Source organism: Notolepis coatsorum (assembly GCF_963971535.1).
Source record: "Notolepis coatsorum genome assembly, chromosome: 2".
In the NCBI taxonomy this organism is placed as follows: domain Eukaryota; kingdom Metazoa; phylum Chordata; class Actinopteri; order Aulopiformes; family Paralepididae; genus Notolepis; species Notolepis coatsorum.
The window spans coordinates 103,171,236-103,243,324 of record NC_140166.1 but is presented as its reverse complement, the minus strand read 5'-3'; positions in this window follow the sequence as shown (position 1 = coordinate 103,243,324).

The following is a 72,089-nucleotide window of genomic DNA, read 5'->3' as shown; positions in this document are numbered from 1 at the left end:
TAACAAATAAAGGTGAGGGTATGTTCTGCCAGACAGGTGAGACATATGTATACTCTATCAATAAGAATAACACAATGCAAGTATGTATTCAGATTCAGATTCAGATTACTTTATTCACCATATTGTATTAAACGAATGGAACGTGATTCGACATTACAGTGCATGATTTTTTTTTCACAAATAGGAATAAACATAATAATAAATAATTAAGTGCAAAACAGGACAGAACAGTGAGACAACAATAAGATAGTAAAGTGCAGTGGTTGGGGACATGGATACAGTGCAGCACAGTTCAAGTCCAGAGGTCCAGCCCTAGCAGCTCGCCATAGATGGGGGGGGGGGGGGGGGGGGGAAGCAGGGGGACAACCTGACTTGTTTACCAGGCGAGCATACTGTACATACAGTACATAAATATGGAAAGCTGCATTTTGGGACATTTTGTATATATTATACAGTAAATAAAAGTGAGCCCAGAACTGAATCCTGGGGGACCCTGTAAGACCCTGAAACTGGTAGCCTGAGTCGTATATGTGAAGTAGTTAACAAACTACTACAGTTACTGTAAACTACTACAACATGATCAAAACAGAACAGTGTCAATAAGTCATATCAGAATACAATGTTCCACCATGTCCGCTTTTGACAAGTCGATGAAAGGAGAGATGGTGTTGCTCATCATCTAAACTCTAAAGCTTCGGCGCATGCCATTTACAACTTTCATGGCAGCATAGCTAGAGTAGCTACAGTACTATCATTATTTTCTGAATGCTGACGGATCTATTGCATACGTGTATACTTTTCACCTGTTGAAGTACAACTCCTAATATCTTAATGCCACTATGAATACTGTGTCTCTGTATTTAGATGTGCACCCCTTTTTCTTCTTTCATCTCCACCCAACTCTCTCTCTCTCTTTCTCCTCTCTGAAGATTGGTGTTTTTAGCCTTGACTTCCTCCATCTACTCACCTTCCTTTCCCTCCCTCCCCTCTCACCTCTCCTTGTTCTCCACTCCATCCAGAAGAGCTCAGGTGTTTAACCTCATACCTGCCCCGGGGGTTCAGAGTAGGAGGGGGAGGGGGTGTTGGGTAGTAGTGGGGTGAAACAAGGCAGTAAAGGAGCAATGATAGAGAGAGAGAGAGAGAGAGAGAGAGAGAGAGAGAGAGAGAGAGAGAGAGAGAGAGAGAGAGAGAGAGAGAGAGAGAGAGAGAGAGATGTGATGTGATGTGAGAGAGTACTCTCCTTCTCCTCCCTCTAACCCCAAAGGGTGGCATCGCATATTCTCCGGTAATGGATGCTGCATTATACACTCTCACTCCGGGGGGAAGGGAGGGGCCCAGGGTGGAGGTTGTAGGGGAGGAGCGTGATGTAGGTGTAGGAAGGCGGAGAGGAAGAAGAGATGGAGCGGTCAAGTTTTGGTATGATAAAACAAAGGCCTGTGTTTTATCATAAATACAAAGAGGAGACGTCAGAAGCTTCTCCGTTGTGCATTATGGCAAGAGTGTGAAAGCGTGTCTGTGTGTTTGGGGGGTGTGCCTGTATGTGTGTGTGTGTGTTTGGGTGTGTGCCTGTGTGTGTGTGTGTGTGTGTGTGTGTGTGTGTGTGGGTGTGGGTGTGGGTGTGTGTGTGTGTGTGTGTGTGTGTGTGTGTGTGTGTGTGTGTGCGTGTGTGTGTGCGTGTGTGTGTGCGTGTTTGGGGGTGTGCCTGTATGTGTGTGTGTGTGTGTTTCGGGGTGTGCCTGTATGTGTGTGTGTTTGGGGGTGTGCCTGTATGTGTGTGCGTGTGTGTTTGGGGGTGTGCCTGTTTGTGTGTGTGTGTTTGGGGGCGTGCCTGTTTGTATGTGTGTCTGTGCACCAGAACATGGTAAGTGATTAGATAAATCACCTTGAGCCTGTGTCTCAGCTTTTAAATGCATTTTCAAAGTCACTGTATTTGAACACAGGAAGTACAGATCCGGCTACGCTAGAAAGATGAAAGTGTTCAGCATGACTAAAGAGTGTTGGTGCGGCGTTGTGAAATGGTCAGAAAGGTGTGTCTGTGCATCCCTAAATTCTTCTGTCTGTGCGTACCAATGCTTTTGTATACAATATGGCTCTGCGCGCGCACGGATCAAAGGAGATGGGTGGATCAAAGGGCCAGTACGCTTGGACTGCCGTCCGTCTCCATAATGTAGCACCCTGTACTTCTCTAGACTATGGCTGAGCCTTTAGTTCAATTTATCTCAGTTCAGTTAAACTCAATTTAGTTCAGCTTATTTCACCTCAGTACAGTTTACCTCAGTCTTGTTCATCTCAGTTCATCTGAATTCAGTTCAGCTTGGTTCATTTCTGGACATTCATACTGAACCCTGACCCCAATGTGTTTGGTTGTGTGAAATGAAGTTATATATATCTGGAAATGATCCACATATCACGCTATATATCATTTCTAGATAAATGTGGATTTATGTCAACATTGTATTGCCGAAGGATAGGAGTCTGAGGTGGGGTGTCAAAAGACAACGCTAAACGTTTATTGTGCATTGGATACAACAACAACACTCTGTCTTGTCACTAGCTAACTGACTAGTTTGCCGACAGGAAAGCAACACAGTATAACGTCCGTGCGGAACCTTTATTCCCAACAACATATAGATGTTCTTGTCATTTTGGGGTTTTGTTTGATTTTAAATAAACAAATAAAATGAAAAGTCTTGTCTTTCAGAATATCAAACTCTCTTCGCCAGATTCAGATGATTAATACAATTTTGAAGCTTGTAAATGGCATGATGACAAGCTAGCAGCTAACAATTGTCAATCTATCATCTGATATAAAATAAACAAAGTCAGAATATTTAAATATAAAACGTTGATGCTTGTAAAGGCAGGATGACAAGCGGAGAACGGAGCAATTTAACAACCGCAGCAGGGGCGGATTTAGGATTGGATGAGATCCGGGGCCGAGATGGGGAGCGAAATGCATTGTATAGCACCTTTCATACAATAATTGCAGCTCAAAGTGCTTCACAGCAGTAAAATAAGACAGGCATAAAAGGAGCACAGAATTGGCAGATCAAGAGCAATGCATAAAGTGCAGACATAAAATAAGCATAAAATAGATAGCAGCGAAATAGACAAAGTCAAGGTAAGGCATAGAACATTAAATCACATAGTTTTTCATATGAGGATCTAAGATCTGAATATGCCTCTTTGTTTGTTTAGCACTGATACACAGTAAAATAGTGCAGTGCAATAAAATTGTTAGTAAAATAGAATACAATTATGCTATAGTGCAGTGCAATAAAATTGTTCTTCTCATCTACAGCACAGCAGTATTTTAGATGTTTAGTGCTGTCAGAGCCATATGTATTTGTCATATATTCAATCAACTCAATGGTTTCTGACAGTTATATGGTAATTTTTAAATATACAGTAATAAAGGAGTAAAATATAATAGAGTAAAATAGTGCAATAGTGCAGTGCAATAAAAATAGTCTAATGTCCATAGGTAGGGTGTTCCATAGCTTTGGTGCACAATTATAATTAATAGCCTAGCTGCAGAGTTTTTAATGAGTTGGAGTAATTCTGTGTTTTTTTTGGGGAAGCTGGTGATGAGTGCATTACAGTAGTCGAGTTGGCTTGAGATAAAGGCATGTAATCCCTTTTTCAGTATCCTTTTGATTTATAAATGGCCGTACTTTAGCTATGTTTCTAAGGTGGAAGAATTGACTGATGGAGGGAACATGCCTCACATCCACTGAAAGAAGAAAATATATAACAAAAGGGGTATCAACATTGACCATATAATTAATATGTAAAACAATAAATATATTATATTATATAGCTCAAATTCACAACAAAGGTTATCTCATGACACTTTTCATATAGAGCAGGGCCCTGTTCCTCGTACCTGGCTAACTGAGTTAGCCGGATCATTTTCAGGATAACTTGACATAAGCTAGACCTTTTGGTTCCCCGAAGCGCGATTGTCTAAATCTAAATTGTAAGGTATTCCATCCTAAATGTGAAATAATCCTCACTTATAAATTGTCACATAATCCAGTCGGGCCTTCACTCAATTTGACTTGCATATCTGACTATATTCAATATCCAAATTGTCATGGTCAATCATATCCAATAATGAAAGGTAGAACATCTTTCAATGGTTTTATTCCATGAAGTGAATCAGCATAAGTTACAGACAGGTGGTCATTTTCAACAGGCAGACATTCTAGGTTCTGCCCGGAGCAGAAAGTAACAAGTGACTTATATCTCGTCCATTAGCCAATGGAAATGCATCTTCAGAAATAGAATCAGAGAAACAAGACTGACACAAGACCAAATAAAGGAGTAGGTATTGGTCAGCTAGGTAGGATTGGATTACAACTGAGCTCAATTAGAACTGAGCTTATTAGAACGGACTCTCAACAGGTGCCTGTTGTATAGGTCCACAGGAATGTATGAGATTTTACATAGGCACACATAGTGTCATATATTCAATTCACATAGAATCAGTTTTAACACAGTAGATAAGTACATTGTAGGCACTGTTTAAGTAATTTACAATAGATGGAATTTATGAATAGATAGATATGGTAGAATTTATAGATATGGCAGACTATAGATACTGTAGATACTTTTATGGATAGTCTTATATTAGCATAAAACCTGCAATATTCGAACAGTATTTTCTCTATGTGAGTCAACCAAGGAAGTAGGTGTCATCTCCTGGACGTTATACCCAGCGACAAGCTTCTTCAGACCTTCTCCAAATCAAATCAAATCAAATTTATTTGTAAGGCCCGACAACAGACGTTAATGTCCCCATGGGCCGTACACGTCTTCTTTAAACAAGTCAAGAAGAAACATAACAATAAGTCAAGAACAGAACAAGAACACCATAAGGTCCAACAAATTTAAAATAAATGCAAATAAATGAAAGAATGCAAGCACTCCCAGACATACCCCACGCGAAGGTAAGGAAAATTCACTAAAACCTAACAATAGGGGAAAATGCTCCACAGGCAGTGTGGAGGAGAGAAACCTTAGAAGGGCCATTCAAGGGGGGATCTCCCTTCTTAGATGTCTAGTAGTGTTGCAGACTAACAGTTGGTAAGCATGCACCCAAGTGTGTAGTGAAACACAGATGAGTGCATGCAATAGCAACTGAACATTTTGAAAGATTAAAGATAGAGCTGATAGCGATAGCAACTGAACATTTTGAAAGATTAAAGATAGAGCTGATAGCGAATCTATTTGAGGCACAGGGGTGGCGCAAAGAGGGTCGCGTCCTCCTCGTCTTAATCACGGGACATGCAACGCTCCGGTCATTGCTCCAAGACAGCCGGAGACAGGGAGATAGGGGGCGGCGCAGAGAGGGTCGCAACCTCCCCGACATCATCGCGGGACGTCCAGCACTCCGGTCACCACTACGAGTCCGTCGGAGACAGGGAGACAGGAGGGCACGCAGAGAGGGTCGCATCCTCCCGGCCTTCATCACGGGACGTCCGACACTCCGGTCAGCACTCCAGGACAGCAACTCACTCCAGGGTGGTGTTTGCCTGATCTTAGATCCAGTTTGTGTTGTTTTATTTACATCTTTCACTGGCACTGGTAGAAGCTTTCCTGTCAGTGTTAGGTGCGTCATCTTTCACATTGTCGTGCTGCCGTGTCAACGTTACCTCTCTTTTGTGGACTTTAGGAGATCGGGGGTCAGGGACTACAGCCCCCTCAGTATCAACGGGGCACCGGTTGAGAGAGTGAACAGTTTTAAGTACCTCGGAGTCCACATATCCGAGGACTTGACATGGACCACACACATTGACAGTGTAATCAAGAAGGCACGGCAACGCCTCTACTTCCTTAGGCGCCTAAGGACGTTCAAAGTGAGTCAGAAGATCCTTAAGAACTTCTACTCATGCACAATAGAGAGCATCCTGACTGGCAATATCACCTCCTGGTTTGGGAATAGCACCGCACAAGACCGTAGCAGACTACAGAGAGTGGCACGTTCAGCCGAACACACAATTGGAGGTGGGCTTCCCACTCTCCAAGACATTTACAACAAGTGTTGCATGGGTAAGGCTAAGAGAATAATCAAAGACTCTAGACACCCAAACATCTGCCTCTTTGAACTGCTGCGGTCAGGCAAGCGATACCAGAGTCTCATGGCAAGCACAGATGGAGCTTCTATCCCCAGGCCATCAGGATGCTCAATAACACTCTGTAACAAACCATCAAATACACTCACAGCACACACATCGACACGCACACACTCCCTTTAAATAAACAACTCACTGTAGCACCCACTTTACCCACTTTAGATACTTTAACACACTTTATATTTATATGTATTGGTAAAGAGTTTTGCACTACAACTCATACCTCATTGCACCTTACCCTAAATTGTACCTCATCCCATTTCGGCATTGTACTTTATATTGTATTGTAACTCAGTTAAAAAAAAGTCTACTCTGTATTGTATACAGTATATGTATATTGAACACTTTTGTTTTGAACACTTTTGTTTACACTTTTGACTTCTATTTTTTGACTTATATATTTAATTTGTATCTAGCACACTCTCAGGAGCAGAACAGGAAAAAGCATTTCATATAAAGGTATTCTGTATTTTTGTATGACAACTAATAAAGAAACTTGAACTTGAACTTGAAACGTCATCATCCTCCATGCTGCTTTTTGGCTAGTAGCCGACGTGTCCTTGCTCTGACCTGCCAGTCCGCGTGCACACGTCATCTATCGAGCACCGCATATAAGTGTAATCTAACATTATAGGAGGACAAAAAACAAATTTCATTCTGGCAATGATGAAATGCAGTAATGTAGCGTTACTTGGATTAGTACATTTTGGAAATAGTAAAGCCTTACTTTACTCATTACTGGGAAAGTAATACAATTACAGTAACGCATACCCAACACTGGTAATAGACGACAACAATATTTAAATACTTGACCTGTCAACATTTCACCTGCTCACTTTTGTGCATAGATCACAAGATGTATGTGTGTGTGCTTCTGTGTGTGTGCTTCTGTGCTTCTGTGTGTGTGTGTGTGTGTGTGTGTGTGTGTGTGTGTGTGTGTGTGTGCGTGCGTGCGTGCGTGCGTGCGTGCGTGCGTGCGTGTGTGCGCGTGCGTGTGTGTGTGTGTGTGTGACAGATTCAGGTAGAAGGCCAGCCAATGTTTGTCTCTGTGATAACTCTCTGTGATAAATCTCTCTCTCTCTCTCTCTCGCTCTCTCGCTCTCTCTCTCTCTCTCTCTCTCTCTCTCTCTCTCTCTCTCTCTCTCTCTCTCTCTCTCTCTCTCTCTCTCTCTCTCTCTCTCTCTCTCTCTCTCTCTCTCTCTCTTTGTCTCTCTCTCTCTGTATCACTCCCTGTGTGTGTCTCTCTGTCTCACTCCATGTGTTTGTCTCTCTGTCTCACTTCCTGTGTGTCTCTCTGTCTCACACCCTGTGTCTCTCTCTCTGTCTCACTCCATGTGTTTGTCTATATGTCTCACTTCCTGTGTTTCTCTCTCTGTCTCACTCCATGTGTTTTTCTCTCTGTCTCACTCCCTGTGTTTGTATATCACTCCCTGTGTTTTTCTCGCTCTATTCCTCTCTATTCCTCCATCTGATCTATGTTCATCTTTCCATTATCTCTCTCTTCCACACACTCCCTTAGTCTATCTCCTCCTCTCTCACACACACACCGGGGGAGGTGTGAGAGGTGTCAGTATTATTCCCAGGTCAGTTTGGCTTGATCTCTTCCACTTCCTGATTTCACACATGCACAGCCAGCCCAGAGGCGGAGAAAGAGAGAGACGGAGAGAGAGAGAGGCTGAGAGAGAGAGACATAGAGAGAGAAAGAGAGAGAGAGATAGAGAGAGAGATAGAGAGAGAGAAAGAGAGAGAGAGAGAGAGAAGAGAGAGAGAGAGAGAGAGAGAGAGAGAGAGAGAGAGAGAGAGAGAGAGAGAGAGAGAGAGAGAGAGAGAGAGAGAGAGACGTCAAACCTGTCAACACTGCACAGAATACATTATTGTGACTTGTGCACAAACACACGTGCACATACATACACAGTTACTAGTTTTTCCCCAACAATTAATGCAAAAGATCTGTCGACCATCTGATAAAAACCTTTAATAATATGATATTTCTCTAATGACTCAAGTAGACAAAAGGTAAACGATAGCGCCAGATGTCTGATTCTAAACCATGAACAGAATGACAACTACTTACATACTGATGATATATCCTTATTGATATATAATAATGATGTTATTATTATATACAATATGATATATGAATGTACTCTCCTCCTCCTCTCCTCCTACACAAAGGTCTTTATTGCCAAGTAGTTTTCACATACAAGGAATTTGCTTTGGCTGTGATGTTCAGCTCTCACTTGAGGTCATGGGAGATGATGGTTCCCAAGAAGTTCTGGCTGCACCAGGTCACAAGATGGTCAATCTCCCACCTGTAGGCAGACTCATCCCCACCAGAGATGAGTCCAATGAGGGTGGTGTACTCCTCCTTCTCAAGGCTTAGGTGCGTATTGTAAGAAAATCCAACGTCAAAAGTTTGGACTCTTGCTCTAAAAGGTTGAAATAGCACTGATGCGTCTTCTTCCCTATGTATTTCTCATGGAGGCAGATAGAATCCTCGACTCTACTGGTACAATTACAAACACCCCACTTCGAGAAATACGGCCTCAATCGAGGTCAAGTGTACAAAAAATCTAAGCAAATGAACAAAGGGCAGATGGCGTATTTTTTTTGTAGATACAATACTGAATCTTGCCATTCGGACCCATGCGATTTTAAATATGAATATAGAATATCAGGCCTATAAATTACCTTATTATTATTATTATTATTATTATTATTATTATTATTATTATTATTATTATTATTATTATTATTATTATTATTATTATTATTATTATTATTATTATTATTATTATTATTATTATTATTGCCAAGTCATACATCTATGGATCGGCCCAAATCTCCTCTTTCCTATGGCAGAGTTACATCTAGATTTAGTGCCACCAGGTACTCGGTACAGGGCAGCAAATACCGTGAATGAAATCTACTGTAAGTACAGTAACTTTTGTATAATGTCCATAGCTCTGCAATATTTACCGGATTGAGATGCTCTTTTTTCCTAGATATTCACAGAAAGGTAAAGAAACAATATACGTTGTATTTTATGTGAGATATAAACGTCAATATTTATTTTTTATGTTAAGCGGCTGCAGCTTTGACAGCAGCTGCCTGGTGTGAGCTGGGTAGTGTAGTTTTATGAAATGTTGACGTCCATGACGTCGTCATGTCCGCATGTCTAAATCATCCGGTTTCCGGTGCAATGCGCAGAGATTTTTATAAGCTCATATTTCGCTAATAACACTTATAATCATTGGTATACAAACGTAGTGCTGAATATATACACTTTGACTGTGGTTTTGATAGGGTTAGGGTCTTACCGCTTGGCTACATTTGAAAAAGAAACGCAACATCACTTAACTTCTTAAAATTGCATACCCAAAGTAATTTATACTTTATACTTATAGCACATGCATGAGTCTGGTCTATTTTGAAAGGAAAGATTATGAATTTTCATCCACAACAGGAAGAATCACTCTGAGTGCTTTTAAAATGTTTAAGTTCTATGACGTTAATGGATTGCTCAGCACCTGTTCTGCACTGTACTTCACTTCGTGCATGTGCACTGAATAAAAAATTCCACCATGTACCTTTATATCCCAACATCCATCTGACCACACCCCCTTCCGCTTACCTTCATAAGCAGGTGTGTGGTCACCTACTCGCCTCCTTCTTCACTTTCACCACAAGGACGTGCCTTCGTTAGATCCCCACTTGACAAGGTTGTTAGTAGAAGAAAGTTGGAAAACAGGAGATACGTTGACATCATATCTTTATTTTATCTCTCACTATTTTCGAGAAACTACGGCGATATTGTCTTCGTCACTGGAGTGTCTGGAAGATGATGATCATTCTAAACCTCCACCGGTTTTTTCGTATTAGGGGCTCGCGTCGCTAATATACTCCCCAAACTGCAGTCCTCCTTTGCTGCGGCTGGATGGGTTTGACCCTCCTGCTATGCAGCTGGACTGTGGAAGTCTGTTGTGAGGGACTGGTTGGTTTTCAAGCCTGGGTGAGTAATGTTTGCTGCGAGCACCACTTGTCTGTTAGTGCTATGGGGGCTAGCTGACAATGTTTACGAAAGCTGGCCCCAGATTAGGGTCCTCTGTTCAGCCTTTTAGGCGACGGCGGAGGATCTTGGTCTGAAGCCCATTATAGTCAACTAGTGGGCCGCGACCAGGAACTGGTGATCCCAGGATTCTCTGGACGAGCGATGCTTCTCTGTCCCGTGTAGGCCCCATCTTTCATATACAAATGAGAGTATACCCTAACAAGGAAAAGTGGGCATGGATGTTCGTTATCGGAAAATCCATGTTCAAGTCGGCTGCAGCCCAGATGGGACTTGTGCTGGCTCCGCCGGATGTCTGGTAAAATCACCGTTGTAAACTGTGTTGACATCTCTTTTTCTCTTCTCTCTTAAAGAATGAGGAGGGTTTCAGACGGCGGCCTGTCTGAAGTGTGGCTTGTTATGTCGTTGTACAGTTCAGGTGATAGATGCTTAGCTTGCGTGCTAGTTGTGGCCTACCTGTTAGCCAGTCAGCTGTTAGCTGCGGCGCTAGCCCGTTGTGTCACTAGGCTAGGAAACGTTAGCTTGTTGCTATCAGCCGAATGGCTGTTAGCTTAATGCTACACTGTTGAACGTTTTCTGTGACTATAACATGCCTTAAACACTCTGACTATGACGTCATCTTTGACAGAGGATGTTAGTCGATCCTACTGGGAGCCGGCCGGCGAGGACTGCGTCAACATGGAGAACCGTAGCGGCTGGGTGGCGCAGCAACGCTGCCCTTGTCGTCAACACAGGAATGCTGTGTTTACCGTCGGTGCCCCGTTAGCCAGACTGCAGTGTGCTTGGCCTGCGCTCACGGTAGGAAGGTCCCGACCAGACCTTAAACACGTCTTCTTCCTTCCCTTCTAAATGTTTTGTAATAACGATGTTTTCCAAAACGGGTGTTGCTGCAATACATTGAGGATACGACGCGTGTTGTGTGTGAATTGTCTTGTCACTGGTATAGCTTCTTCTCCATACAAATCGGGTTGTTGTTACATGTGTAAAAATGATCTGGTTAGTTGTGTTGAGAACATCATGTGTGTTCATGTACCGTGTACTCACAACTAAGGGGGTTAATTAACCTATAAAGCTATGCTTAGTGACATATGAGTGAAGAATGAATTCTTTTCTCAGCCTGTAATGACAATGAACAGTGTGTTCACATATTAACAGAGTTACCTGTTCAACTGGGCCGTATCAAGGGTAAGGTAGGAGGGGTGATCCCCCCAGTTCCCTGGGGCTTCCCCACCCTCCTCTCAGACATGTTGTTTACAATATATTGTGTCACTGTGTTTGTGGGGATACGATGTAACCCTTAGCTTAGTTGCTGGGGTTGTGCTAACCGCTTGAGAAACTATATTTTCCTAAAGAAAAGATTGTTTGGTCGCTTTTCGTGTGTGCTTAGCAAGACCTGTGGCCGATACTAATCGAGGATTCTGTATTCTCTCGTTATGAAAAACGGCGTTCCTCTGTAGCATTTTTTGTTGTGATAAAGGGTTGTGTGTGTCTTGTGATCTACAACTGGGTTAGGTTGGCCACAGAAGCACATGTGTAAGTCTGGTACCGGGGCTCTTAAGGGGGCCCTCTCTATTCTGTGTTTTTTCCTTAGTAAAAATCAGATAGCAGGTTAGCACATGAGCTGTGTGAAGCTGTTAGACACTTCATGTAGCTGACTATGACTGTGTCATGCTCTTTTTTGTCATTACATCGTATCATGGGTGTGGGGTCGTAAAGGGGTGAACTGGTAATCCTTTCCTCCCCTTTTGATGGGCAGGGGTTAAAACCTCCTGTCCTTCAAGGTTCCTGGCTCTTACCCTGTTCGGCACGTTACAGGGTAAGAGGGGAGGGGGGGGGGGGGGGGGGGGAGGGAGTTTCCTGGTCCCACGCCCTGGAAAATTGGGCGTGTGCACCGCAGAAATTCCCCCGCCATAGAGTACGTCACTGTGCTCGTCTCTGTTGGTAAGACTTCTGTGAGTTGTTCAGGTCCATATGATGGATCTGTTTCAGGGAGTGGTCAGGGCTCCTCCTCACGAAGCTCCTACTCGGGCCTTCTGTGTGTTAGGACTCTCCTTCCCTGTGAGGGAGCCTCCTCAGAGTTCAGAGCCTCCTCCTCAGATTGTCAAGGTGAGTAGACCTTCAAAAAGGAGTCCTGCTCGATTGTGTGTGTATTCGATTCAATTTGATTATTGAGTGTGTATTGGTTCAGTGCCTCCTCCTCGGAGAGCCCAAACCCTAATTTTACATAGCTCAATGTTGCAATATATTCTTTTCAATCTATACAGCTTGCGTGGGAAGTCTCTCTGGGGATTTCCGTCTCCTCCCTATGGGAGGGTGGTGGGATGTAAAAATGTAAACAATTTTTACCCTCGGCTGCGTCACGAGCGATTCATGTCGGTCTGTGTTCTTTCTTTTTTGAATAAAAAGAGGAAGGTACATGAAGCACGACGGCTCCGTGTCGTTCTCCCAGGCGACTTGGAGGAACAATGTTTGGTGTCTTGCTGGACTATCCATTGATGTGTTTGGGTCTCGACGCATACATAGTGCTGGCTCGGTGTGTTTCTGTTAAAGAATCACACAGGGGCTAAGTGCGCCTTGGTTGCTTGTTAAAACAGCGTTTTTATAGGGCAACTGGGATGGAGTTTTGTCTCTTCCGAGCGCCAGTTTACCAGGTTGTCTCGATGAATTCTCGTTCATATCTGGGGGATGTTAACGGAATAGATCAGAACATAGGTAGAGGGGTCTCACGCCCTTGGGGTGGGCCACTGAGCACGGTCTAAATGGGGACCGTCTGGGTGGCGCCCTCTTTTCATGTTTTAGATCGACACGCATACCTACCCCCTCTTCTGGAGTGGGCATGTCGGCGTGGTTAGGACATGGGACTGGTCTGGTCATGCTGGTCCAGGTCAGTTAACCCGTTGTCCGCCGGGGATGCAGATCTGCTGTTCTGGTACCCTGAGGGACTTGTGCTTTTTTCGGGGGGAAAAATGCCGGGTCGGTCCGGGTGTCACAGGGTTAGGCGTTATGGAGACCCTTTGTTGGGTACATGTTGTACTCTGCACTATCGTAATGGCTTACGGCCATACCAACCTGTACACGCCCGATCTCGTCCGATCTCGGTAGCTAAAGCAGGTTCGGTCCTGGTTAGTACTCGGTTGGGAGACCGCCTGGGAATACCAAGTGCCGTGTGCTTAGGGCTGGTTCTCCATTCTTTTCGCTCCTCTCTCACGCGTGGCGAAGAGAGGGCTGTTGGGATGGTCTTGGACCTCCTCTGGTAATCCTGTGCTTCCCGTGCCGCCGGGCCCGGTCCGAAGTAAAGTTTCGTTGATACCGTAGGCCTGGGATAACCCTTGTTTGAAAACTGAAACATTTGTACTGCGGTATAGCCAGGGTGGTTGATTCCCTGGTGTGTTGGAGCAGAGTCAACTCCCGGGTTACCCGGTTGAGTGTGCCCCTGCACGTTCATGACGTCTGCCAATCATGTCAGCCTTCTCTGCTTCAACCCCTCTGGGTGGGTTTTTTTTTAATGGAGGCTTTGTCATGGTGATCAACAACGCCAGCATACGCCCCTTCCGCCGGGGCGGCTGTTTTCAGCTGACTCCTTTGGCGCCTGTCTCGTCCGCAGTGCTCCAGGCTCAGGTTACAGCCTGTTGCTTGGTTTCCCCGGTGCGCTGCCTGCTTCCGTTGGTTAACCTTTTTTGTGTGCTTACGGCCATACTGACTGCCTGTTCTGCAGGGTCAGTGTGCCAGGCGGTGTGCTATTGGGGGGGAAAGGGCCCGCTCTTGGAGGGGCCTTATCCGAATACGCTGGCGATGTGGCGGGCGGTGTCACTAAGTGACCACCTGGTGGGGTCTTGATGCCTGATGTCATTGACCTCTCCGGGCCCCCTTTTTCCAGGGGACCCAGTCCCTTCAGTGGATCTGGGTCTTTCTTCGCGCTCCGCTGCTACGGCCTTGCCACGGGGTTGGGTTTGCTCTTGACCCCGTGATTTTGGGGGCAGTAACGGGGTTGTTCCCTCGTTCGTTCCCGGGTGGCATGCGGGTTGTGCGTGTGTGTAGTCGTGGGGTCAAGCCACGGTCTGCTCACCCTGTGCGTTGGGTTGCTTGAGTGCCTCTTCGCACGGTCGGATCCGTCGCCCTCCCGTGAACCTCCAATAGGGGGGGTATCCTCCATTAGGGAGGGTCGGGGGGGCTCGCTCCTCCCCGGTCTGATGGTTGTGCGGGGCCTCAGCGGGGTACATTGGTCGGGCTATGGCTCCCGCTCAGCCCCTGTTGCAGAACAGGTGCTGAGCAATCCATTAACGTCATAGAACGATGGGTTATGTATATAACCCAGTTCTATGAGTTAAATGGTGCGCTCAGCACCTGGACGCCGCTGCGGCCCTTGATCTCGCCTTGTGGTGAAAGTTTGGGAAGGAGGCGAGTAGGGGACCACACACCTGCTTATGAAGGTAAGCGGAAGGGGGTGTGGTCAGACGGATGTTGGGATATAAAGGTACATGGTGGATTTTTTTATTCAGTGCACGTGCACGAAGTGAAGTACAGTGCAGAACAGGTGCTGAGCGCACCATTTAACTCATAGAACTGGGTTATATACATAACCCTTCGTTAAGTCAAGTTAAGTTAAGTTTCTACGTTTTTTTTTACTTCCATTTGAATTATCTTGCAAACAGAGGCGTCTCTGATAGGTATGACCTGGAAACCAAAATGGGTCCATAGCCTAAAGTCTTATCTAGTACAGGTCCAAAGTTGATAACAATACCACAGAAAATGTGTGTTTTACACAACTTTTTATAATGGTATGTCTATGGGTTTTTTCAAAATGGCCACTTGGAGACCCTATGTCTCCAAACGCTATAACTCTTGAACGCTTCAACGTATAGTCAAAATCTCGAGCTCTAATGAAAGGTTACACATATACACATTATTTATAATAAAGAATTTATAAAAAGAATTTATTATAATAATAAAAAAACAATTATAATAAAATATATATTTAGAATTTGTTTGTAAATTAAGCACAATCTCAGGAGGCTCATACAGAACCAAGCATTTCACTGTAATGTAGATGTACCTTATGTGTGACAAATAAAACAAAACACGAACTTGAAAAAAAAGCTGCAAGAAAACGGTAAATGTCTGGCATCAATGGTTGCCAAATACTTACTGTCAAATTACATTAAAATCAAATACATTTACAGATTACAACCTTTATTTAATGGTTAATATTTTGATAAAAGGTAATTTACTGTGTTTTTATGGCATTTACTTAAAGTAGAAAAACAAAAGTAATCTGTAAAATAATACAGTGAACTTCCCATGAAAAAACATTTATTTTGTACAGTGATAGCATAAAATTATGTACAATTACCAAATTAGAACATTTGAAAAACATGTGTAAGAACATGTGTAAGATAAGATTATGTAGGCCCTCTCAGTTATATTTAGATATATAGTTAGATGCTACAGTACAGACAACCTCTGAATTAAATAATTATAATAATAATAAATATGACATTTATAGTCATGACTCAACAAGGCATTGTGATAAATAAAAGCACTGCACAAACACTGCAAATGACAATAAATAAATAAATAAGAACTAAACTAAATCACACAGATATATAGCTATAGTGGAATAGACTTTATTAATATTCCATATACCATTGTTATTATTTATTCTTGGTTTTATTTATTTTTTACATTGCTTAGTATGCACATTGTAAGAAACAGGAGTCTGGAAGCCTTCAGGCTACCAAGACCTGTGCAATACACTGGAGCCAGCACTGAGGAGCCGGACCAGACGTGCAAACCCTGTGCCACCACACGTCCAGGTACTGTCCACCCAGTGGCGGCTCGCCACTAGTGGGCGCAAGGGCGCCGACCCACCTGCTGGCCAGCTGCTGTTAAATCAGAGAAGAAGACAATACAACTTTTTCGTTTTTGTGTTTTATAGCCCTATAAATAATATAAACATGTTTAAAATGAATAATATTTACTAATTTTAAGTATGTTTGTATTTCCAATGCACAATATAACGTTATTATCTAAATTAAAAAAACATCATTTTCATGAGCAGGAAGTGACGTTTTTTTTTATTTTTTCGTATTTCTCGCCCGGGCTAGAAGCGATAGCGCTCTGAGTGCGCGTCACAGTTTGATCGCTGTCTCCGTCACAGCCAATCAGTGCATACGGCGTTGTGCGTTGAAATATGACTATTATGTTGGAATCCGAGCACGATTTGAAGCGGTCTAGCCAGTAGCGTCAAGAATATCTGTAGCCGCATTTCGCGGAGACGCTCTCTGATAGGCCGACGCCAGTATTTTTTTCCGTGGCTGAATTTCACAGAGACGATCTCTGATTGGCCGAATCCAATTTCTAATGTTCCAATTCTAGCTTCTAGCTTCCTAGGTTGGTCTAGGTTGTTTGTCTTAGAGCGTGCCGTCACTGCCGTGACTGTAAGTTCTTTAGACTGTTAAGCTTAGGCACTCTTTCAAAGTTGGTTAAGGTTAGAGTTTGTCTTAGAGCATGGCGATAGAACGCCAGGTAGTTTGCAGTCTGTTCGAGCGGAAATGGACAAAGGAATGTACTTGTTGAGTGTTGTGCTAACGAGCTAAGCTAACACTTGGCTAACAAGCTATATGGCGGATTATACACGTTTATCAAGCTCTCCTGCCCTGGACGTTTCAACTAAACAGTGAGTCTCTCTCTCTCTCTCTCTCTCTCTCTCTCTCTCTCTCTCTCTCTCTCTCTCTCTCTCTCTCTCTCTCTCTCTGTGCTTAACGTTAACGTTTGTAAATCGTTTTTTTTAGGAGCAGTACTGTTAGGCTACTGCTGTGCTGGCCATTCATGAAGCGAGACATTGCTGATTGTTTATTTATTTTATAACACAAGACTATGACTACCAACTGCCTAGCCAGCCGTGTATCAATCTTGGATGCAATAATAACGTTACTTACCACACTGACTATGTCGATGGCTCATTGATTTAACTACTGCAGCTCTCTCGGATTGAAAATACGTGGATTATGGCTTGTTCAATATCGTCTATGTTTGAATGAATGAATGAATGAGAACTTTATTAACAGATTGCAGAATGGGTACAATACAGTACGGCTCAATACACACAATTGTTAAGGGGATGCAGACCAGAGAAAGACGTTTGTCTTGTTTACATCAGGGTCCCAGATTTTCGATTCATATCGATAGTTTAATAGCTAGCCTTGGCTCGTTTAACAATATGCAAAATATGTGTACAGCCCTGTACTCATACTGAAGTTATTCTTGGTATATAATAGGTCTGATTGTGTAACGAATCGATTCCACGTTGCGCTGTGTGTGAGAGAGAGAAGGAGAGAGGGAGAGATCTGCCTGTGTTTGGAGACGGGCAAGTTTTGTTTCTAACTTTTCTATTTATATTGTGTTTCAAGTTGTGAATTAGAGTCTAGACTATACTTTATTTGACTGGTTGTGTGTTGTTGTAGTAACAGCTGAGCGACTCGTTCATAAGAGCCGATTCATTGCCGTGAGCGTGAGTCGAATCGCTCACGTCTTGCCATGAGTCTTGCGTGGTACAGTACTGTACTAACAGTTTGCAAAATATTTGGTATAGCGCCCCTAGTGGCGAAGTACCCACCGGCCGCCACTGTGTCCACCTTAGGCACATGCGCATCAAGGCACCCTCCCCAGATGAGTTTCCATATCTCAACAGAAAGCAATAACACTCCATCAACCTGCATCATCTGCAACGCCAAGAACCAACTGCTCTACTAGCCCCTTTCGTGACTTTCGGTTTGCAAGCCTGGGGCTCTAGTGACCGGAGTCACTTGCCCACACGCCCCGATCACCCAGTAGAGAAACGACCAAGCGTCATCAAGGGGCTCGCGGTGTGTCAAGAATACATCAGATCTGAATTTCAAAGATACCCAGCGTACAATATGGGTCTAACACAGCTTCACGATGGGGTCTGGAAGCTCGGAGTTGCCAATAAACAGTTTAAAACATTGTTGGGAAACACAAGTGCTACTCACAGCGAACTCTGGCAGCAAGATGGCGTCTTCTCCTTCTGCAACTTTCCTTGTCGCATGCCTGGTGCGTTTAGCAATCACTGCGCTCCCTATCGGTCCCTGTTGGTCATTACCTATAGGCCATTACAGGGTAGAATCTGCTGAGCGCGTCTCCTGTGTATTGTTGTAATGACCAACAGGGACCGATAGGGAGTGCAGTGATCGCTGGACGCACCAGCCATTTTGCCAAGGTTCGCTCTGTGAGTACACTCGTTTTATGAAAATGATTTAAAATGTTTATCAGCAACTCCGAGCTTCCAGACCCCATCGTGAAGCTGTGTTAGACCCATATTGTACGCTGGGTATCTTTGAAATTCAGATCTGATGTATTCTTGACACACCGCGAGCCCCTTGATGACGCTTGGTCGTTTCTCTACTGGGTGATCGGGGCGTGTGGGCAAGTGACTCCGGTCACTAGAGCCCCAGGCTTGCAAACCGAAAGTCACGAAAGGGGCTACTGCTCTACATGGTCTCAGGCTTCCCAGGAGGTGTACATGACTCCTACATCTTACAGAACAGCTCTGTGGGTGTGCCAGTGGCGAATCCTTATGGAAGCCAACGGAAGCCAGGCCTCCCTATCAAAATATGAATTAATATCAAATATGAAATATGAAAAAAAAAATATATATATATATATATATATATATATTTTTTTAAATGTCTCCCTCTTCTCCTTCTCACTCTCTTTAACACACTGTCAGACTCACTATGCTCACTGCAGCTAGAGGAGAGGCAGGGGGTAGGTGTCTTTCTCCAGCCTCAACCATGTGATTCATGTATGTAGAGTCCAAAACCTATACTAGCCAATCAGATTCGAGCTGACTGCCACACCTTAAAGGCCAACTTGCATGTTGTATTTTTGTTCAATAAACAATGTGGACTAGGCCAACGGTGACTTTCATGAAGAAGGAAAAAAGATTATTGAAATTGACCCAGTTTTAGCGTTTTTATCAAACATTTTGTCTGCCCAAACACAATCACCACGCACGTGGATATTTTAATCAATGGTTCATAACGTGTGCGTGTAATCGAAATGATGTCGTCACAACAGGTGCAGGGCACCAGGGGGCTCTGAGCTCTGGGAGTCACAGGCAGTAGTGGCAGGAACTGGAAGCAAGGAGCCTTCTTGTTACTTGTTACAGCAGGCAGAGAGCCTTGCTACTACTAGCCGAATGAAAATGTATCTGTTTCACCTAACAACACTATTGCTCCGTGATCATAGCCATCCATCTCTAAAGCTAACCACTATTTGTAAAAGCCACAACCACGTTACCATATTTGTAATAATGTAAATCATTGTGTCGTTGTACATACCCAGATAGCAAAAGGTGTTAATTCAATGTTGATTTATGGTCACAATGCTTGCTTTTTGGTTAAGGTCGACGATTGATGTTGAATCACCCATTAACCGCTAAAGCAATTGACTATTGTTGAAAACATATCATTGAATCAATATTGTTTTGTGGTTGCATTTTAATGATTGAAATGCCAATATCTAATAAATGTTGAATCAACGGATGCTGTTCAACGTATATGCTGTTTGTCGTCATTGTCTCATCACCCAGACTGCACTGCGCTTGTGCCCCGCCTCCCAGAATGCACCTGTGCGGCAGCTTCCTGGCAGCTACGTACCTCATGTCTCTCTCTGCATCGTTAAGACTGGTGAGTAATTATACTGCATGGCAATAATGTCGATTATGTTGTATGTTGTATGTATGCTTTCGATTGCAAACGCCAGCGGAGTAGTGGTGTGTTTGTTTTTTCATGGTAGAGAATGTTATATTAACCGCTATGCGTGCCTCCTAGCTGAAGCTAATAGCTAGGCTAGTAGGCTAGCTGGTCCCTACTGCTTCCAGCCCTTGTGCTAAGCTAGGCTAGCTGCTTCCTACTGCTTCCAGTCCTTGTGCTAAGCTAGCTGCTCCCTACTGATGTTTTATATATTTACGTGCCGAGTATGTGTCCGGCGTGAATTCTGAGGCCACGTTCATAGTAGTGTGTGGTATACAGTGGACGTCGTTTCAATATATTGTGGCGGAAGAGAGTATTTTTGTATCATATTGAGCACATTGTCATGGAATACACCGCTTAGGAACAACAGGCTGGCTAGGCTAACTAGCTTGCACGGCGACGTTTTATATATTTACGTGCAGAGTATGTGTGCGGGGTGAATTCTGAGGCCACGTTCATAGTAGTGTGTGGTATACAGTGGACGTCGTTTCAATATATTGTGGCGGAAGAGAGTATTTTAGTGTCATATTTATTACATTGCCATGAGATATTCCGCTTGTCGGCTAACTTCTAACGTGCGCGGACTGATGACGACATCAACTCGACTCGAGACATTCGCAGCAGCATAATAAGTTAATTAAACTTGACATACATTATATCGACGATAATTATCGATCATTTTTGGTCATATCGCCCAGCCCTAATGCAGGGCCTGTCTCTCTCCCTCCCTTCCTTATGTGTTCGTGCTTAAAACAGTGAATGATCTTGTCAGAGCATTTTCAGAGCACTGTTAAATGGTCATTTTAAAACGAATATAAGAAATGAATGTATATAGTGGTATATTTATGAGGGGAAAAAATATTTGCAACAACCTTTATACAGGTAGGTTATTGATAACTAATTCTGTTATACAGTGACATTCATACAGTATCCTTTGATTTCACATAATTTAATTATTATTTCACAATAAAATACTGCAATCAAAATCCCCTGTAATATCACATCAGATTTTGTAATCTCACAATAACATAGCAATATTTCACATAATTTAATTATTATTTCACAATAAAATACTGTAATCAAAATCAAAAGGTTAATTTGCATATTCTTGGTATCTAGGGACATCTATGGACCTCAGGGAATGTATTCACAGTGTCAGAAATATTGTGTCAGGCTTGCTTAAATTGTGATGAAACAAAGGAGAATATGTATTATGATTTTTCTTTGCATCTTTGACAGTGAATAACACCATGCTAATAATGACCAAACATTAAAAACTGCCACTGATCTCGTTCAGTCCCCTCTTGAGATCATGTGTAAAAAAAATCGAAGGAAATTAATAAAGGGAAGATGATTAAACCGAAGGTTCTGTAGATACAGTACTGAATTCTCCCATCCGTACCAATGCAATTTGAAATATTATTATAGAATATGATGCTTATAAATTACCTTATTATAGCTAATTTATAAGCATCATATTCTATAATAATATTTCAAATATTTCATATTTCATATTTCAAATCTTTCAAAATCTTTCAAATGCCTGAGTTCAATTTGGATTTAGTATCACCAGGCATGCATAATAACAGATAATAATCTACTGTAATCTACTGTACTTTTAAATTTTCCCCACAGTGCAACCGTTTTGAAACTAATTTCAGATCTAATTGTTCCTACATGTTAACAATAGTATAGGGAAGAGAAACTATACTGCGTTTTAAAATTTGTCAAACGTTACCTTTTGTGGCTTATTATCCCGAATAATAACAGTTATTGAAATAATTCATACAGAACTCTGAACCTTGAATCCCATTATAATCTTCCAGGAAGTGTAGTTCAGAAAAATTCCCACGGTTCAAAAGTTCCAAAATGGTCGCCCTCTCGGAATATACTTCAGCCAATCGAAAAGTTAAATCTATCTAATGGCACTTTTAACCTATTGCTAAACTAACGTATTGATGATAATATACATTCTACATGCTTTTGTGACATGTTAGTGATGTTAATACTTGAATACGTTTTATATTAAAAACGCACATTTTATGCAACACTCGGGTGAAACAGGTTAACCTGCTGGTTGTGTGTCCCATTCACAGCTCAGTAAAAGAGCAGTGCTCCATCCATCTCGACTCCCGTGTCCGTTATTCACACAGGACAGAAACACAGTGGTCACATTTGCTTCACTGATTCTAATTTTCTTTTCTTTTCTTTAATAGGTTGAAGGTTCATCATCCTTACACAGCTTGCACAGGGAGAGATCTTATGTCCCATATGTGATGAACAGAAGTAAGCTCAACACTGCAGTGATGAGTGAAATTATTGGTTCTGTGTTTCAGGTTCATGGTAGAGGGGTCTACAGTCAAATTGTGAACTTATCATTTAACAGCATCATACATTTTTTTTGCTGTTTAGTGTTAGTCTCCTTGTATTTAAAGAAGGCTAGACGCCGCAGAGAGGGAAGACGACACACTGGAGTGGCAGGAGAGTCCAGGCTGATGAGAAGTCCTGTCAACCAATACGGGTATGTGTACGGGTGGCAAAACAGTGCCAGTGTCCTCTCCATTCACACTCCATTGGGAGCAATTAGGGGTTACAGGGGCACTGCCATGCTAGATTAACTTAGGTTATTTGGATTGAATGTTTAAATTATGTATCCGATTTGTAAAATATAATTTAATAATAATTTCCCCCAATAGTATTGAGTTAACCTATGATTCCTTCCTAAACCTAGGTGTGTGAGGTGGGGCCCAGCAGACATACCGGACGGGGAGACAGGAAGCCTTGGGGGCTTTGAAAAGGGATCTGCGGAACATCTACTCAGGCATGCAATCTACTTTACTTTTGGTCAATTGACACATGAATAAACATCCCACATTAAGCAAAAAGGCCACCTTAATATTCAGAATGAGTAATGATGAGATAGCATGAAATTAAAGGTTTGCCACTCAATTTCCCAGAGGTGGCGACATCAAATTTAATTGTTGTTACTTGGGTACTCATTACATGTATTTGTATGTCTGTACACAGAGGAAGGGATGGGTGGGGCAGAGAGCAGAACTTCTGATGGAGAGGACCTACGTCATCCTGCAGCGGTACTTGAACAAAATGCCTGCACCAACGATGGTGGAGCTCAAAGAGGAATGGCCTTTTCTCTTCGCTCAGACGGGGCTTTTCTCCCACTTTGGCCTCCTGACAGACACCGATGCCCTTCAAAAGATCCAAGATGCCCTGGGTCAGAGAGGACGGACCATCCTGCAGTTCTGCCAGAAACTGGACAACCCAGATCAGGGAAGTTCTGGCCAGATATGATCCAGAGGCTTCGGAGAAGACTCCTTATGGTGTACTTCAAGGAGCCTACGGAGAAACTGCTGATGTAAGTTTTATTTATTTAAATATTAAAATATTTGAAATGCTAAACGAGTGATTACAAACCCTACAAACACTGTGATAGACCCTCTAAACCAGTGGTGCCCAACCAGTCGATCGCGATCGACGGGTAGATCGCGGGCTGATTTCAAGTAGATCTTGATTAATAAAATTAGATTATAATTTCTTTTTTATTTCTTTTTTTTTGCAAAATCAACTCTGCCTCTCCTTGTTAACTACAACAAGCAATGCTGTTTGTTATTTAAGATGAGGTCGGACTCGGCACTGACAGATTTGTATTCATTATGCTGCTTTTATAAAGCCTTAAATGACGGCTTACAATCTACAATTTTGGCTGGTAGCTCTCGGCTAGGTGGTAAATTAAAAAGTAGATCTTGGTTCAAAAATGGTTGGGCACCCCTGCTCTAAACACTGACAGACCCTCTAAACACTGTGATAGACCCGACAAACACTGTGATAGACCCTCTAAACACTGTGATAGATCTATCACAGTGTTTAGAGGGTCTATCACAGTGTTTAGAGGGTCTGTCACAGTGTTTAGAGGGTCTATCACAGTGTTTAGAGGGTCTATCACAGTGTTTAGAGGGTCTATCAGTGTTTAGAGGGTCTATCGCAGTGTTTAGAGTGTCTATAACAGTGTTTAGAGGGTCTATCAGTGTTTAGAGGGTCTATCAGTGTTTAGAGGGTCTATTACAGTGTTTAGAGGGTCTATCACACCCTCTAAACACTGATAGACCCTCTAAACACTGTGACAGACCCTCTAAACACTGTGACAGACCCTCTAAACACTGTGATAGACCCGACAAACACTGTGATAGACCCGACAAACACTGTGATGGACCCGACAAACACTGTGATAGACCCTCTAAACACTGTGATAGATCTATCACAGTGTTTAGAGGGTCTATCATAGTGTTTGGAGGGTCTATCACAGTGTTTAGAGGGTCTATCACACCCTCTAAACACTGATAGACCCTCTAAACACTGTGACAGACACTCTAAACACTGTGATAGACCCGACAAACACTGTGATAGACCCTCTAAACACTGTGATAGACCCTCTAAACACTGTGATGGACCCTCTAAACACTGTGATAGACCCTCTAAACACTGTGATAGATCTATCACAGTGTTTAGAGGGTCTATCACAGTGTTTGGAGGGTCTATCACAGTGTTTAGAGGGTCTATCACACCCTCTAAACACTGACAGACCCTCTAAACACTGTGATAGACCCTCTAAACACTGTGACAGACCCTCTAAACACTGTGATAGACCCGACAAACACTGTGATAGACCCTCTAAACACTGTGATAGACCCGACAAACACTGTGATAGACCCTCTAAACACTGTGATAGACCCGACAAACACTGTGATAGACCCTCTAAACACTGATAGACCCTCTAAACACTGTGACAGATCTATCACAGTGTTTAGAGGGTCTATCACAGTGTTTAGAGGGTCTATCACTGTGTTTAGAGGGTCTATCAGTGTTTAGAGGGTCTATCACAGTGTTTGTCGGGTCTATCACAGTGTTTAGAGGGTCTAGCAGTGTTTAGAGGGTCTATCACAGTGTTTAGAGGGTCTATCACACCCTCTAAACACTGATAGACCCTCTAAACACTGTATCAGACCCTCTAAACACTGTATCAGACCCTCTAAACACTGTGACAGACCCTCTAAACACTGTGATAGACCCTCTAAACACTGATAGACCCTCTAAACACTGTGACAGACTCTCTAAACACTGTGATAGACCCGACAAACACTGTGATAGACCCGACAAACACTGTGATAGACCCTCTAAACCAGACCTGGGCATTGTACGGCCCGCGGGCCGGATCCGGCCCGCGGGATGATTCTGACCGGCCCGCGAAAGATTACATGATAATAAAAAAAAATAAAAAAAAAATAAAAAAAAATATTTTTATTTAATTCTTTTTTTTTTTTTTTTTTTTTTACTTTTTTTTTTTCATGTCAACGTTCACACGCACAGTATACGCTTAGGAGACATGCTCAGAAGATGTTGGTTCTCTTTGGATCCACCTACATATGTGAACAGACATTCTCAGTCATGACGTTTACCAAGTCCAGGTACAGATCCTCTCACTGATGAACATCTGGCAGCTGTGCTTCGCATCTCCACCTCAGACATGCAACCTGACTTTGATGGACTTGTTAAAGCTCAACAGAGACTGGATTTATCACACTGAATGAAAAAAAAGAACTGAAGAACACTAAAATGTGGAAATATAACAAGTGAAATGGGACACTTGATATTTTTTTTTCTTTTTTTTGCACAGTTCTGAAAACATTAAATGTTTAATATAGGCATGTAAAGTAAAAAAGGCTACAAAACTGGGACACTTTTCTTTACACAGTTCAGTGACATGTCTTGTTTATTTTTGCTATAAGATGATGTGATGTCTTTAGAAAGCTAAGAAAATCCTTGTTTCAATAGTATATGAAACTCAAAATGCCCTTTGTTATTAATGTTTCACATTTTGTTTATCATTTTGGAAATAAATTATATTTGAATAAATGATATTTTTGAAAGCTAATCTCACCTTTTAATTGCCAAATAATAACATACACTCTTACCAGGGGTCAAAACAATGCCATTTACTGCTTTTTATATAGAAATAAAATGTATATTATGCATAATTGAGTTTGGAATTTTGGCCCGGCCCCCCAACATATTTTCAGTTGCTCATTCGGCCCCCCGGGAAAAATAATTGCCCACCCCTGCTCTAAACACTGATAGATCTATCACAGTGTTTGTCGGGTCTATCACAGTGTTTTGAGGGTCTATCAGTGTTTAGAGGGTCTATCACAGTGTTTAGAGGGTCTATCACAGTGTTTGTCGGGTCTATCACAGTCTTTAGAGGGTCTATCAGTGTTTAGAGGGTCTGTCACAGTGTTTAGAGGGTCTATCACAGTGTTTAGAGGGTCTATCACAGTGTTTAGAGGGTCTATCACAGTGTTTAGAGGGTCTATCACACCCTCTAAACACTGATAGACCCTCTAAACACTGTGACAGACCCTCTAAACACTGTATCAGACCGTCTAAACACTGTGACAGACCCTCTAAACACTGTGATAGACCCTCTAAACACTGATAGACCCTCTAAAGACTGTGATAGACCCTCTAAACACTGATAGACCCTCTAAACACTGTGATAGACCCGACAAACACTGTAAACACTGATAGATCTATCAGTGTTTAGAGGGTCTATCACAGTGTTTAGAGGGTCTATCAGTGTTTAGAGGGTCTATCACAGTGTTTGTAGGGTCTATCACAGTGTTTGTAGGGTCTATTACAGTGTTTAGAGGGTCTATCACACCCTCTAAACACTGATAGACCCTCTAAACACTGGGACAGACCCTCTAAACACTGACAGACCCTCTAAACACTGTGATAGACCCGACAAACACTGTGATAGACCCAACAAACACTGTGATAGACCCTCTAAACACTGATAGATCTATCACAGTGTTTGTCGGGTCTATCACAGTGTTTTGAGGGTCTATCACAGTGTTTAGAGGGTCTATCACAGTGTTTAGAGGGTCTATCACAGTATTTGTCGGGTCTATCACAGTCTTTAGAGGGTCTATCAGTGTTTAGAGGGTCTGTCACAGTGTTTAGAGGGTCTAGCAGTGTTTAGAGGGTCTATCAGTGTTTAGAGGGTCTAGCAGTGTTTAGAGGGTCTATCAGTGTTTGTCGGGTCTATCACAGTCTTTACAGGGTCTATCAGTGTTTAGAGGGTCTGTCACAGTGTTTAGAGGGTCTAGCAGTGTTTAGAGGGTGTGATAGACCCTCTAAACACTGTGATAGATCTAGAAGTGCATGGATACACATTGTATTGCCTAGATGGTGTCAGGCTAGGCGATTGCTTAATTCTCTTTCCTGTCCAGTCTAACTGGATGCTGACTGTAGCTTGTTACTGTAGACCTACAGAGTGAGTAATTGAGTGATTAAAAAAAATCGCACTTGTGTGAAGTGAGGGCCGGGTGCTCTTATCATCATACATCATCTCACCCACCTCTCTTCCTCCCTTTTTTATTTTTGTGTCTATCAGCTGCTGCTCGACAGTTTGACCCCAAGCTGACCGACCAGGACTACAGCGAAACTGTCAAGAAGTGGCTTCGTTATGCGCCAGACCGGGAGGGAGGCATCTCAAAGAACCGAAGTGACCCAAACTTAAGTCAAGCGAACCAGAGTCAAACTTAGGGTACCCCAGCACAGCACAGCACACACACACTGTTTCCCTGGTTCATACAGTACAAGGAATTACCCTGGCATCTACTTGAATGACTTATGCTGCTTCAGCCTGTTCTTGGAACCGAAGTGACCCAAACTTAATTGTCAAGCGAACCAGAGTCAAACTTAGGGTACCCCAGCACAGCACAGCTACCCCAGCACAGCACAGCACACACTGTTTCCCTGGTTCATACAGTACAAGGAATTACCCTGATGGACACTGTTCTTCCATGGACGGCATCTACTTGAATATGCTGCTTCAGCCTGTTCTTGGAACCGAAGTGACCCAAACTTAATTGTCAAGCGAACCAGAGTCAAACTTGGGGTACCCCAGCACACTGTTTCCCTGGTTCATACAGTACAAGGAATTACCCTGGACACTGTTCTTCCATGGACGGCATCTACTTGAATGACTTATGCTTCAGCCTGTTCTTGCAGTGTTTATTTTTTTTATTTTTAATTTTAACCTTTATTTACCCAGGGTAGGTTCGCTGAGCACAGATGCTCTTTTTCAGCTACGCCCTGCTTCACATTCACAGAGTTCCATTCACACCTGGGAGCTGCCCAGGCCTAACAAAATTAATAGTTGGTTTCAGGTTGCCGACCGACCCTGCCGATTTAGGTGCGACGCAATATATTTTATGAGTTTTTAGAAAAAATTATAAGAAAAAAAAGAAAAAAAAAAGAAAAATTAATAAAGTTTCATAGAAATCTTAGTCAAACATTTAGTATTATGGATATTAAACATGCTGGCAGAGTACATGCATCCATGTTGTTGTGAACATTTTAATTAAATAAAGAAATTCCCTATCCATAGTCGCCGTGGGAAAGAATAAAATAAAAAAATAAAATAAAATAAATTCCCTACCTACCCATGGCCAAACTGACAACCAACCTGAAACCAACTATTAATTTTGTTAGGCCCCAGTACAACCACAGTCTGACACTGTTGGCCACTGAGCAACTCCACTGGAGCAGTTGGGGGTTTAGTGCCTTGCTCAAGGGCACTTCAGCGGTTGGTGTTAAGGGTATGGGAGAGAGTTATATGGGAGAGAGTTATAGAAACATTAGGGGTGTAACGGTACACAAAATCCACGGTTCGGTACGTACCTCGGTTTTGAAGACACGGTTCGGTATTATTTTCGGTACAGTGGGGGGGGGGGGGGGGGGGGGGGGGGGGGTAATAAAAAAAAATTGCTTTTCATTTATCTATTTATTTAACTGTATTAAACAATATAAAACGAATTGGCCATAATTGACTGAGCAAACTAATGCTTACTGCTGTAACCTACTAATAACACTTAAGTAAATCTGAAGATTATTATATAGCAGATGCCTTGGAGGATAAGTCGTGGACAACTGTAGATCATCTAAGCTCCACTGTGTGTAAATTCAAATCATATGCCATTGTTTATATTTAACCCTTGTGTCTGAAAACTAAAATATTATACTCTTATTAGGGGACTAAATTGAAAAACTCCATAAAAAGAATATGTTGAAATAATTTCCCACTTTCTTTTCAATAAATATTTTATTCAACTTCAGCCCTGATCATAACCATTTTTTATATTATTTTTGTAATGAAATACTCCCACTTTTCTGAAAAGAGTTGTTAAATATGACAAAAAAAATAATATGTGGTGGTTATGATCGGGCTGAAGTGGAATAAACAATTTATGAAGAGTAAAAAAAAAATACAAGATAATTAAAAGATTATGCCACATATTATGTTGGCTCATCACTGCAAAGTTATCAAACAAATACGAATCTGATCAGACACAAGGGTTAAGTTGTTGTTCCCTTTCTAATTTCCTCAAACATCTAGTCTAGTTAATGTTAATGTGTCTAGTTATTTGACAATTGATGCTTTTTGTTGGACATTTCAGTCAGTAGTGAGCTCATACTTTGAGCTCATAAGTTTATAGTTAAAATGATTGCAATCTTGTCTTCGTTGTGCATGAATGCGTGTGCTCACCACACACAATATGTGTGTCACTATTCTGGCAGTGGCTATATTGTTAATGAAAGCCTGTTATAAGGTCTGTTATTTGTTTTTTGTAAAAAGTCTGTCACTAAGTTCTGATACCCTAGAAAAAAAATTATTTTCATATTAAAGCCATGTTGTCATTTTTGTTCACACATTTTTGGAAATATGGTCATATAAGAATTTTATTATTATTTATTTAACAATAGTGTGTTTAACAGCAGGAAAAAAACATGTAATGTTATGATGTATACATATCAGCAGCAATATTTTAATGTAAAATGTACATTAATCAGTATTGATTCCTTAACTTTACAAGTTACAAGTAGATGTACACGTTACAAATGTACAAGTAGAGTACCATTTAGATTATGGTTGAATAAACATTGATGTCTAACATTGATTCAATATAAAATCAACTAAAATGTGCATGTAGATTACCATTTAGATTATGGTTGAATAAACATTGATGTCTAACCTTGATTCAATATAAAATCAACTAAAATATGCATGTATATTACCATTTAGATGATGGTTGAATCAACATTGATATAGTATCAGCTATGGTTGACACCTAACGTTGATTCAACGTTAGGGTCATAGACAACGATCTATATAATTTAGATGTCAGGCTTCAACATAGATTCAATATTTCTGCTGAACCCTATTTCAACGTTGATTCACAAATTTTTTGCTATCTGGGTATTGTGTATACACCGTTAGAAGCTAACATAGCTTAGCTTGGTAGCTATTGTGCTAACAACATATCCCGACGTCCAGCTCGCTAGCCGGCATGAACGCCCAACCCAAAATGGTTCTCTCCTCTCTGTACACCCCTGTCCCCACAAGTACCCTGCCAGGGAGCCCATGGACACGACAACAGCAGCAGCCATAAGGTGCTCGAGCCCGTAACGCTAGTGGTACACGATAGCTATGAGCTAACTAATGCTACAAGCTCAAACACCCTACAACCACCACTATTGTCGCGTCCACAAGCTCCCCGGCAGAACACCCGCGAGGACAAAGGCACACAAAGAGGAGAGAACCACCCCAAATCGGGCACTCATGCCGGCCAACAAGCCAGACGCCGCAGCACGTTGTTAGCACAATAGTAGCCCACTCGGTGCATCCACCGAGTGGGCCACCATTGATCAACATGCAGCGACGTGTAGCTTGCATGATGCGTGTGCAGTGCTTTGCCACACAGGTCTGAGAAGAGGACCTGCACATGATTTTACTCGTTCCCCAAACTCCTCTACATGCCCCGATCTAAAATGGTTCACGACAGTAGACATAATGCTAACGTTAGCCAGCGCCATATATCCAGTAGTACTATGACCCGGACGGGCATAAGGCATAATGTAACTGAGGGGTTACAAAACCCTGACTGTATTAAAGATTGTGATAGATTAAACCACTGCTAGGTATGTACTTTAATTACTGGCCAGACAGTACATCAAATATAGATGGTGAACACTCATAATAACACGGCATTGACAAAGAAATAGTATTTGAGGGTATTTTATTATTATGCAACATTAGGTTACAGAATGAGAATTAGGGTCGCGCTTGTATGGCGAAGAATATGCATAAAGTCAGTCAGTAGCATGAGTCACTGGGAATAGCAGGATTCCTACGATGGGTACTAGGTTGACGCCACCTGGCGTATAATAGCAATTATAGAAGGCAACGCTGGTACCGCCTGGAGACACTGGGTTCCTCTCAGAGTTGTAAGGTCTAGAGCAGGGAGGGGCAACTGGCGGCCCGCGGGCCGCATGCGGCCCTCACCGACGTTTCATGCGGCCCCAGGCCAATATATAAAAAAAACAAAAAAAAAATTATAATATTCTTTTATTTAATTTTTTTTAATTTTTTTTAAATTTTTTTTTTGTATTGTATTCGACTAAGAAGAGTTGGCAGTCGACTATGGCTCCTTTCGATTGATTAGTCGACTATTTGATTAATAGGGGTCAGCCCTAGTGTGGACATATGAAACGCTGTTGAAAGTGCCGTGCAGCAATATGGGGGTTTTGATAAACTGTCGGCTGTTGTTACCGATGGAGCACCGGCAATGAAAGGAAAACGCACAGGATTCGCTGGGCTTCTAAGGCAGAGTGGCGTTGAGTGTCCAATGCTGCACTGCATTATACATCAGGTAAGTTCGCTAACATAATTTCCATCTATTGTGGGTCACTAATAATGACCAATGCGAATCGAGTGTAGTCAAATTATATGCGAGAGTCGTTAAATCGTTTTTCTTTTTTTTTATCTGATATAGGAGGCTCTCTGTGCCAAGAAGCTTGACTATACAGCCATGTTATGGATTTGGTTACCAAGGTTACCAATCTAATTCGTGGAGGCAACAGGTCACTAAACCATAGAAAGTTTGTCTCCTTTTTGGAAGAGATGGACACTGATTATGGCGACTTGCAGCTACACACAGAAATCCGATGGCTGAGCCGTCGGAAAGTACAGGAGCGACATTGAAACACTGGAAATGCAATTCAATGATCGGTTTGAAGATTTCAACGGCATGCAGTCACGGATAGCGCTGTTTCCCGGCCCCCTCACCGCTACGGTGTCAGAGCAGCCCCCACCGTTGCAGCTTGAACTGTGCGAGCTACAGTCAGATCCTTTTTTTCAAGCAAAGAGAAATGAGAGGGGAATTTCATTTTGGAAACTGCTACCTGAGCCCCGCTTCCCACTCCTCAGGGACTTTGCCCTCTCTATGGCCAGTATGTTTGGGAGCACATACATATGCGAGAGCAATTTCTCAAACATGAAGCACATCAAGTCAAAGGAGAGAAACAGGCTGTCGGATGAAACATTATTTCATCTGATGCAGATTGCATGCACAAACATTGAAGTTGACATTCCTGCTATTGTGCGCCAACAAGAGAGACCACAAGTGTCTCATTAAAGACAGGGGGGGAGGAGATGATGAAGAGGTGTAGAGGGGGGGGGGGGGAGGAGATGATGAAGAGGTGTAGAGAGGGGGGAAGAGATGATGAAGAGGTGTAGAGAGGGGGGGGGATGATGGAGAGGTGTAGAGAGGGGACCATTATTATTATTATTATTATTATTATTATTATTATTATTATTATTATTATTATTATTATTATTATTATTATTATTATTATTATTATTATTATTATTATTATTATTATTATTATTATTATTATTATAACCATTATTGACCCACTGTGGGGCGAGGGTGAATGTCATGCCAGTTTGATAAAGGGTCAATGGGAGGCATGTAGTATTGCACTTTACTTTACTTGCACTTTACTTGTTTATTTTTGTAGTGTTCAGATAACACTAATAACACAAAGACAAAGCAGCATTCCTGCTGCAATTCACTACAACAGTAAATCAAAAGTGCAATAATAAATGATTTTGTTAAATGTATACACTTTTATCCTGCTACTAAACAAAACATTCCTGAGTGCTTCATATCCATAACATGCATTTCAGTGTTATAATGTTTTGTTTAGTAGCAGGATAAAAGTTTATACATTTAACAAAATCATTTATTATTGCACTTTTGATTTACTGTGAAATGCAGCAGGAATGCTGCTTTGTGTTTGTTGAGCAGTGGGCTTTAAGTTCATAAATTTATTTTATTAGAATCCTTAATTATAATTGATCATTTTTGTATATATTTGGGGTTACACAGCAATACTTTTAAATTCAGCTGTTTATAAATTCATAAAGTTGAAATTGCATTACTAAATGCATTTGAAATGGAATAAAAACAAAGTTACAACAAATTATAATTGTTTATATACCTTGTGACTATTAGGGCTATTTGAGTGATGGGGTACTACTGGCGGGACTGCCGATAAACAATGCGGCCCCCCAGATTGATTGTGGACATTTTGTGGCCCTCACCATATACAAAGTTGCCCACCCCTGGTCTAGAGGATAGAGGAATGTTCGGATACTCAGTCTGATTCAATGAAGAATAAAGGGACTTCACGTACAGAAGCCAGTCCTTGTAAATCCAACGATCAGCAGCAAAAGCAATAACTGTAATCCAATGCTCGATAGCAAACGATGATAGCTAGCCAGCCTCTGTCCATGAGGCCAGCCCGAGTGTAATCCTCACGAGGTTAAATCCCAAACGATAGTGGAAATCAACGAGGCTCTTCTCTGGGTAACACGTTCCAAATCAATATAATCCAACCAGTAATGGTTCTGCAATCGCCGCTGCTGGTTCTCCTGTGCACATGTCCAACGATTCTCCGACTAGGCCTCCTCGGGTACTGGCAACGTATTTAGGCCACGCACCCTGGCTAAGGTTCACTAGCTAACACGAACGAACCGTTAGGTAATGCTACACACGAACGAACTGGGTTGCACGATATACAATAAATGAACGACTATTTACTTCACATTAAACTAGGTCGAACTTGACGTTACTGCATTAAACTCTGACACTTTACTATTCTATTCGCACGTGTTCTCAACGCACGGTTGCTCACTTCACTACCCGTTGACTCGGGATGAACTTGATGAACGAACTGCTGCTGTGCGCACCTACGCCGTATATATACTTAAGTGATTATCTAGTCCCAAACCTCAGTTCTTGTCTGGAATCAATACGCTGTCTCCGGGCATGTTACGACATGCCTGAGCTTGTCTTTGAACCTGACGTTGGGGGCTTGCGGGCTGGCGCCTAGGGCGCTATCCAATAAGGAGAGCGAATATTACTATGGTTCGAACGCAGGTAAAGGGATATACCGTGTATATATAAATAATATACAATGTATATAAAGCAATAAATGTAGATTCTCAGCTTTAATCTGGCCCTTCACAACAGCCGCCTCCTAATTAGTCCGCACCTAATTAGTTAAGGGAGACAGATTAATAGTCCAGTCAACTGCTCAATATCTGTTGTGAGGAGTAGGGCAATCTACAAAGTCAGTGGGTCATGATCGTCATCAGGGGAGTCAGGGATCTCTGGCAACTCTATCAGCCTCGCCACGGGTCGGGTGTAGGTCCGCCCTTGGACAATAACTTCTGCCGCTCTGACCTTCCCGTCGGCACCAGTGATCACTTTGCTTACGCGGCCGGCCGGCCACATAGCTCGGGGTAGTGACTGGTCTATGATCATAACGACTGTGTCCACTTGTAAGTTGTCTCTGTCCTTTACCCACTTCTGACGGGTTTGGAGGGACGGTAGGTAGTGGAGGAGGAAACTGTTCCAAAACTGGTCAGCCAATATTTGACTGTACCTCCACATTCTTCGGCCGTTCGCTTCTTCAGGTCTGTACACCGTCTGTGGAAGAGCAGGGTCCAGCCGCACCATCAAGAGAGTGTTGGGGGTGACTGGGTCGACGTCTGCTACATCACTTGAGACGTACCCGAGGGGCTTTGAGTTCAATACTCCCTCGATCTCCGTGAGGACTGTCGTGAGGACTTCTTCCGCCACGGTCTGGGCCCCAAGCACGGCGTACAGAGCTGTCTTTATTGAACGTACTTCTCTTTCCCAGGTTCCCCCGAAGTGAGGGGCGTTCGGGGGGTTAAACTGGAATTCGACCTGACAGGGAGCGAGGTGGGTCTTAAGTTCTGGGCCCATGGCGTGGAAGCTCTCTCTCAGTTCTCTTTCTCCGCCTTTGAAGTTTGTCCCTTGATCAGACAACAAAGTAGACGGTTTCCCTCTTCGTGCTGTGAATCTCCGGAAGGACATGAGAAATGAATCCGTGGTCATGGTCTGCAGGAGTTCTATATGCACTGCTCGGGTGGTCATGCACTTGAATACAATGCCCCACCTATTCTCTGACCCTCTTCCTTTCTTAACGTAGAGCGGGCCGAAACAGTCCACGCCAGTGGAGTGGAAGGCCTTCTCGCCGAGTCGGAGGCGGCAGGGAGGCAGGTCGGCCATCATGGGTATACTGGGCTGTGCTCGCCACCTGCGACAGTCTAGACAGGTCCGCTGGAAGCGACGTACTGCTTCTCTTCCTTGCAGTATCCAGTAACGGCGTCGGATCTCAGCGAAGACTCTCTCTGCCCCAGCGTGGTGCACATCCTCGTCGTATTTCTTTATGATGAGCTCCGTGACCTTGTGTCGACTGTTGAGGACGATAGGGTACTTGACGTCATCCGTTAAGTCCGGGGCCCGTCTCAGACGACCACCCACCCTGATGAGGCCATGGGTGTCGCGCTCAGGGGCCAAGTGGAGCAGTCTGCTGTCTGAAGGGATTGGCTTTGTTCCCTGCAGGCAGTCTAGCTCATCTGGAAACGAGTCTCTTTGGGCTCGCTGTAGCAGAAGGAGTTCTGCCTCTGCGCAGTTCGATACGTCAAGGTCTGTAGTGAGGGGAACCTCAGGGTGGTGCCACAAGAATGTTTTTATCTGCGCACTCTTAAGGGTTAGGCAGTCGTCTATGTTAGGGTCAGTGGGGACTGGGATGTGCGTCAGCCCACAGAACACAGATTTCTTGATCTCTGCCTCCTCTTGACTAGCCTCCCGTGGGGTGGGGGTAGGCCACTCCTCCTCCGGGAGCTTGAGGAACTCAGGACCGTCACTGTAGATATTGGGACGTGTGAGGTCATCTAGGGACATCCCCCGTGTGATGACGTCGGCTGGGTTCTGTTTGGTGTCAACGTACCTCCAGCACGCTGATCCTACCAGGTCTTGAATCTCTGTGACTCTGACTCCCACGAAGACCTTGTATCTACAAGAATCGGACTGGATCCATGTGAGTACGGTCATGGAGTCTGACCACAAGATTGTTCTTTGCACCGTGATGGTGAGTTCACGTTGTATCAACGTGGCGAGTTGCGCGCCTACCAGAGCTGCGCAGAGCTCTAGACGCGGGATCGATTGTTGCTTGCGGGGGGCTATTCTTGAGCGAGCCAGGATGAAGGCGGTGTGTACTTCTCCTCCCTCCTCTCGGGCCCGCAAGTAAGCCACCGAACCGTAGGCTACTTCCGAGGCGTCACTGAAGACGTGCAGGTCCATCTGGCACGTCTCCAGCCGCACTGTGGTTGGGAAGTAGCTCCGGCGTATGTTCACATTTTGGAGCGAGCTGAGTTCTCTCTCCCACTCTCTCCAGGTGGAAGCGAGGTGGTCGGGTATGGGGTCGTCCCAGCCCTGTTCCTTGTCCCACAGCTCTCGCACAAGCATCTTCGCCCGAGTGGTGTAAGGTAGGATACACCCCAGCGGGTCGTATTGGCTTGCGAGTGTTCTGTATACGCTCCGTCTAGTGGTCGGTAGAGGGGTCGACCTTCCCTGCTCCGGGGTCAGGGGTGTGTGCTTGTAATGGAGCGAGTCTGTTTTGAAGCGCCAGACGAGGCCCAATGTCATTTCCTGTGCTTCACCTGGGGTGGTCGCCATCCAGGTCTCGCTGCTTGCTGCCTTTGTCTCTGGGGAGAGGCTGCGAAGTACTTGAGGGTCACTGCTGGCCCACTGCCTAAGATCGAAGCCGCCTTTGATCAGTGAGGCGCGGAGCTTGAGCAGGAGGGCTTCGGCTTCCCCTGGCGTCGAGACGCTTTGTAGACAGTTGTCCACGTAGAAACTCCTCTCTACGCTTTGTCTGACCTCCTCGTCAGCTTCAGGGTCTTCTGTCACATGTTTTTGTAGTGCGAACGTAGCACAACATGGGCTGCATGTGGTGCCGAAGGGGAGGACCTCCCATTGGTAGATGGATGGTTGCTCATCGTTGATCCTCTCTCTCCATAGGAACCGCAGCAGGGGCTTGTCCTCCTCCACTAGTCGCACCTGCAGGAACATCCCTTTGATGTCGCCGCTGATGGCCACCTTGTCTTGGCGGAAACGTAGTAGTACGCCGAGGAGGGAGGGGCCGAGTGTCGGGCCGGGCAAGAGTTCTTTATTCAGGTTCTGTAGTCCGATCTGGTAGCTGCAGTTGAATACAATGCGGTTCTTGCCGTTGTGGTGGACCTTGTGGTGGGGCACGTACCAGGATTCAGTCGTCTGGTCGGCCTCTTGATTGTCAATTTTCTTGATATGTCCCGCTGTGATCAGTTTGTCGATCTCAGCGCGGTACACAGTGGCTTGAGTGGGGTCCTTGGCTAGACGCCGCTCGGTGTTCAGTAGATAGCGTTCTGTCGCTTCTTTTGAGGCGTGGAGGGTGGGCATCCCCTCTCGCCTCAAGAGTGGAGTTGCGTATCTCATCACTCCGTCGACCTCGACCATCTTTGTCTTCTGCTCGAGGAGAGCTATGGCATAAGTGTCTTCCTTTGAACGAACTAGTTTCTTTTCGTTCTTAAAGGGCATCGCGTCTAATGTCCATAGCCTCTCGACGTGCTGCAAGAGGGTGGTGTCGTCTTCGTTTATCCTTCGTTATTCGTTTAGCGAGTGGCTGTCGGTCGGTTAGAAGACCCGGAGAGGGGGCCTTGTAGTGTCCAACCCAGGCGGGTCTTGACCGCTGCTGGACAGCCTCTGGGCCCGATGTGGACCTGGTCCGTTGGGACGATGAGGTGTGCGTGGTCGGATCCTATGAGCAGGGTCGGGGTGGCGTCGTCGATGAGCGGTATAGGTAGTTGACGTAGGTGCACGTATTCTTCCATCAGCTTTGGGATGGGGTAGGTATACCGTGACAGACCTATGTCGTGGCTGGTGAAGGCGTTAGTGATGCTATACCGCTTCTCGGGCTGCTCGACCGCTGCTATCGTGAAGGAGACATTTTCACCCTTTATGGTCTTTAGGTCTCTTCTAATGGTACGGATTGTCATTGTTTCTTCGGTACCCCGCAGACCCAGCTGGGCTGCGGCGGAAGCGAGGAGGAGAGTCTTTTCTGACCCGTCATCTAGGACGGCGTAAGTGTCCATGACCTTGTCCTCGTAGCTTAGGAGCACTCGGACCACCTTCAAGAGCACTCGGGAGCTCCCGCTCTTTGCAGGGTCTATATACATGACATTCACTCTCGAGCTGCTTTGGGGTACGGGTCTCCTCTTGTTGCTGTCGTGCAGGACCTCCAAGTGGGCGCCGTCGCACTTGCTGCATCTTTTCTTTAGGCGGCACTCAGCTGCCATATGGCTGCGCGCGCAGCGGCGGTTGGCTTTGATCCACTGACTCACCTCGTCAGCGGTCAGCTTCTTGAAGGTGTCATATTGAGACAGCCAATGTTCATTTTCACAGTACTGGCATGCAATCTTCCACTTTCCCTTCTCGTGGGGGGTGCTGTGGTTCTTGTGCTGCGGCACTGACTCGGCCTGGTGCATAACTGTCACTGACCGGCGGTTATCATTGAACCTCCGCGGTCCATCTCTAGGGTTAGAGCCACTCCACACGAATGTGTCCAGTCGTAGACTGCTAACTTCCCTTGCGAGGAAAGCAGCCAGGTCTAGGAGGGATGGTTCTGGGCCATTGGGGTCATGGTGGTCTTTCTGCCGCCGAAAACGCTCTTGGCGGGCTGGAGGGAGCTTCTCCAGTATCCGCTCCACGTTAGAATTTGCATACAGTTCATAACTCCCCTTCTCCTTTTGGGACCCCAGCATCCCCACGAGGGATTGTACCTTGATAGAGAGGTCATCCAGTGCTCTATTGTCTTTGCTGGGGGGAGGCGGTCGATATCTCGTATTTCTTGGATCACGTAATCCCATATGCGTCCATAGCGCGCGTTGAGGGCCACCAGAGCAGCTGAGTATGGGGTACTTGAGTTCGAATATGCCAGCGCTATGTTATGCGCTCTGGGCACCTTGAGATACTTGAGGAGGATGGCATATTTGTACGACTCGTCGTGGACATCGGACATTATAGTCTCTAAACACATGCGTAATTCTGTGTACTGTGCTCTGTCCTCGCGCGTAAAGTCTGGGAACGTCGGTGTGCCAAGGTAAGACGCCATGGATGGCTGGGACACAGATGAGCGTAGGGGGAGAGGCCTCCTGGGCGAGTCTCCCCGTACGGGTGGTCGTGGGTTAGTACTGGGTGGGTACCAGAGGCCGGGCCCCCAGGTGCTGTTCCTCGGTGCTGACTGTACATCAAACTCACCCTTGAGTTGGGTCGGGGGTTTGTAGTGCAGTGACTCGGGGCTGAGGTCGGGGCTGTACTGGGCCTCCTGGTCCAAAGTAGGTTCGTGCTGGTGGGCTTGATATCCCTCCTCTTCCTCCTCTAGGTCTTGGAGTCTTCTAGTTAGTCTCTCGGCGACGTAGGCCGGTTCTTCCCGTTGGCTGGGTCTCGTATGGACCGGTCGGGGAGGGGGCTCGGAGACGTAGGCAGGTTCTTCCTGTTGGCCGGGTCCCGTGTAGCTTTGTCGGGTAGGGGAAGGTGCCCTAGACTCTTGTCGTGATGATCTCCGGGAGCTCCGTGCGGAGAGAGGGGGGGTCGCCCTGGCGATCAATTGTTCTATCATCTGCGCCTGTAGCCGGTCGCGCTCTGCTTCGCGCTGTGCATTGGCGTGTTCTCGCTGGATGTTCTCTTCCGTCTGAAGGCGCCTCTCCTCCAGTCTGATGCGTTCGTACTCACTCCGTTGTTGCGCCTGGAAGCGCTCTCGTTCCGCTGCAGAGTGTTCGCGCTCGCTTAGTTGTTGCGCCTGGAGGCGCTCTCGTTGTTCGCGCTCGCTTAGTTGTTACGCCTGGAGGCGCTCTCGTTCCGCAGCAGAGTGTTCGCGCTCACTAAGGGCTTGTGCTTGGAGTTGCGCGTGGAGGCGCTCTCGTTCCGTTGCAGAGTGTTCACGCTCACTAAGCGTCTTTGCTTGAAGACGGTTGCGCTCACCCTGGAGTCGGTCTCTTTGGGTTGAAGCTGTCAGCATGGCGATCAAGGCTTGCGCCAGTCTCTGGTCCGCCTCGCTGGGGGATGACACTGACGGAGGTGATCGGGCGCTGACAGGGCTTGGTGGAGACCTGTTCTCCTGGCGCGCTCCGAGGTCTATCTCTTGAGCGCGGTACTCTTCTCTTGGTTGCGCGCCGAGGTCTGTCTCGGGTACGCGCTCTTGGGTTGGTTGGGCGCCGGGGTCTATCCCTGGAGCGCTTTCTTTATCCTGGGGCGCTCCGGGGTCTATCCCGGTGACGCTGTCTGGAGGTATAGTCACGTCATGTCCCGCTTGGTCCCCCCGTGAGCTAAGTCAGTTTCGTTTGAACCCACTGGGGTCTCTACTGGCAGGGCCGCCAAGTCTATAGGAGTGGGCATGCTTAAACTATCCGTTTTATCCGTATTTAACGTCTGTTTAGATAAGCTAGGGGGTAAAACGACAGCGAAGTCCTCCAGATAAGGGCGGTAGCTAACGTTTGCGCTGCGGGCGTTCTAGCTTGGGGGAGCCGTTTGGATAGTGTCCACCGCTGGCCATGTCAATATTAATATTATATTAAATATTACTGATACCCTCCGGCTCGAAGGACCAATTGTAACTGAGGGGTTACAAAACCCTGACTGTATTAAAGATTGTGATAGATTAAACCACTGCTAGGTATGTACTTTAATTACTGGCCAGACAGTACATCGAATATAGATGGTGAACACTCATAATAACACGGCATTGACAAAGAAATAGTATTTGAGGGTATTTTATTATTATGCAACATTAGGTTACAGAATGAGAATTAGGGTCGCGCTTGTATGGCAAAGAATATGCATAAAGTCAGTCAGTAGCATGAGTCACTGGGAATAGCAGGATTCCTACGATGGGTACTAGGTTGACGCCACCTGGCGTATAATAGCAATTATAGAAGGCAACGCTGGTACCGCCTGGAGACACTGGGTTCCTCTCAGAGTTGTAAGGTCTAGAGGATAGAGGAATGTTCGGATACTCAGTCTGATTCAATGAAGAATAAAGGGACTTCATGTACAGAAGCCAGTCCTTGTAAATCCAACGATCAGCAGCAAAAGCAATAACTGTAATCCAATGCTCGATAGCAAACGATGATAGCTAGCCAGCCTCTGTCCATGAGGCCAGCCCGAGTGTAATCCTCACGAGGTTAAATCCCAAACGATAGTGGAAATCAACGAGGCTCTTCTCCGGGTAACATGTTCCAAATCAATATAATCCAACCAGTAATGGTTCTGCAATCGCCGCCGCTGGTTCTCCTGTGCACATGTCCAACGGTTCTCCGACTAGGCCTCCTCGGGTACTGGCAACGTATTTAGGCCACGCACCCTGGCTAAGGTTCACTAGCTAACACGAACGAACCGTTAGGTAATGCTACACACGAACGAACTGGGTTGCACGATATACAATAAATGAACGACTATTTACTTCACATTAAACTAGGTTGAACTTGACGTTACTGCATTAAACTCTGACACTTTACTATTCTATTCGCACGTGTTCTCAACGCACGGTTGCTCACTTCACTACCCGTTGACTCGGGATGAACTTGATGAACGAACTGCTGCTGTGCGCACCTGCACCGTATATATACTTAAGTGATTATCTAGTCCCAAACCTCAGTTCTTGTCTGGAATCAATACGCTGTCTCCGGGCATGTTACGACATTCCTGAGCTTGTCTTTGAACCTGACGTTGGGGGCTTGCGGGCTGGCGCCTAGGGCGCTATCCAATAAGGAGAGCGAATATTACTATGGTTCGAACGCAGGTAAAGGGATATACCGTGTATATATAAATAATATACAATGTATATAAAGCAATAAATGTAGATTCTCAGCTTTAATCTGGCCCTTCACAACACATAAGTTTCCTGAAGTGACGTCACGGCCGTGCTAGCGTCTGATAAGCTTTTAGATTTGCTCGTGCATGTTATTCGTGCGTGGACCTTTTTAACCATTTCTGAGTGAAATGTCCGGCGTCAAATGGAAAAAAAAAATTATTAAATTAGATACCAATGATGTAAACTACCCATAATTGCAGAGTAGGGTTTAACCTGCAAGTTGGCCTTTAAAAGTTTAAAACGGGGCTGTGAGCAGAATAATTAGTCTGGCATCCCCTCTGCACACCTCCCCTCTGCACTCTGAAAATTGTATTAACCCGTGACTGCTCCCACGGGCCGAATATTGCCCCGATCCTCGCGAGATTAAATCCACGAGTACCTCCTTTTCCTAAATCACTTCCATCATCGAAAACGAGGGGAAAAGGTCGGCTCGCGACCCTGAAAATATCACGTGATTTAAAAAACGCTGTATTAAGTGAGCCTATTATGGGATCCACGCAAGCTTTCTATCGTGGAAACATCTGGGCGTCCCGCAACTTTTACTCATTCACATGTAGCCCCGAAAATGCTTAGAAAAGGAAAGCCGAAAGCGTGGAATAAACTCGCCGAAACGGAAAAGTGTCCCACGGGCGCGCCGTGATTCCGATCCGGAATATTCACGGCCATAGAGGAGACGGTGGGACACCTTTTTGCAACCGAATATGTGTCTCGAATTTGCTCCCACGCGGCCCACAAAATCGTGCAAGGAAAGATCGGACCAAAAATTAACCAATGCTCCAGCAGTATTAATGACCCTGATGTAAACAAGACAAACGTCTTTCTCTGGTCTGCATTGAGCTGCATTGAGCTGGTCTGGTTGAGCCGTACTGTATTGTACCCATTCTGCAATCTGTTAAATAAATAAAAAGAAAGTTTGACTGGCCGCCGAGCCATACTATAGTGTACATGGTGACTGCTTGACAAAAAAAAAAAAAAAAAAAAAAAAAAAAAAATTCTTTTTTAATATTTTTTTTTTGGCTTCCCCTGGTATTTTACCCACGCGACGCCACTGGGGTGTGCTCCTTGGTTGATGACCCCACTCACCAACCCCCAGACAGAGCAGGAGGTGGTCTACAATGTGAGCCACACGTGCTCTCTTTCCACCGTCGAGTGCATCCTCGGACTGCTGCAAAGACGCTGGATGTGTTTGGAGCAGCTGACACACCTCAGACAACCCTGAGCCTGCTGTTCCTCCTCCAGTGGCCAGCATCTCTGTCCTGTGTTTTGCGGGGAAAAACTTGGACTCTGATTTCACATGAGCCCACGTGATCAGATCAAGGGGAAAAGCGGGGAAATTGCTGGCCTGGAGAGTAAAGAAAATGCAGTCTGAAAAAACAATTAACAGTATAAAGTCGACATCTTGGTATCTCATTGGAGATAAAGACTTTGACACTTTTATAAAATGATATATGAATCAGAATGTAGAGAAAATAAATAAGCACAGAATATATTTTTTATATAGAATATAGAATTAGAATATAATTGCAATTTAGAACTATATCAGATGATGAGAAATCGACATTGACTAACAGAAGAGCTGCACAACATTATAGTGGATATCAATAGTGGTAAAGCACCTGGACCGGACAGGTTGCAGGTTTTGGAAAGCCTGATTAGTCACCTTTACAACGAGGTACAACTTGTAAGGAGCATGCATTCATGGAATGAGCAACACAACTAACCGTGTGGGTAGCGGCCCAAAATTATTTGCAAAAATCCCTCAATATTGTAATATTCTTCTGTTGGATAGCTATTCACTCTCATTTTTAGTTGCTTGGGGGATTGGATGATTGCACTCTCCCACAGTAATAAGGAAAAAACAACACATATTAGGCATTTTTACACTTTATTAATTGCATTAACTCATTCCACGAATGCATGCTCCTTACAAGTTGTACCTTGTTGTAAAGGTGACTAATCAGGCTTTCCAACAATATAAAATACAATACCAATTGGTATTATTAAAGGGGAGGAATACTCAAACCGAAATAACGTTTCCGGACATTTTTTGAGGAGTTTTATATAATAATAATTATTATAATAATGGAAAGTAGAAAAAACTGCTTGTTTACAGTTTACTTTGATAAATGTTCTGCCTCTGCCACAAATGTATGTCTTAGTTATAAGGTGGTCTGTCACAGAATTAAACAATTTTCACTATCACTTTATTAAACTAGCCATTGTTTTTGGTTCTGGCCAGTCATATAATGGCTTGGAAAATGTTTTGCCTGAGGCCAAACTTAATTGCAGATCCCTGGTCTAAAGTTACCATATCACTGTTCTGTTGCCACTTTGCACACATTCCACCCAATTGGGTCTCATTCCCAAATTCTTTTCAAATAGTTATTCTGGAAGACATATCTTGGAACCACTGAGACATAATCAATGACAAGTTCACTCTGAGTCCTGAACGTGCTGGTAATATGTCTTAAGTGGCTGAAACGGTCGCACAAATGATATTATCTGATATCTGCTTGGCGAATGTGATTCTGTCGTAAACTCAAAAGCGTGTTCCCGTTCAGGTCATTTGCATACAAAACAACGCCTCCAGAGCTCCTTATAAGGCAAAGTAATAACACTGTGTGGAAATGTGGTGGAAGCGTTTTGCGAGTCTAAGTTGCGACCCATCGAAATGAGATTAGATTAATGTATTGTCATCATAATACAGGTCGTGGTACACCTGCCGCAGCGCGCACGCACACACACACACACACGCATGCAGTATACAGTACGCCGTAAAGAATGAATGAATGCAGTACAGGCTTATTGTGAGGGCTGTGTGTGTGTGTGGGTCATGAGCAGATAACAGGGACTCTTAAAGTTATCCGTGACACGGACAACCACTAGACTGCTTACGCAGATATTTTAGGAGAGGGGAAAAATTAAACAACAGAAAACAACCTTTACAGGTGGAAATCTCAAAGTGAGTAATTAAGAAAATAAATCAAGTCCCAAAAAACAGGACTACTCTCAATAAAGAGGTATAGTATAAAAGTAAATAAGCCACAAGGATACCTCCTAATAAAGGAGTTTATATTTGAAAAAGTAAAACAATAAACCTCCACTAAGGGAGTTTATGTGTAGAATCACGTGAGTAGCCTAAAATAGGAATGACTACCATAAAGTTCAATTCTGAATCAGAGAACAGACTACACGTCAATATAATGAGCGTGACCAAAAGGACAACCAACACTAGGAAATGAAAAAGCAGTTGACACTGCGATCTCCAAACTTAAATAGACTCCACATGGCCATAGGCACAGCTGGACTGCATCAGGTGCAATCAAGCCCACACACCTGCCGACCCATGAGGCAATTAACCACAGGGAACAGGGATTGACAGCTATCCCTCACAGAGAGGTGAAATAAAGCAAAAACCATGACACTTATTATTCCATTAATGCCTACAGTGTAATGAATGAACGCAGTATAGGCTTATTATTCCATTAATGCCTACGGTGTAATGAATGAACGCAGTATAGGCTTATTATTCCATTAATGCCTACGGTGTAATGAATGAACGCAGCTTATTATTCCATTAATGACTTGTTGCATTAGGATTTAGTAGATGCTCTGCACTACGTACAGTCAGGGCCGCCTCAGGGGGTGTGCGAGCAGTGCGGTCGCACAGGGCCTCGTGGGAAGGGGGGCCTCGCACAATTTCTTTTTTAAAAGAATACATTTTTTATTTTTTATTTTTTTTTTGCAAGGCCCCCCTTCCCGCGAGGCCCTTTTTCATCACAGACCTAAAATCTAGTTTTGCTTATATGCTTATATATTTCACATTAGACACGTTTGTAGAATGTGTGTGACTTGTTCCTGGCTCTGTGGCTCTGCAGCAGACATACTCACTATTGGAGCTCTGGGGCTCTGCAGCAGACATACTATTGGTTTCAACGAAGGGAGGGGTTACATCATGTGTACGCCGGCGTGCGTCAGCTGCGTTTGACTATTTCGCGCGTGCAGCTTTGGAGGTTATGCTTAGTTATGCCAGCCAAGAGGAAGAGGACGGTCATTCGGCAGATGGACTGAAGATGAAAGTTGTTGCATGTTAGACAGTTCAGTCAGGCTAGCCATGTCGGCTTATCTAAAGGCAGGGACAGCTAGTTAGCTTTAGCTACGTTATAATATCGAGTGCTAACGTGTGGTTCAGTCGGGATAGCCATGATGATGTCGGCTAGTAGCTAGCTTAGCTAAAGGCTAACTAGCGTTAGCTAACCTAGAGAGAGCGCGTGCAGCATTGTTATGCCAAGATGAAGAGGACGGTCATTCGGCAGATGAACTTCGTCAACTCCACGCGGTTGTCTCCATCCTCTTGGACGTTTGGTGAGTTTTGAATGCACTCTATTCTATTCCCGCCGTGGATATATCTCTCTCTCTCTCTCGGGAGCCAAACGGGCCGGCTAGCTGTTGTAGCTAATGTTATATTGAGCCAAAGCGGGCCGGCTAGCTAACGTTATATTGAGCCAAATGGGCCGGCTAGCTAACGGTGTGTGGCCTGGTGTCAGTACCTGGCTACTCTATTTGCAGTTAGCCTATTTAGCTGATGTCGGCCATTGGCTCCTTGCTACTTTGTTTTCTCTGGTATAGACCCTCTTCTCTTTGGATTTAAGTGTTGATCTTTGTCCTTTTGGATCTATGTATATTCATGTTGCCTTTGTGAAGTTATCTTTTCCTTCTGTTTTGTTCTTCCATTAAAAGTTGAATATCCTTTAGGGGCTCATCTTTGCTTATCTATCTCATACATGCTCTCTCTCTAACACACACACAGACATGTTCTCTCTCTCTAACACACAAACACACATGCTCTCTCTCTCTCTCTCTCTTTCTAACACACACAGACATGCTCTATATCTCTCTCTAACACACAAAATGACATGCTCTCTCTCTATATATTTCTCTCTCTTTCTAACACACATATACATGCTCTCTCTCTAACACACACACACAAACAGACATGCTCTCTCTCTATATCTCTCTCTTTCTAACACACACAGACATGCTCTATCTATCTCTCTCTCTTCAATTCAAATGGGCTTTATTTCACATTCTTGTATTCTCCCAGTAGGTATGGGAGTTTTGAGTTATTGTCGATGTTTTCAAAGTCTCTTTGGGTGTTTGCAATTTGTGGGAAGTATGTCTTGGTATAGTGGGCAGGTTGTTAAGAAGTGGAGCTCGGTTTCCACCTCATCTTGTGTGCAGTGGGTCTGTCTTCGCTTGGGAGCCAGGTCTGCCTATGGCGGCCTTTCTCGATGGCTAGGCTGTGCTCGCTGAGTCTGTACCTAGTCAAGGATCTTCTTAGTATTGGGTCAGTCACAGTGCTCAGGTATTCTGCCACTTTGTACTCTCTGTTTAGGGCCAAATAGTATTTCAATTTGCTCTGGTTTTGGGTTGTTTCTTTCCAATGTGTGTCTCTCTCTCTCTCTCTCTGGCCTTGCTCTGGTGGAGGGTCAGGGGCATTGCCGGGTCTGTGCAGCGATAACACTGTATATTGACTGTAGAACGGGAGCTCTCTCTCGCTCTCTCTCTTGCTATATGTTGACTGTATCATGCCTAGCCTCGGGCAGCGCTATTATTTAAGAATATGTTGACTGTATGATTTTTTTTTCTTCTTTTTTTTACCTTTTAGGGGGGGGGGGGGGGGGGGGGGGGGGCTCGCGTTTAAATCTCGCACAGGGCCTCGCATTTCTCCCAGGCGGCCCTGCGTACAGTATAGGTACAGTACAGTCTGTACTTATACTGTATGTAGAGCAGAGGCAGAGCATAGTATCTACTAAATCCTAATGAAACAAGTAACTAGAATATATTAAGCCTACTGTTCATTAGACACGTAGGCCATACTGGCGCACACAAGACTTGCTATTTCCATGCGATCAGCTTTAGTTCTTATTTATTTATTTATCCACTGTCATTTCAGTGTTGGTGTATTAGGCTATATAGTGTATTTCAATATACGTTTAATTGACTAATGATATATTCGAAGGAATGCAGGTTTAGCTATATCAACCCCCTCCAATGTACAGTAAATTACCTAGTATGGTTTTGTCAATATTCCCATGTACAGTTTTGCTTGTACAGTGTATACCAATCAATGGGATACATTGCATGTTGACCTGCATTCTTTCAAATGTATATAATTAATCATTAAAACAGATGTGTAACAAATAGGAAATACAAATTCCACAGAAGGCATTAAATAATTATTATTTTCAATCATTTCACAATAATTGCATAATTGTGTTTGAATATCTGAGTAATTAAAGTAATTATAATTTTTTTCAAAATAGCTGGTTCAGATATGGTTAAGCAGCTGCCCTGTGATCAGATTAATCCATATTATTTATTTTTCCGTCATCAAATGCGTAATTTCTTATCGTACAAATATTGTCATATTTATATTTATTTTAATTATGATTAAGTAATTAATTCCAAGGAGGCCTGTAGCGTTAACATGAAGGAATCACTATGAGAACACAGTCTGTCAAGTTAATAAAATGTTTAATTAGTCAATCAATCATAAGACTGCTCCTCAGCACTCTTAAATCTGCTCTCAGCCACGATCAAATCTGATCTCAGGAAAATTTGGGGACTCGCGCTCCCAGCCCTAATATGTCTTAAATGGGCCGAAATCTGGCTAAGATGACATTTTTGGTCGTAAATTCGTTCGGGAATGAGACCCATTTGTGATTATTGTAAATGAGTGCAAATTAGAGCTATTCGTGCCATTCTTTTTCAATAAATAGCCATTGCTATTTCTATTGCTTTTTTCATTGATATCTCTGCAATAAGGTTGAGGAGCCAAGACAGATGTTTTTCACTCATTTATGATGTGACAATGAACAAATCTGAATTTGAATCTTCCTCACTGTATGTAACTCCCTCAAGATAATTCTTTCTCTCTTACTTCTCTGTCTCACCATCTTCTCCTTCTTCTCCCATGCATCCCGAACCTCCCATCTCTCCATAATGTACGACTCTCTCCTTTATCTCTCTCTCTCAGTTAATTTTCACTCCCAACTCTTCCTCCGTGCTGTGATTATCCCGGGTGCATATCAGAAGCAGTTAATGAAGATTCACAACATTTCCCCTCCCTCACCAGCCTAATACCTTATCAAAGAAGAAATCTCGTTCCGGAAAATCAATTTTCTTTCATATTATTAAGTCCTCTTGCTGCTGCCGCCGCCACTTGCATGCGTGATTCCTTTTTGGTTTCGGCACAAAGCAACAGTGAGGGACTTAACCCTGCGGCGCCCCCACACACTCCATACACATGTGGATCTGATATCTCTCGCAGCTACGCCGCAGCTTAAGCTGATATGAGGCCAAAGGTAAGAGGATGGAGAGGAGGAGAGGAGAGGGGAGGGGTGGAGGAGGGGAGAGGGAGGGGAAAGAGAGGAGGGGAGACGAGAGGAGAAGAGGGGAGAGGAGAGGGGTAGAGGAGAGGAGAGGAGAATAGGGGATAGGAAAGCAGAGGCGGAGAAGAGGGGAGGGGAGGGGAGAGGAGAAGGGAGGATGGAGAGTATACGAAAGGAAAGGGGGAATTCGGAAGGAAGAGGACACAAGGTGAAAAAGAAGCAAAAAAGAAAAGAGAAAGAAAGGAGAAGATAAGAATTAAGGATTTCTCCACCATAAGTTGCAATTCTGTCCACAAGTGAGTGCACTGTGAAGTCCACCATGTCTTCTGTTTGAGCCCCACTATTTCAGTTTGAGCCCCACTACTTCCTGTTTGTATCTTCACTGCTCTTTTTGAAAAAGCAAGGGTGGTCTTCCCTCACTTGGCAAGCCAGCCCCCCCCCCCCCCAAACTGCTATCCATTTGTAAGATTTTAAATTGTTTTTGTATTTGTATTGTATTTCAAATTCAAAACGAAATGTATTGACTATAACACTACTGTACCAAGATGGTTAAATCAAAAACGGAATGTATTGCTACAATCTGAGTAAAACCTCGACACCACTGACTTAAGCTTGTGTCGACGGCCCAAGGCATAGGTCAAAGAGCCTACATGACCCTCTCCCAATATGTAACTGAGCGTAGGTTGATGCAGCACTGTGATTGGCGCACTTACCTTGAGTTGCACATTTTCACATTTACCTTGCTCTCATGTGGAGGACAGATTGGTAGACAGGTTGCATGGAACCATAAATGCTCATAACCACCGCAGATAAAGAACCAATGTGGAATTCTGTTTCAGCATGTACCCCCCCCCCCTCCAGACAGACACACACTCTGTCTTAGAATAGAAGGGAGATGGTAAAATAAATCAATAGACCAAGGTCGAGGTAATTTTTGTAATCTCACAGAGAGAAATTTGTATATCAATACATGTCATTGCACAGGTGCAGTCATTGAAATTGCTGAAGGTGTGATATATTTTCCTTCATAACTTTATACGTTTTTACATCTATTCATTAATTCTTTCTAAGAATAGTCCCTATCACAGGACTAGAGTGGATAAAATGGGAAGTTCATTCTAATCAACATTATTGAATGGTCATTTGAATTGGCCATTAGTGCACATAAGATGGCTAGGGGTAGATGAATAGGTGTCCCAAAAGTCCTGGGCCCTCATTCATCAACGTGTTCTACGCACAGATTTGTGCTTACCCTGTGCGTACGATCATTTCTAAGCAAAGAGTGGGATTCATCAATTTCAACTTGAACTTGACTCCGTGCTTACGTCTACGCACAGCTCGGACCATGCGTACCTGGCGCCCAGTGGTAGAATATATTATTACAACAAGGAAATGAGCTTCTGTGCATAATAACACTGGCATGTTCTGTACGAACCGTAGTTCATTATAGTTCATTGTAAAATAGCAACAGTAGTGTAATTATGGTCAAAACCCTATAAATAGCATTTGGAATAATAGATCTTTCTCTCAGAATGAATGCAGCATGGTTTATATAGCGTTATCGGAATATACGGGGTGTAGGCTACTGACTGACTGCGCTCCGCGTAGCTTGATTGATTGATTGATTGAAAAGTTTATTAACAGATTGCAGAATGGGTACAGTAGTACAGTACAGCTCAGTACATACAATTGTTAATTGGGGATGCAGACCAGAGAAAGACTTTCGTCTTGTTTACATCAGGGTCCCCCATTTTCAATTCATCATAAATCATAAAGCTCAACTCGTTATTATTTTGCACAGACCGCAGAAACACGGGAACGTTTTGATTATATTTAAAAGGCTTTACGTTAAACGAAACAAGTGGAATTTCGAAACTGTAAGCAGAATACAAGTCATATGAATATAGTGTTCTTCCCCCTTTTTACTGTATAAGAAAGAATAGAAAACGCATTGCAATGACACCAGATAGTGGACAGACTATGTATATGATGGGATTCAAGTTCGCGTTTTTGTTGATCATAGGCATGCTGTCAGAGTATGATATCTTAATCAAACATTCTAGAACATTTGTCGTCACAGATCATGTCCTAATAGAACATAGGCTATGGCATGGATCGTGATATTGTGTGGACTGTTATTATTACTGTACCGGTACCACCCATTGTGACAACAGCCTTGTGAGTCCCGCACACAAACATGATGGAATTCAAGTTCATGTATTGAAAGGCAGGCTACATCATACATGCAGTGAGATTCATTGTTCTTGTATATGCTCTCGTATTATTGTTTATATAGGCTACCCAATACTGACATCAAAATAGATTGTAGTATGCCTCTAGAAATCATATGCAGCAGGTAGAAAATTGACGGGAGATCCATCGCGATTTGGAATAAAATTGAGGAGAACTTTAATCCCTGGGTATTAATCTAACAACACGGGAAAAGGCAGTCATATTTCAGCGCGGTCTTTATTAGCCGACAACAAAATAGATGCCTCTAAAAATCATATAGCCAATCGAACACAACTAATAAAGGCATTCATATTACAGCACGGTTATAATGACACACAACCAACGCCAAACAGTGGTCAACGAACGGTCTTTATTAGTATTTTGAGCTGTCCAGGCAGAATTGCAGCAATGGTCTTAGGGAGCCGTTTATATCTGACATCACCGTTTACAAGTCCGCCTTTTATTTATCCCATAATACGCGATAGTGTCTTCTTGGTTCGACAGCAGTGAACATTGAACAATCTCCGTGGAGTTTCTCAGAGTTCCGCTCGGGTCAGTCCATTATTTCACATCCCATGGGGGGTGTTTCCTCACTTTCATGACCATATATGGATAATCATGCACGAGCATTGACGGTAGAACAAAGTGGTATTCATCAACACGGAGGAGCATAGAGCCTGCGTACGCACGTGTGATGAATCCCGACTTCCCTGTGCGTACACTGGTTCTACATTCCGTGCTTACGTGTGGAAATAGAACATGTTCTACGCACACATTGATGAATGAGGGCCCTGATGCTGAACCAAAAGAACACCTGATTAAAAGGTGAAATGTCTGCATTAGACTGATACTACTCAATGCTTTGTTTACCCACATACTAATCAAAACAATCTTTCAGCCATAAGCAGGCTTTAGGGTACATATTATTTCCTTGTGGATGTACCAGTGTAACGGAGGTCCGTGAGTATATCCACAGTCACGATGGACTTCATGTGTTGTGAAGTGACTGTGGCACGTAGCGGTACTGCAAGTAAACTCACTCCCCTTAAAAGGCATCCAGACCCATTACTTAGAAGTGAATTCACCTCTTGGTATAGTGGTCTGTGATGTCGCCCGCAGTGCGGGAGACCGGGGTTCGACTCCCACTCAGGGCATGTCAAATGAGACCGGTTTCACCAGTCCATACAGTATGTAACGTATGTTGATCACAAGTGAGAGGTAAGAGCTCCCGGTTTGTTTGTCTATGAATTATTTTATTTAAAAATCATGATACAGGTAAACATCTCTAAAGCCCAGATTCATGCCAAACGACTAACATTTTCATCACATTGTATGACCCCGCCCCCTGAGCCCGGAATAATAGACTACTGAACTGTGCCCGTTTCTGTGGTGTTGTAGTCTTCCCCTGAATCAGACATTCCCTGGCCACACCAACTTTTTACATTATTTTGCTAATCTGGGTCTGGCATTGTTGTTTCATAGGGTGCTTGCTGGGCATCCTCTGGCTGGAATTCCATCCAGGCCACTCAGCATCTCTTAGTTACACCATTGTAGTTAGTTAGTTGGTTAGTTAATTAGTTGGTTGGTTGGTTGGTTGGTTGGTTGGTTGGTTGGTTGGTTGGTTGGTTAGTTAGTTAGTTAGTTAGCTAGCTAGCTAACTGGCTATGTTGGTTGGAAGTCCAGATTCAGATTCCAACCAGCCGATTCTGTAGCTGTGTCTCAATGTAGGGGTTGTAGCCTTCGATGGCTGCATTTGAAGACCGCATGCGTCAGATTGTGTCACAGCGGTGCGACCAAGGCTGTCTCAATTCAAAGGTTCTTCAGAGTCAGAGTCAGAGATTTTATTTGCCATGTATGGACGAATCCACATTGGAATACAGGTACAGAGCAACACTATGTGTCTACAAATAATCCAATACAGGAGCAGAGTAGAAACACTACAGAAATAAAAAAAAACACAGACAGTATCAAATACTTTCAAATACAGCTGAGAAATGCAGCCTTCTTTTCCTGAATTTGGAGGATCTTGCAGGACACACTGCGGTGCAGTGGTGAATCTCGCCTAGGGCGCCAAATGTGCTAGGTCCGCCGCTGTGCACAGCTGCACTGCATCAGGTGCAATCAAGCCCACACACCTGCCGACGCCAGAAGAGCAACAGAACAACCACGTCTGCATTTGTCTCGTCTTGTCGATGGTGTAAAATGAATTACGTATATTGTTAGTAAGTTAGTCCTGTAATAAGCGGGATAATGTATAGCTATACTCGGTCATTGTCGCAAAATAATTGACCTTCACTGCGTTTAGAACACAGTTTCGGTCAATTATTTTGCGACAATGACCTCGTAAGCTATACATTATCCCTTACATATCTCTTGTCGTGTAATTAACACAACATTATTTGACAATAAATAAAATAATAATTTGTTTTACTTGCTTGCCTGGGTAAATAAAGGTTAAATAAATGGGGGGGGGGGGGGGAATAATTTTTTTTTTTAATTTCTTTTTACCTATACCGATATTTTCCAATATCAAATTTTTATGCCAATATCGGTAGGCCGATAATATCGGTAGGCCGATAATATCAGACATCCCTAGTTTTTATATTTTTTCTGGTGAGAATGTAACCATTTAGATTCCCAATATGAGGTCAGTTTGTCCAAATAAAGGCTGTTTGGAAATCTTCTCAGAGATCTCAGAGATTGAGCGGCTGTGACAGGACTGGGGTTGACGCACGCCCAGTTTAACTGGGAATCCTCGTTCAATGTGAGGTTCAACTATCGTCCTGCTATTATTCCTATTACGTTATCATTGACTGAAGGAGTGCTCATTGTCTTGTCAATGTAACATAATGAGGAGATGGTAGCCAAAGTAACCAACAAAAGATATTTAATTAATAATTACCATGTTTTTTGTAATCAGGAAATAACATAAAATAATGACAAACAAAACACAGAACTGTACAAACAGGATCAGCATCTCACACAGGGAAGAACAGAACAGTTATACAGGAGGGGATGACGAGACAAGACACACCTGGGTTGATTGCAAATGGATACACCTGGGGGGGAAACGATAAAGACTACAAGACCAGGGCAGGGAACTACAACTAGACATAACACACACTGGGAACACTTGATCAGGGTACAGACACACCCCACACATAACAATTCCTTTATCTGTAATTTCTCCCCAGTTAGTAGCTAGATTAATACATTTAGTGAAAGTGGCAATAATCCAATAATCTGGATAAAATTATCGCTTTATTCATCTAATTCAGAAGATGCATGTACCTTGACGCGAGGGTTTCCCCAAGCTTTGCACCGAGAGGATTCCTCCAGCCCCAATCTCCTCCGTAGATCAGACCGTCTCCTTTAACAGCGCTCCATTCGACTTTCACAGCCTACTAAGGACACACCTTTGAGTCTACAATTTTTGTTGATGTGAAGAATAGTGTTCAGATAGAGGAATGCCTCTTCCACCCGTGGAGTATTTTCTGAAAATCCGCCTGAAATATATACCTAGGTAAATGGAATATTGCTCCACTTCTGCAAGTCCATTTGCATATTCTTGGTATCTAGGGACATCTATGGACCTCAGGGAATGTATTCACAGTGTCAGAAATATTGTGTCTATTACTAGGCTTGCTTAAATTGTGATGAAACAAAGGAGAATATTAATTATGATTTTTATTTGCATATTTGACAGTGAATAACACCATGCTAATAATGACCAAAAATTAAAAACTGCCACTGATCTCGTTCAGCACCTTCTTGAGATCATGTGTACAAATAATTAGGGATGCTCGATATTGGCTTTTTTACCGATACCGATATTCCGATATTGTCCAACTCTTAATTTCCGATACCGATATCAACCGATATCAACCGATACCGATATATGCAGGGTCTCCCCGTCCAAAAAACGGAATAATTTCAGGTAACTAATAATTTCACTGGATATATATATAACAAATATTGTTATTGTTTTTTTTTGTTTTTAAACCGATACCGATATTTTCCGATATCACATTTTACTGCCGATATCGGCCGATAATATCGGTCGGCCGATAATATCGGACATCCCTACAAATAATCTAAGGAAATGTATAAAGGGAAGATGATTAAACCGAAGGTTCTGTAGATACAGTACTGAATTCTCCCATCCGGACCAATGCAATTTGAAATATTATTATAGAATATAGAATAGGAGGCTTATAAATTACCTTATTATAGCCAATTCGCACATTTATATATATATATACATATATTATCTTTCAAATGCCCGAGTTCAATTTGGATTTAATATCAGGCGTGCATGAGAACAGATAATGAAATCTACTGTAATGTACAGTAGCTTTTTTTTATCAGGGTGGCACCATTTTCAAATCTAATTGTTGCTGAATGCTAACAATAGGGAAGAGAAACTAACTGCGTTTTCAAATTTGTCAAAAACGTTACCTTTTGTTGCTTATTATCCAGAATAATAACAGTTATTGAAATAATTCATACAGAACTCTGAACCTTGAACCCCCTAGAGTCTTCCAGGAAGTGTAGTTTTAAAAACTGTCAACGCAGAACCAGACCTGTGGAAGTCTGCTACAAAATGGCCACAAAAAGACTACAATTCCCATGGTTCAAAATATCCAAAAAAGTCACCCTCGCGAAATAGACCAAATCGAAAAGTTAAATCTATCTAATGACACTTTTAACCTATTGCTAAACTAACGTATTGATGATAATATACATTCTTAACACAATGGGGACCGGCCACGTATATATACGCGTTTCGGTGCCATGCGTTGTGGACCAGAGGCACGTATATAGCCGTGGCAAGTTGTTATTGTTTTATTCCATATTAATAACCGGGTCAAGATCCCCGACCGGTTCTGCAGATCTACCCTCGTCTGTGGAATCGAGAACATGCAATACCGGCCAGATCCTCTTAGGGGCGCCATCGCTCCACTGCAGTATGCCATGTGAGCGAATGTAAAACTTTTTTTTTCTTCCAATGGAGTATCATTGTAGCCTGATCCTGAACCAGCACAATGTACTGTGGATCACGTTTCGAATCGCAGATTTCACCATGGAATAATGGGATTTATCATCAGCCAATGGACATATCGATCTACCAGATGCCGAGCGATAACGGGGAAATGCCCAGGGGTATCCCACGGGCTCACGGTAAGACCTTTTTCACCTAAATTACAGCCGGATCAGACCTTGCTGTGAGACGCAAGCAGTCGATCAGTGAATGTGGCTAGTTACACGGACACTGTATTGGTAATCAATAATACTAAACAACGTCCCCCGTCCCCCCGTCCCCCCCCCCCCCTTCATGCATACATGCTCTGGGACAGCCCGGATCATATGCAGTTTGAGTTATTTCATTAGCATATATAAAACGGAAATGCCGTTGAATATAACATTAGTAGCCATTAGCTCCATAACTAGCTTTCCAGAAAATATATGTAGCATCCTGAATATTCTGCTATTTATTCAGAAGTGCTGACTTAACCTGTTACTTCCCCTGTGTGCACAAAGACGTGATAAACAGTGTTCCTTTTTGATATCTCGCCCGGACTAATGATGCGAGGTGCTCTTCTTCCCCCGGCTTCGATATGGACCATTAACGTGACATTGAAGCATTTTATTCCTGCCTTGAGTGTCCTATAGTGGGACCAGTTTGCGGTCGCCAGCAGGGGGCAGTGGTGGCAGGCGGAGCGGAGGAGAAAGGAGCAGCGAGTGAGAGATGGTTACCTGGAGGGCGGAACAGAAGGAAGTCCTCTTCGACAGTGAACTCGGACGTGAGCGGACGTGTGCTCTCGGAGAGCCCCGTTGAAGAGCAACGGGAGATAACAAGTATTTTGCTATAACACGGGTTATCCTAGAAGTACAAGCGATAGAGAAGTGTGTGAATAAGCGAAACGGAAAGAAGAACCAACGTCAGTAAATAACGTGTTATCCTAGAAGTGTAAGCGGTATATTAGCTTGCTGCTAACGGCTATAGTGACTCTGAGTATACCACAAGGCGAGCGTCGCTGAAGACCGGTGGTGCATACAGCCACGTTGCGTTAGCAGTACAGGCGATAGCAGGAGGGTTCACCAAGACCCACAGTTTAGCTATGTTTAAGGTAGCAAACAGTTTAGAGCGCGCCTGCCCAGTCAGCAGCCCTGCAGTGGATGTCTCGTCGACGCAGCCGAGGACACCTCTTCTTCCAGCAGAGGTCGCCACAACACAGCACGCTCCTCCAGTTCAGCCACTGCCCCTGCTGCCTACCCCAGCCCGCTGGCTGTGCTCGCGGGATCGCCCGACGGCCATCTTGTCACCCGGACGAGGGGTGGTGAGAGTGGACCTGCCATCTTGGTTAAGTACAACGGTACTTCGTGTGCCAAAACAGTATTCATTTGAAGCGAACGCTAACAACCAGCGTCTAGGGGTACCCCAACCATTATTAGCCGGCTTTAGCTTAGGTTTTTATTTGGTAACGTGGGCCCACATGTAACTTATTTTTGTATTGTAATAACTGTGTGACGTTCTTGAATTCCCATTGAACTCCTTGATATGTGCCTGGGTCTTCCCCTAATCCAAGCGGGGCTTATGAAATAATGTACTGAGCACTAGGTGCCTATGTTGGGAATAGCGTTCCCCTATAATGTGAGTGAGAGCACCCGGTGCCTAATGTGATTATATGCCACATAAAGTATAACCTGTAATTGCTACTTGACCAGGCCTTATATAAAGGAGACGTAGATGGGAGCACAGTGTGTGTGTCTATTACTGAGCCCGTATTCTAACCTTTGTTGACTGGGTAAATTTTTTGACTGTAGTATTATTATTTAACCCTTCCCACCCTATTCGCATCACATGGTTAAAGGTCTCTACAGGTTGTCAAGGAAGGGTACTGCTTTGGGGGAGCACAATATCTTTATTCAACTAACAGTCACCAGGTGTGGGAGGGCTAACGGAAGTACTGGGGGAAGTGAGAGTGTGTGGGGAGCTACTGCTGACCGCCCTGGAAGGCGAGCAGGACCAGAGTACCACCCCCCAGTTAGTAAATCCTGGGCCCCATCCGCTCCTGCTGCCCGCCCTCCAGTTCGACGTTCCGGGCCCAAAGACGGGGGTTCAGATAGATTAGAATCTACTGCATCCCGCTACCAGGTGGCCGTGTACAACCACTCCCATAAAGCAGGGATAATCCACCCTGCTACATATATGAGACAAAATCTGCGATAAAGCTTATATTCACGGCGACATAAAATGACAACCTACCGATGCATTTTTTTTCTTCTTTAAGCCATTTTGAGGGGACGGTTTATGAACTCAATTGACAATGAGAATGGACAGATAGCAACACTATAAAGCATAGATATAGTTGTACAAAAACCCACATGTTTGTTTACATTTCCCGGTCCTCTAGCCACTAATTACACTAAGCCCAGTGGTCTGCTGTTGTGACATGTTTATGATGTGTAGTACTTTCCTGAGCTTATTGTTCTGATATAATCAGAACCTAATATCTAATCTGCTCTGCGTTGTGTTTCAAAACCTTTAAAGCCCTGGAAAGTACTTTTAACAAAGACTGGGAGGTCTTTGTTTGACGACCAGCGGATCAGCAGGAGAAATGGAGAGGAGAAGGTGGTAAACAGCATCTGGTTTAATTAAAAGTTAAGAGTGTAATTACAATAAAAAATGGATTTTGCAATGATATAAGGGTATTCAAGTACTAAGCCACAGATCCCTTATATCAGACTAATATTACAGTAGAGTTGATAAGTTGTTGCTGGGCTTTGTTCTCTTGCTGGTGAACAAAGCAAAGTCTTTTCTCCCTCCAAAATGTTCTTTGTTGTTCTGCTCCTCTGCCGCGTCGTCTTGCTGTGTGAAGAGATGGGTGTGGTTCCTTTGGTGGTTTGGTTTCAGAGTCCCCTCCACCGTCCCACACCCCCTCTTATCAAAAGCCTAGCGTCCCTGAGTGACGTCACCAACGTGACATCATCAAATCTTTTCCTCCAATCCCAGGCCTACTAAGTTTGGATGTGAAATTGGGGGTTGGCTTCACTGCCAACTGAACTTTCCTTTGTTCTCCAGCCAAAGAACAAACACCATCTAACAACTTAATACTTGGGTTATTGATCTCATAACATATACATTTGAATTGCATTTGATTACATAAACACAGAGATATCATACTTGAACACATTCTGTTATCCTTAAGCCTAGTTTCACCCTAGGTGAAACTAATTTTACATTGCAGGGGATTTAAGTCTGTAACACAAAGTCTGCTGACTTTCAGTGAATAGCTAACAGGCCTAATCATTCATTTAACTTACATCAATCTCTTTTATACAGTTTATATTTTTAGCATTCATTAATAATATGTTCCTCCATGATTTTCCAAGCTCCAGCCTAACAGTCTCACATTGATGATAAACATTCTACCTCAGTAAACACACATAAGTTAACAGTTGCATGTCCTTGTGTCCCCCAGGCCGTAAAACAGCTGATAACACTTCATGGGACCTCATCACCACATTGTGTTCGCTAGGACTTATCTGAAATCCTTCCTGTCCCACCCTAGGAACCAGGTGGCTCTATTGTCCTATCACTCCCGAAGGGGAAGAAGGTTGGCTTGTTCAAACAGTTTCTTTTAGCTTTTACAGCCGGCTATTTGAGTGGCCCGGGACACAACCTGTTGGGAGGATTCTTGCATTGACTTACTAAGGCAGCTGTTTTCTTGACCAAAGCTTAATCTTATGACCTTTCTGTGGTGCTCCCCCGGTCTCTGTTACAACACACACACACACTAATCTTGTCCCTCAGGCCACATAAGGTTTCATGATAGTGACATGATTAAAACACATTATTTCGACTTGAACACCAGTTTCAGACCTTTTCTAGTAGGAAATAAAAGATTCAATGAGGTTTAGGATTTATGTATCAAAAACTACTACAGTTTCCACACTCGGATAGTTTAACTATCCCTAATTATGTCAAACATAGATCCTAACTTCTGCTTACTACTACCTGGATAAGAATTAAGACATTTTAAATCATACTTGGATAAAATACATACGGTTTGCCACACTCGGATCCTAAAAATCAACACCACATTCTTTTTTACATCTATTTCTTATGTATAATTATAACCTCAAACATCTTTATTTGCAGTCCATTTTTTTCGTTTGTCTGCCGTGTGCAGTCTTTGACACGCTTTTTTGTACCAGGATCAATTTCCACTGGTTTCCACTGTGGGTTTGTCAAATTCTGACTTGGAGCAGTGAGGAGGGGGGGGGGGTCAATGTTGTCTAGATTGACCTGGCCCCCTCCTTATTTCTCAGAGCTGGTGCAGTTCACGACTGCTGAATGCTACAACCAACTCTGGGAGGTGGAATTAGACATCATCCCACCCGTCTTCTGTCGAGACCTCGTGCCTCGTGCTGAACTCTATAGGGGTAGGACCCCCTGCTGTATCGCCGGTTCAGTTGAACCTGGAGCTCTTCCCTCGGGTGTCGCTGTCACGGCTGTGAGGAGGTCATCGCTGGCTGCTCAACCCCCGTTGACCCTCGGATTAGTGGAAGAGGTTTGCTTCTCCCCCCCTCCGCCTGGTCGTAGATAGGGGCGATAGCAGCTCCACCCTTTCGCTTGTTGACACCCTGGTCAATTGCTAAGGCCTTGCAGCCTGTCTGTTGACAGCCGGAGTTGTTGATGAGGCCTAGCAGCCTGTCTGCTCGTAGATTGCCTGTCGTTTGGCCTCTCTCGTTCCCCTCCGAAGCCTCAAGACCCGGTCACTGCGTTGGCCGGAACTCTCAACGCTTGAGAGTTAGGCTTCTCCTGGATCTCTTGGTCCCCGCAGTGTTGTGATTCCCCATGGACCTCTGGGTAGACACTAGCCAGTGTCTGGTTCTCGTATCCTGCAGTGAATATATATCGCTTCGGTGGACAGCGCAGGTTACTTATACCACAACAATTGATTGAGAATCCATATTTTTCCTCCCTCAGACACTCTTTACTGGTCTGAGTTCTGACAACTTTCTTTTCCAAATCATTTTTCTATATATTTTATGGCTTCTAGATCGTTAATATTCAAAATTCTGAAAAATTCACATGGCTCTCATTATATTATGCTGTCAAAACAGTATAACCCATACCACCCTTTGATGTGGAATAACATTCAAACATCATTACCTTCGTCCCTGGACAGCTGCCTCCGGGCCTGGACAGCCAGTACTGACACACCCACTCTCCCAGTAGTCCTAGATGTATGGCAACAAATCACAGTCCGCCTTAAACACACATCTTCCACATGCTCTGTCAGCCTCTACCAAGCCGACAGAATCCCCCACAAGCCAATTATCAATTGCACCTGTCCACACCCTACACAAAGACTATTTGGCCAATAGCGACCAAAACCTACTGAGCTTATCAATGTACAGAGAATCATGCTTCCCAACACTTTCACCAATCACAACACACCCCCAGATCCTAGATCTGGATTTTTAATGGGCGGAGAACAAAAATCCATGAACCAGCTCTAGTCCATTCACTTTGTTCCCAGTCCATTTTATAGACATATACTACCCAGTCCTGATGTGTCGAGATCACTCCCAGCTTGTCAGGCACCCTAAGAAAAAAATATAGAGAAGAAACAAAAACAAAGAAGAAAAACAACGAAAAAACATGCCCAAAACAATAATTGAAAACAATAAACCAAACTTGTGAGCATCTCTTTTTTCACTCACTTTTAGAAACAAAATTAACCTATTAACTAGGGGCGTATTCACCCCCGTATTAACTAAGAAACAAAAATGGAAAAATCAAATGAATAAACAAAATGAACGCTCCCGGCCTAAGTCAGGAATTGCTCGTAACACACTAGAAAAGAAAAATTCTGCAGAAATAAAAATAAACACCTATATCTATTACTCATAACTGTTAATATCCATCTATCAATACCATGAAAACCTAGGAACAACTATGGGTCTTTTTAATTTCTTAATCATGCAGTCCACCCTTTGACAAATCTGAATGTTGATCAAGCATGGATAATCTACTGACCACTAGCTTCCGCAGTGTCACATCATCACACTGTCTAATATTGAATACCTAATATTAACTGTTTAATATGATTTGATTTTCTTGTTAGTCTGATTAGTTCATGCATCTGTCAGTTAATCACACATCCATTTTAGTAACTTCCATTCATAACCTAATCACCTAACCCCTCTATTTATTTTTTATTCTACTTTCATTCTAATCAGTAGCATATATTTTTATTCTGCCGGTGGCCTCTGCAGACATGACCTTTGAAAATGACCTTTCAGTCCACAGATCCAGCAAACCTGTCCTTGTCCCCTCGGTTGTGGGACCCGGTGGGCCGCCCGCCTGTGATCGGATGGCCCTGGGGTCATCGGGCCCAGAGCATGTCCTTGCTGTCTGCCATCACCGCCATGGTTCCCATGAGCCTGTTGTTGGAAGGGGCCCGCTATCTGTCCAGGCGACGGGGCACCAGACATTGTTAGATCAAGGCGGCCTAACTCCGACGCCCGAAGCATGATCTCAATTGCTGTACTATCTAGTAGTGCAGTCTTTCTCGCCAGTTCTTGTTCCAGTCTCTGAGTCTCGTGTGCGGCTAATTCCGACGCCCGAAGCAGGACCCCAATCGCTGTACAATCTAGCAGTACATACTTTCTCGCCCATTCTTGCTCCAGTCTCTGCGTCTCATGTGCGGCTTGACCGATCTCCAGCTGTGTCTTCATCAGATCTCGATGAACTGCCTCGTGTCGGTCGAACGCTGCTATAAACGCTCTCTGTTGTCTATAGGACGTCGCCTCTTCCCCCATCTCAACACTGGCGGTTTGACTTCCCATTGCTGGGCCCCGCCTCTCATCTTGGCTCTGGTGCTGAGGGGGTCCTGGACAGGGGGAGCTTACGGGCCGTGGACACTGCACTTGATACCGACCTTGGTTTTCATTCGCGCCCCCTCTCCTGCCTCCACTTGATCCCCGTGCCTGCCAGGGTGTCCCTCTTGGGGTTTGTTGTTGTTCCGGCGCAGGACCCCCTTGTGGCCCCAACTGGGCCCGTCTCTGGCCATTTGGTTCTCCGTTGGAGCCCGTCTCCCCTCTTGGCTGTGTGGACTGGATTAGGCCTTGGAGGTATTCCACTACCTGTCCAGCCTCGGTTAGCTGTTGTTCTAGAGGGAGGCACGTCCTCCGCTCTTCCTCCACCCTGGCCCTTGTTGACTGGCTCCTAGTCATCGGGCCACGTCTCTCAGTTTGGTACTGATGGTGGGGGTGGGGGAAACCTAGGCACTGGACACAGGTGGGCTGTAGAAACTGTTCATGTATTATCCCATACCTGTTGTCGGTCTCTATTCCCGTCGTACGGCCAGCGTCAACTCCCTGGGACTGCTGCAACAACATCGCTCTCCTCAGTTGCTTTCTTTGCCTCTTGGTTAACTGGCAGTCACCTGCAACGGACACTTCAGCGTGGATCGGCTCGGGTAATACAGTTGTCTCTGGGTCGCTCGCAGCCACGACCCCCTGTGGCGGAGTTAAAGACATTATTTCCAGTCCCTCCGTCACCCTGGTCTCAGGAGGGGAGTCGGTCACATTCAAGTCAATCAGGTTAACGTCACTGTTCAATTCGGTCAATGAAATGTCTGCAGAGGTTATCGGCATTACCCCACTACCGGCATTATTTCTTTTCATCACCTTTCGTAATCTCTTTTTCTGTTTTTTAATTTGGGTACGCATTCTATACCGGCCTCCTTTCTTACATTTAAATACAAGGTTCTGTAACGGCCTGAATATCTTTGGCCATTGTTTCGTCACTTTTATTGTGACATTCCCAGTCGTTGAGATAGACAGATTGCCTACCCTTTCTATGGTTATTGCATCTAACCCTCCAGTTGCTCCTATCTGTGTATTTGCCATTCTCACCTCTTTCAAACACTCGTAATATCACCGTTTGGAAAGCAAGTGTCTCTGTATTTAAACTATTTTCACAAACTTGAGTTAATCTCACTCACACTGTCAGAGTTATTGGTGCAAACAGGAATTGGTAAATCGCTGTGTGTGATACTATACCCTGACTTTCAACAGTCAATTTGATTCCCCTGTCTGGAGTTTGAAATTGTCAGCACTGCCCTGTCCGCCCTGGAGCAGCTGTGAAGAGAGAAAAGAAAAAGCATACACTTAATTATCAGTGGCATTTCCCTTTCACAATCCATCATTTATCTTTAAGCATGGAATGTCGGGCATCTTCTATACTAATATCACTTAAGAGAGAATTTGTGCAATTTTCTTTTGAATTATTAACGACACGGCCTTAATCGTTTTTCAGTTGTCTCCATCGGAAAACTGGATCTCCCAATCCCGTTGTCATGCTCCTTCTTCACACAACTCCGGGGAACCCTATATCGCATCAGCCTTTTCACTTCTGTTGGTCAATCAGAAATTTGTTATTCACAGCCTATCATTTCTAAACACCTGTGCTGGATATGGTAATTTAGGTGACTAAAATCACTTTAACTTTTATAATTCAGGTGAATAAAAGCACTTTAACTCTTATTGCTCTTTGCAAATGGCTATGTGTATATTTAATTCTAATCTTTTCTTCTATGTGTAACTTTATTTATTTCTATTACTAAGAAAGCCTAAAAATTTATTCCGCTCACATCACAGTTTACATATCAGTAATACCCATATTTCACACATAATTTTGCACACAATTACTACACATTCCCCCGTAACACCTAACCACTTAGGTGTTAAACCCACTTCTCACGAGAATAGAAATCAATTTCCAGTGACTCATGTCACTGAATTCTCGTGCCTCGGGAACAGTGTCACACAACCTGTTTATTAAACCACAGGCGCCGACACTACCCCCATATTAAAATCCCTGCAGACCAATGACATCTCACTGGTCAGCCTGACTTGTGGCCCAACGGCGTCCCCTCCAGTTTGCAACCTGGAACGCGAAACCCCGGGCTTCCTACTCAAGGATATCCAAATTACGTACCACTCTCAACCACTGCTGCCCACACACCGCACCTCCGACTCAAATTAACCACCATAACCACCTTCACCCAAATATCCACACATAACATACTCAACGCGCGTAGTGTGGCAGCGAGCTTTTGATGAGTGCACGCATAGCGCCTCCCCGTTAATGCGCGGTGGCAGACAGCGAGCCACGATGATCTGTCTACCACCCACCGCCATCGCAGGTGCAGCCGAGCAGAGTGACCCCTCACACGCAGGTCCATCTGTGTGGAGAGTCCCAAACATAAAATCAAAGCACTCTTTGACTTACGGTCCCACCAACATGAACGCAACACAAAAGACACTGACACGGAGTCCACCGTGTTGCCCCGTGTCAGCAGCGCTTCACTTCTCCGTTAAATCAAGGGACTGGATGTCGGCCGGAGACCTGGAGAGAGCCAGAGAGCACCGCCGGTTGCTACAACGTCATCGCCCTAACGCCAGCCAATACCACTACCAGCACTGGAAATCCCCAAAAAATAACAATAAAACTGAATATGGAACCTACAGAGAATAACAACATACAATAAACCAGTCCAAAACTTAATCCTACAGTAAATAACAATAAACAATAAATCTAACAATACAATGCGTTTGAAACCTATAAAGAATAACCATAAACAATATATAAATCCAAACTAGGAGAGAAAGAGAGAGCGTTTCGGGGGGGCCGAGGGGGGAAAAGAAAATGGATTAGAGGTGGAGGAGGTAACCTCTAAGCGAGAGTCCTCGTCCATATAACACCTCATCACAATATAGCCTGTGCCACATGACCATGCAGGGAGTGAGGGGGAGGGAGAGAGAGAGAGAGAGAGAGAGGGGGGGTATGGAGAGGGAGAGAGAGGGAGGGAGAGAGAGGGAGAGAGAGCGAGGGAGAGGAGGGAGGGAAAGAGGGAGAGGGGGGGTTTTAGGGAGAGAGAGGGAGTGAGAGAGAGAGAGAGGGGGGGGGTGAGAGAGGGAGGGAGAGAGAGGGAGGGAGAGAGCGGGAGAGGAGGGGGAGGGAGAGAGAGGGAGTGAGAGAGAGAGAGGGGGGGGGAGAGAGGGAGGGAGAAAGAGAGAGGGGGGGAAAGGGAGAGAGAGGGAGTGAGAGAGAGGGAGAGAGTGGGAGAGGAGGGGGAGGGAGAGAGAGAGGTGGGGGAGAGAGAAAGAGCGAGGGGGAGGGGGGGACCTGGGCCCCACATTCCACCACCAGATTAAAGCATAACAATCTAACCCTATTATTAAACTAACCTCTAAATGAAATTGTTCTGTGTGCAGAACCCAAAACCAGTTTCAAATGGAAACTCACCATGTCCTCTGCTGCCCCCTACCGCATTCCTAAATAAACTCCACCTTCCCCTCAACAATGGACGCCCGGCGCCCCTACTCAAGATGGCCGCCTCATCGCGAGATATCCCGAGAGTCTCGTCATGCTATGTCGTTAGCACAGTTAGCTTAGCATATTAGCTTTGTTAGCTTTAACCCAGCGCAGGCCGCCAGTCCGTCCTTCGCTCCACGCACCCTTATGACGTCACAACCGGCGACCGCTTAGCCGTTAGCGCGGCTAGTTAGCATTAGCTTAGCTTCACCCACGACACCATAATAACGTTCCCCAACGGCCCATTGTCCCGTTTCGGCGCGCGGGCCGACACCTTGCAATGTTAACACAACACCACTTTCCCCACAACAGAACCCTAATCCTCTCAAAATGCCAGTGTAGAGATTTAATCAAAAAAATAAAAACATTACATCACACAGGCTCTCACAAAACACTAGCTTGACCCCGCCGCCTTCACTTCCGCGGTGCTCAGGACGACTTCCGGGTCAACTTTTCACTCAATCCCGATCCCTTAAAACATTAAACAACTACTTTATCTGCGTCGAATTTGAAAATTTTAAAGTGCCCTACACATCCCCGTAGTCCCATGACACCACCGATCGACTTTATACACTCGAAACTACGCCGCTTCGTCACTAGCATTCTCCGGTCGCCCCCAGGCTAACGTAGCAGCTAACTGCTGCCGCGTTCCAACGGCCCTTGAAAAAAACGGCGTTCTACTATTACATTTCCCCACGGCTGTTTGGTCATTTAAATTTCATAATAATACAACAATAAACTCATACGTTTCATCAATCATTCCTAACCATAGCCATCATCCAAACACACATATTATTGCCACTCCTAACCACAAATAAAAACACAAACATCCATTCAGATTTACATACTATTGTTACTCGAACGTCCGCGCGGCAGTTTTCACATTTCGTTTCACTTTATTCAATAACTTCCGCGCGACTATTAAAAACGAGATCAAGTGCAATCGTACACTTTAACTATACTGAATGTTCAAGTTTACACCCAGTCTTTCAACCGAATTGCTACCAAGTACTATATCAGTCTTTCAACCGAATTGTTATCAAGCACCATTGTTCGCCCTTTATTACAGCGGACGAGTCTCATAATATGTCTGGTGTGTACGTATTAAAAAAGATCTTTCCGTGACTATGGGTTCTTGTAATCCATATCTCAATTTATAGACAACCCTTCGTCAACTCAATCTATTTGAAAAATACCCTATTGCGGGCACAATTCTCCATTTAATTCGGTCGATAGTCACTGCAGATACCAGGCTTCGTCGAATCGACGTCACAGCGCTTATCTCAGAAAACTACGTTACAACCTCGTCTTTACCAGCTAGCCCTCGCTCACATTAATCGAGTCGTTTCCTTCCTGTAATCGCATAACGTCTCACCTCTTTATCACTGATCTATTTCGCTCTTAATCATTCTGATCTACATGATCCAAATGATGTTGAATTTGTGTGTTAACGACCCCATACCTCGTCCGATAGACCAGACTCCACGCCGGCGCCGTTTTGAGTCACGGTTACAGGCCCAGATCCTGTCCCACCAACTAGTATAGACACATAATCCCCACATCGCCTCGAAATGTAAAAAAATAGACCCCTTATCCGCGCCCGTTCTAGGTCATACTGAAATAGGTGTTTTCACTACCCAAATGCGCCCAGTTAACTCGCCACTCTAGACATACCGCATTCACGATGCAATGAACGTTTCAATCTACTGCAGTTAACGCTTTGATCATGCTGTTAAACAGTCGTTAATGCCTCCCCTCCTTCGTATAGTTTATTCTATACGAGGCTCTCAACGTTCTCATATATTCCAATATGAGTGGTTTCCAACGCTCCTTCATACATAATTACTATATGAGGCTTTAACTTTTTCAACCCCTTTGTTCGAACTGAGCGACCCATATCACTCACCTATATCCCAGGTTCGAAGCTGTCGCAGCTCCGGTCGTCATTGGGTTTGAGGAATGAAGAAGGGAGGAGAAAAAAAATAAAGAATTTCCCTCATCCGAGTCGCTTCTGGTTCTAGGATCACAGCACCAAAATGTAGTACTTTCCTGAGCTTATTGTTCTGATATAATCAGAACCTAATATCTAATCTGCTCTGCGTTGTGTTTCAAAACCTTTAAATCCCTGGAAAGTACTTTTAACAAAGACTGGGAGGTCTTTGTTTGACGACCAGCGGATCAGCAGGAGAAATGGAGAGGAGAAGGTGGTAAATAGCATCTGGTTTAATTAAAAGTTAAGAGTGTAATTAAAATAAAAAAAGGATTTTGCAATGATATAAGGGTATTCAAGTACTAAGCCACAGATCCCTTATATCAGACTAATATTACAGTAGAGTTGATAAGTTGTTGCTGGGCTTTGTTCTCTTGCTGGTGAACAAAGCAAAGTCTTTTCTCCCTCCAAAATGTTCTTTGTTGTTCTGCTCCTCTGCCGCGTCGTCTTGCTGTGTGAAGAGATGGGTGTGGTTCCTTTGGTGGTTTGGTTTCAGAGTCCCCTCCACCGTCCCACACCCCCTCTTATCAAAAGCCTAGCGTCCCTGAGTGACGTCACCAACGTGACATCATCAAATCTTTTCCTCCAATCCCAGGCCTACTAAGTTTGGATGTGAAATTGGGGGTTGGCTTCACTGCCAACTGAACTTTCCTTTGTTCTCCAGCCAAAGAACAAACACCTTCTAACAACTTAATACTTGGGTTATTGATCTCATAACATATACATTTGAATTGCATTTGATTACATAAACACAGAGATATCATACTTGAACACATTCTGTTATCCTTAAGCCTAGTTTCACCCTAGGTGAAACTAATTTTACATTGCAGGGGATTTAAGTCTGTAACACAAAGTCTGCTGACTTTCAGTGAATAGCTAACAGGCCTAATCATTCATTTAACTTACATCAATCTCTTTTATACAGTTTATACTTTTAGCATTCATTAATAATATGTTCCTCCATGATTTTCCAAGCTCTAGCCTAACAGTCTCACATTGATGATAAACATTCTACCTCAGTAAACACACATAAGTTAACAGTTGCATGTCCTTGTGTCCCCCAGGCCGTAAAACAGCTGATAACACTTCATGGGACCTCATCACCACATTGTGTTCGCTAGGACTTATCTGAAATCCTTCCTGTCCCACCCTAGGAACCAGGTGGCTCTATTATCCTATCACTCCCGAAGGGGAAGAAGGTTGGCTTGTTCAAACAGTTTCTTTTAGCTTTTACAGCCGGCTATTTGAGTGGCCCGGGACACAACCTGTTGGGAGGATTCTTGCGTTGACTTACTAAGGCAGCTGTTTTCTTGACCAAAGCTTAATCTTATGACCTTTCTGTGGTGCTCCCCCGGTCTCTGTTACAACACACACACACTAATCTTGTCCCTCAGGCCACATAAGGTTTCATGATAGTCACATGATTAAAACACATTATTTCGACTTGAACACCAGTTTCAGACCTTTTCTAGTAGGAAATAAAAGATTCAATGAGGTTTAGGATTTATGTATCAAAAACTACTACAGATGTTTATACTTGAATACGTTTGAAATTAAAATCGCTACTTTTATACAACAGTTTATGACCTGATGTCATTTTGGGACCGGTACCGGTCCTGTCAGGTGGAAGAGGTTAAATCACATCCAATCAAGAAATATGGACTTTTAACACTTTGATGACCACGGTTTGCAGTGTAATGGTTCTAGACGACCAGGGTTTGTCAACAAACCGATGTACTTTTGGATAGCTATATATATACTTTATAGTATTGCTATCTGTCCATTCTCATTGTCACTTGAGTGCATAAACCGTGCCTTCATAATGGCTTAAAGAAAATAAAAATCCATCGGTTGGTTGTCATTTTATAGCGCCGTGAATATAAGCTTTATCGCAGTTTTCGTCTCGTCTTTTTTCTGGAAAGCTATAGGGCTAAAGGCTAGTCACGTTATATCTATGGATGAAATGGGGGTGGCGGGGGACGCCGATTAGTATTATTGATTAGCAATACAGTGTGCGTTCAAGTAGCCACATTCACTGATCGATCGCTTGCGTTTTAAAACAATGTCCAATCCGGCTGTAATTTGGGTGAATAGTATCCTACCGTCAGCCCATGTGATCGCCGGCAGCATTTCCCCATTATTCATCGGCATCTGGTAGATCGATATGTCCATTGGCTGATCATAAATCCCATTATTTTAGGCTGAAATCTGCGCTTCGAACCGTGATCCATGGTGCAGGATGTTTGCCTGGGACCCAGGCTCATATGAAATGCCCAAAGACAGTAAAAAAGAATTTCCCATTCGCCCTCAATGATACTGCAGTGGAGCGATGGCGCCCCTAAGCGGATCTGGCCGGTATTGCATGTTGCGGAAATCAAATATGCGGGTAAATCTGCAGAGTCAATCGGGGACGTTAATACGGTTATTAATATGGAATAAAACAATAACAACTTGCCACGAGTTAACTCGTGGCTCTGGTCCACAACGCATGGCACCGAAACCCGAGTTAACTCGTGGCTGGTCCCTATAGTGTTAAATGGAAAGCATGTAGGGACCCTGCCATTCATATCAACTCAATCATATTTACAGTGATATGCTAATTATCACAGGCAAGATGTTAGCAGACCTAGTTAGCAGGGGGAACAAATATGAAAATATGTAGGAACCCTGATTTATATTTACAAGAACACAAATTGAGATAATACAATAATAACAATAAAACTAAAAAGATCAGGCCAGGGTCACAGTTGAGGCGGAACATTGCTGTTTCCAAAAGCTCCCACAATCATATGAAGTTTTGTTCTGGTCAAATTACAGCATAGCATACTGTAAGGACAACAACAACAACAACAACAACAACAACAAATTTAGTCGGTCATGGCAGATAAAGGAGA